The 72,089-nt window shown below is 38.0% G+C and overlaps 1 long non-coding RNA gene across 2 annotated transcripts; it reads left to right on the top strand.

Annotated features, from left to right (window-relative positions):
* Positions 1–33,077: 33,077 nt before the first annotated feature.
* On the top strand, positions 33,078–48,071 carry LOC131895914 (uncharacterized). Of its 2 annotated transcripts, XR_009375319.1 has the most exons (4): positions 33,078–33,541; positions 33,864–33,930; positions 45,289–45,403; positions 46,611–48,071. It is a non-coding gene; the product is annotated as an uncharacterized LOC131895914 (long non-coding RNA). The 2 variants fall into 2 exon arrangements; XR_009375320.1 differs by lacking the exon at positions 33,864–33,930 and having other exon boundaries at positions 33,086–33,541.
* Positions 48,072–72,089: the final 24,018 nt, after the last annotated feature.

Below are 72,089 nucleotides of genomic sequence, written 5' to 3'. Positions count from 1 at the left end.
CTAATTCTCTAAGAAAATCTGAAAAGAGAATAAAGTAGGAAGTGGAGCATCTGCTACAGAACTCAACGATGCTGAGAAGTTGTTCAGAAGCAGCTCACACTCCTCATCACTTCAGACAGTGTCTCCAGAATCCTCTGAGTCTACATTCCCTTCCATGAGGATTCTCTTGCTAGAGACTTTGAAAGTACAAAGCAGGTGTCAATCCAAAATGCACTTACAGCATAAGAGATTTACTTACATATTCGATATTACAGCTGAAGATGTCCAGTAAGATCAAACTCCAAACTGATTTTGTCACGGATTAGATTTTAATAGTAAACTGACAGTAAAATTTAGCACTTTTTTAAATAGATAGTTTTAATTATCAACATTGCAAAATTACAAGGGCTAATTATACTCTATATTGCTGGCTAAAAAAATAAGCACTCTGGATAAATGTTATTAAGTGGAATGATTTACAGATTTAACACAGAGATTTAGTCATGATGATCCATCTCTGTGTTAAAGATCTTCTAACCAGAGGTATCACCTCTCTTTTCATCTTTTTTATTTTAAAATTAATTTGCATAAATTTTAAAGAAACGCATAATTTGCATAAATTTTAAATACACAGAGTGGCTGTGCACTGTGCAGATAACGCACTAATATTATAAACTTACCTTTGAAATGCTATTGTGTGTTTAATAAAAAAGGCATTCTTTGATATGTGATGGTTCAATAGTTAGCTTAGAGTAATTAGTACCAACCCAGGATCACCAGTTGCTATGCAGAACCCACATTCATTCCACGAACTTACTTAAAAGTGTCAATTCAATTCAGGCTCTGTGCGGTAATTCTTCTTGGCTTATGTGCTTAAACCATATTTTCAGGGAAGGAAATCTGGGCTTTTAGCAGAACATCCTGTTAGGAGGCACAGACAACTGGTTTACTCCTCGAGGTGAAAATTAATCATTTGGCTACAACGGATTGTGTGATTTACCTGCTACAAAAATACATCAGTGAGTATTCTAAGAGCTTTGTCTTCTCTCTCATTTATTTTATCTGTTTATGGATATTGACTTAGAGATTTCATTTTAAATGATACTGGAATACATTAATGACTTTTGATGCTTAACTCACCCTCATGTGGACACAAGACACGGGTTTTATATAGTTTTTGTATTTTTAATTATATCATAATTATTGTTTGCAATTTATTTACTCTCTGGCTGAAGGTTCTAGGCTCCTTTTATGTATTCCCAGTTCAAGCCTGGAGATAAGCCATCTCTTAAGTAGATTTGATTCTTTATGCAATAAATGACATTTATAAGACGATATTTAAATATTAATTACTACCAGATTGTAAGTATTCCTAGATAATCCCACATAATTTTATAGGAAAAATAAGCTAAATAATGAAAACACATTTAAAAACCTGACTATAGCTTTAACAATTTATACAAGTCTAAATCTTCATGTCATCCAAATCTGAACAGCTTTATTGGTAACTGATACAATGAGTTCTTATCACTCTCCACATTTATACTTGTCTTATTCACATCCATATTTGTTAATGCTTTCTCTGAAAGTCAGAGCACTTGTGCACCTTTTTTTTTAATTACCTTCACTAGGCCAGAGAGTGATACAGACTAGACAAGAAAGAGGGTGGGAAAGGTCTAGCAGACAGCGCGTGTGAGGAAGAGTCCTAAGGATTTTGATGTGATGGAATTCTATTGCAATATCTTTGTTCTGCATTGTGTAGAGTCCCGGTTCTGTCTCAGCTCCATGTGTGGCTCAAATGATCTACTTCATCTCTATGAGATTGTTCTACTCACCCTTCCATTGAGGAATATGGATTGGAAGACCACTGGGATGTTTCTTCGCTGTAGGAACTTCAAATTGATGATTCCATTTTAAGCATGTCTAATTCAGGGTGTAGAAAAAAAATCGCAGGATGCAAAATTTACAAACAAAAACTTTGAGTCCAACTTTTAACTATTTTTTTCCTTGAGGTAGAAACCAGAAAATATTTTGGGCCAAGAATATGCTTAAATTTTAAATTGAACTGGACTATTATATGTTTTCATTGAAATAGTGTCTTTTTTATTTTATCTTATTTTAATTTTTTGTTCAAGCTTTCCACTCTCTCTCTCCTGCAACACTTCATGAATCATAGGGGTATCCATTGGGATTGGGCTCCACAACTCTTCATTTTGATTGGTTGTGGTTTTCTATAAGAGTCTCCATTTGTTACAAAGAGAAATTTCCTTGATGAGAGATGAGAGCTACATGTATCTGAGAGTACAAAGACAAATACTTAGAATGTAGTTATGGATTACAGTGGTCTAGTAAAGTAGTGGTTGAACATTTTCTTCCACGATCTATGACTTTATTGCCCTTGGGTAGTTAGTTGGTTGGTTCCCAGGAGCAGCCATGATTGTAAGAGCCAGAGGTTCAGAGAGTTTGCTGTGTATTCTCTCCTGTACAGCATGTCTCAAACCCAATTACAGAGTGCTGGTTACCCGCCACCCAACAATCCTGTCATTATTTTTCAAGTACACAGATCTTGTCTGGCAGTTAATCTTGCAGACCATAAGTAAGCTGGCTAAGATCATTGATACCTTTCCCCCATCAGCCTGAGTAACACCTTCTATGACTGTGAAAGGTAGCCAACCTTGAGGGTACTTCTGCCTCAATTCCAGTTTGATTGCTCTATAACATGCTTACAAGTTGTGTGGTACCTTCAACAGTAAGGTCTTATCATCTAGTGTTAGTGGGCAGTCAAGAGTATTGACAAGAGCCTATATTCTTTTATGAGTCTCTAAGACTCTCTGACTAAGGTATAATGTGAGGAAAGATGTACCCTTATTCATTGTATTGGGAGTAAAAACATGTGCAGCCACTATAATAATCAGTATGGAGGTTCTCAAAAAGCTATAGATATGACAACAATACAACCCAGATTTGCTACTCCTGGGAATATATCCAAAGAATTCCACATCCTAATACAGAGATACTTGCCCATCTGTCTTCATTTTTTAATATATTTATTCATTTTACTCACAATAACTAGGAAACAGCCTAGATATTTATTGATTTATTAAAAGATAAAGAAAATGTGACACATACACCAATGGAATTGTATTGATCTGTAAAAAAAATAAAGTCGGGACTGAAAAGTCTTATATTTAAGAGCACTTGCTGTTAATTGTAAAGAACCTGACTTTGATTCCCAGCCCTAACAGTTGATTTCTCAAATTGCCATAATTCTAGCTTCAGGAAATCTGATTTCTTTGGACTCAGCATGTTCTGCATTCAAATTCACAGTTGCAAACTCTTACACATGTTATTCCTAAAAAGAGAGAAATGGAATTATGAAAATTTCAGGTAAATGGCTGAAACTGGAAATAGTATCGAGTGAGGCAATTCAAAAGAAAAACAAATGCCATACGGTTGTCCTTCAGATATGGATCTGAACTTCAAATCTCCAATTTTCTCTGTTCAACCTGTGATAGCTGTAAAAGCCAGGAATCAGGAAAGCAAGTATTTGTGAGATAAAGTGTGATAAGAGAGATATGGGGTAGGAGGAAGTGTTGACCAAAACAAAGTGGGTGTAAGGGAACTGTAAGGAAACCTATTACGTATTAATAAGACCAAATCATTTGTATAAAAATAGAGTTGGAAGGGAGATGAACTACTTGACTGATAAAACTGATTTTTCTGGGGTGTCTTCGGAAGAATATGAAAAATAAAGCAAGGGTCTAAGTGACTGTCGCTTCAATGCAGCTGACTCCGTGAGCACATGCATTCCTATATTTGGCTGTCCATCACATCCAAGCATTACACATTCATTCACAGATCAGGAACTGAAATTCATGAGACAGAGAATGAGCCCATGGCAAAGCTCAGACAAATGATGGCTCAGGACACCTGCACTTAATTCTTCCTCTTCTCATATGTGTACATATAGCAGAACCCCTGTCTAGCTATAAATAACCGAGAATCAATGTAAAGACTAAAACTTCAGCACTAAAGGATTGTGTTAGCTAGCACAGTTAAAAAAAGAATACCAGTGGTCTTCCTCAAAGAGGCCAGTGTCTATGTACAAGGCACGTGAAATAAATACTCTACTTTTAAGAATAATAATGCATGCTCTGGCTGGAACTCAAAGTGTGCTGATTGCTTCTCAGTTTTTTTGACTGAGAGTTCTGATGTGTTGCTAAATGAGAAATAGGGGTCTCTCTCTGTCTAGAATGGCAGATTGCACAGTAAGTAAATAGAATGTTTTCCTCTGTGACTCTGGATCCAACTTCTAACAATCAGCTCTTTCTCCTTGCCAACCACAAGGGTAAGGAAAACATTTATTCTTCTTTACAGTCATTCCCCCTTTACTTGCTCAGACAATTTAGAAAATAGCTCTGTGGGGGAACTTCTTCAATAATGCTCTAGTGCTGACATTTCTGGGCACAGTATCCAATTGTGTTGTGTTGGTGGGTACCGAAGAGCCCTTTCCGGCTGACAGCAGCAGTAAATCACCTCACCTGCCAGAGAAGTAAATCACTGGAATATGGTGAACCATGTCAAAAGGAAAGCCTTTAGAGCATTGCTAAACACAAGTTCTCTCCTCTCTCTCTCTCTCTCTCTCTCTCTCTCTCTCTCTCTCTCTCTCTCTCTCTCTCTCTCTCTCTCTGTCTTTAACTCTCTTGTCTGTCTGTCTGTCTGTCTCTGTGTCTTTGTCTCTCTGTGTGTCTGTCTGTCTTTTTCTTTCTGTCTCTCTGTCAATCTCTCTTTTTCCTCAGTAAAATATAAGCCAATGGCTTGTTTACAGAGAACATGTTCTGTCTTTACAAACTTATCCCACAGGCTTAAAGATTGTTTCTTTGAAAATGATTCGATTTTTGTGTGTTTTTCACTTATAAGACCTCCAGAATTTCTTCCCTGTAGACTTTTTTTGTGGTGTGTGTTTTACATTTTTTTTGAAAGCCAATTTATGTTATTGAAAGCTAAAACCTTTCTGAATTGTGCTTCAAAATATCCATGGCAGTAAATAATCCAGTTACATGAACATTAAGGCAGAACAAATGTGGTTTTTATAGCTGTTGTCTCACTCTGGTACCGCATGTGTTGTGCATTTATATGAACAACCGCAAGTTTATTGAGCACCTACCGGATACTAATTAATCTAGAGAAACAACATATATTTTACATGAAGTTTCTTTGTTAGGCAGCCTAAATTTTAACTTTTAAAATCAGTTAAACGATATTAACTCAATGTGCAAATTATTTATTAGGGCTAGTGGTATCAACTAGTAGAATAGAATTCTGTAAACATTTCTGGGAAGAAAATGTCACATTGTCACTCAGTGCGTACTAGAAATAGCACTGAAGACACCCACGACAGGAAAGTGCTCACCACACACAGACTTGAAAATAGTGCTCCCTGTCTTAAGATAAACTTTGAGTCCATTTACTCAAAGAAATGGTATTTGCATATAAATCTGGGTTATTGCTAGCTTTATTTTAGGAGCATGTTTACAGATGTCCAATTTTATGGCTTGAATTTTGTATTTTATATCTGCATCCAAGCTGATGAACTTGTTTAGATCTAATTCATTAAGAGCAAATCATATTATGATATGATAGACTAAAATCTTTATTTGCAACATTGTATGGACATGTTAACATACAAAGGAGAATACCATAAGAGGACAGGAGTTATACTGTCAGAAGTCCAAATAAACGTCAATATCTTCTGCAAGTGATCACAAGAAGAAGGGCTAGAATGGATTCCTTCTTAGACTCTGATGTCACACGTGGTGGGTAGCACTGTGGTATCACCACTGTTTGTACTTCAGTCACCCAGTTTTTGGTATTCTGTTAAAGCATTCCAAGAAAGCTAACATATCACATATTGAAATTCCCCAAGATTGACATGCCCTGGATTAACTACTATTCATTAGAAATATGTCATTGTAGATCATACATTGTGAGGGTCAAGATACAGCAGCTTAGACTGCTCGCAGTTAGGCTCTTCTGTCCTTCTGAACATGAGGGCACGTTTGTTCCTTTGCCTATCTGCTTCTGCCATCAGAAATCTCCAGACTGAGAACATGTGAGCAATGAGACAATCTCCATCTAGCCATGAGTGTTGTTTATAGCTAAAGTTTTCCTGCCTGGCCCACAGTCAGGGCAAATCTCTCTCACCTGCCAATCCCACAGCCACTCAGACCCGACCAAGTAAACACAGAGACTTATATTGGTTACAAACTGTATGGCCGTGGCAGGCTTCTTGCTAACTGTTCTTATAGTTTAAATTAATTCATTTCCATAAATCTATCCCTTGCCACATGGCTCACGGCTTACCAGGATCTTCACATGCAGCTTGTCATGGTGGCGGCTGGCAGTGTCTCTCTGACTCAGCCTTCCACTTCCCAGCTTTATTCTCCTCCTTGCCCCGCCTACACTTCCTGCCTAGCCAACGGCCAATCAGTGTTTTATTGATTAATCAGCAACACATTTGCCATACATCCCACAGCACTTCCCCCCCCCCCTTTTTTTTTTTTCAAAAAGGAAGGTTTTAACCTTAACAAAGTAAAATTACATATAATTTGGGAATTTGGGCATAGCTTCTCTTACTACTTCCTGCTGGAGGGGGGCGCTGTATCTTATGGGGACACAAAGAAAATTTTAGGATCATGGAGTAGTCCTTGAGGCTGTATTGTCTGAGCCAGTTGCATGGAATCCATTCTGGATGTTGAATCATCTGGGCCATGGTGTCATCGGAGACCTTTCAGGTGGTCTTGGCTGGTCAAACCTGATGTATCTTAATCTGGAACAATTCCATAGCCTTTGGCTTTCTGTGGGAACAAAAGCAGAGTCTCCTTTCCAAAGTAACATATCCTTATATCCAAATTTTGAAGTCAAGGTATCTTTAAAATATACATTTTGGCATAACTGAACAGCTTTTACAATCAAATGTTTTTCTGCAGTTAAAAATCCCAAAGACAACACAATCCAGATTCTCTGTGTAATATCCATTTTTTACGTGGCTTATTTTTTATACTACCTTTACTGTCTCTTTAATGACTTTATTTTTTAAACTATGTATTTGTTTCTATAACTCTATATATCACCTTTTTTGTCTCTTTCAAGCCTACGTATCTTTTACACACATTGTAAACTATTACATCTGAATCTGTCTTATTGTGAATCTCTTGCCTTAAACTGCAGCAGCTGTGGCTGCTGGCTCCGCCCACCTCAGCTTCCCAACATGGCTACGTTTACCACCAGCTCTGGGAGCTATCGTGGGTCTATGCTTTTATCCAAGCAGCGTGTAGCCAAAAAACCTCTTTTTTTGTTTTGTACCTGCAAAGGCTAAATCCACCACGCAGCTTAATGTGCCACTTGCAGAGGCCTGATTCCCACCATACTGCAGGTTGAGCATGCACGCCAGGAACCCACCAGTAGCTGAAACCAGCAGCTGCCGCTCATTTGAGAGAGACAATTAGGAACTGTTTTTAGCTCCGTTTTAGAATCTTTTTCTCAGTTTTTAGGTGGAAACTCTTGCCACCACGTTGGACGCCATTTATAGCTAAAGTTTTCCTGCCTGGCCCACAGTCAGGGCAAATCTCTCTCACCTGCCAATCCCACAGCCACTCAGACCCGACCAAGTAAACACAGAGACTTATATTGGTTACAAACTGTATGGCCGTGGCAGGCTTCTTGCTAACTGTTCTTATAGTTTAAATTAATTCATTTCCATAAGTCTATCCCTTGCCACATGGCTCACGGCTTACCAGGATCTTCACATGCAGCTTGTCATGGTGGCGGCTGGCAGTGTCTCTCTGACTCAGCCTTCCACTTCCCAGCTTTATTCTCCTCCTTGCCCCGCCTACATTTCCTGCCTAGCCAACGGCCAATCAGTGTTTTATTGATTAATCAGCAACACATTTGCCATACATCCCACAGCAGTTGTTAGTACCTGGATCCTTAACTTCTAAACCTCCACAATAGTGAGAAATGCTTAGGACCTATTATAACTCACTTGTTCTTGGGTATTCTGCTATAGCAATGGCATCTGTAGCAACTGGCAACATGCTCAGAGTTAAATGGATTGACAGTGAATGTCCTGGTTCTGGGAGCTACAGACATTAAAGAGATTCCTTCAACTTTTAGGGTTTTAAAATATGAATTTCAACAAGGCATCCCTGTGATGGCAGAAGAAAAAAGGAAGGAAGGAAGGAAGGAAGGAAGGAAGGAAGGAAGGAAGGAAGGAAAGAAGGGGAAGGAAAAGGAAACTTAGTTGAAACTGGTCTCTTCTGTGGACTAAGAACCTAAATAAAGGAGTTCTGAAGGGGAACACTTGACAAACTTCACCCACTGTTGCTTGGAGAGGAGAAAAAATAGTCACTGAGGGAATGCCTTCAACACTTATATCATCTATGGTCCCTAAAGAACAATGAATAACAAATGTTGAGGCCTTTGGGTGTGACAGACACACAAGAATGCTGGCAGAAGTGATAAGGAGCACAAACCTTCATATATGGGAGAGAGATAGAGGAGTATGCAGCATCCAGCTTCAGAAAGAGGCGAAACTGGAAAGTATAAACTCCTGAGATCCAGGAGGTGCCTGAGACTTAAGTATTCAAACCTGAGATGAGACGCACAGTGGCTGAGGCTTAGTCACAAAACCAAGAGGGTGTTCTCCCTTCCTCCTTTGCCCACTACAACACAACTCAGAGAATGAAAAGACAAATCCTCTCTGGACAGTAGTGTCTAATTGCTGCAGGTGAACGGGTGGGCCAGAAGGGGAATACAAATTGAAGGAAACAGAGTATGGTACAGTGATCCAGTGTAAGCCAGCACTCATGAAGACTTGGGTTCGATTCCCATCACCATAGTATATAATAAATCAATAGATAAATAAATTGGGAATATAGAGTAATTGTGCAGTTAAATCTAGGCTGCAAGGTATCGCTGGCAGAAGTTGATATCCAGCCCTATATAAAATATTTATGGAAAGCTTTAGCTTTAGTGCATTCCTAGAACAACTGTTTACCAAATACGTTCACACAGGCACACTGCTGACAATACACTGAACCAGAACAACTTTATGATACAGGAACCTGGCAGGCAATGCTGAACCAAATAGCTAGAGGGAACATCCACAGAAACAGCCATAATATCCATAGCCCTGATCAAATGGGATGAGAAGATTCATTTCTGAGTATAATTGCTCCTGGCACGTATATTTGCCTATTTGTTTCATCTTTAGTGTAAACTGGCACCGTTTTCTTTAATTTTTCATACTAGAATTTAGTTACTTCTTTGTTCAACCATCAACCTTTTTTTTTTTTCTTTCTGTGACTCATTCTTCCTTAAATTGGGGAACCTATAAAGAAAGCATGAAGACACTTGGTGAACTAAAAGGCAGGAATGTTGTTCAATAAGTCTACAAAAAGAATTGTAAGGACTGAATGTGACGCTACTGCCTAGACTGACAATCTTCTAAGTATTTCAATTTCTGCCAGTGCCCCTGGAAGCTATCATGAGTGAGCCAGTGTACTTGGACGTGGAGAGAAAACAGCGCAGCTGGGAGTGGGTGACATACTTGAGGGACGGGTTTTGTCTGTGAATGCATTCCAGTCAGGGTAGGCCAGATTCACCTGAAACTTTAGCATGTCCTAATCAGACAGACTTGTTTCCCCACTTACTATGCCTCTGGGTGATGACATTGAGTTGTCTTTATTAAGAGTGCCGCATTGCCACACTATGGTATGCATGTGAAGCACAGTGATTAGGATGTGTCAGAGCCTCCCATAGTCAGGTATCCTAAGGATTTCAGTTCTCCGTTCAAGCTCACTTTATTTTTGAGTGCTGCAATTCAGCATCTTTAACAGCACCCAATTAGGAGAAGGCCTGAGGAAACCCTAAGGAAAATCATACTTTACACAGATGGGAACGTTTTCTTTAGCAAGTTTCAAATTAGTCATATTTTTACTTTAGGTGGAATCTCCAGATAAAATAATATTTCTTAATAAATATGTAAGTAAAACCTATTTAGAAAGTAAGAAATATTACTATGTAAGAGAAGTTAATTTGTTACCACTGTTCAAAACTGTTTTCGACAGGTTAACCTTGAATTTACCCAAACTGTTGTTCCCTCCTGTCTGGGAGGTTACAAAAGCAAATTATATACCCCCCAAACCATTTAAAAGGATTCCATACAGATTCTCTCAAGCTGTTGCCTCATGTCACAAATTTAATGACTTAATTAAGGAACATAATGTGAGGTGACAAAGAGATCCGTGGGTGCTGTTAGTCTTGTTCACCCAGTTTTAAATTGTCCACCATTTTGTAAACCAGAAGACCAAGCCAGCGACATGGCTCAATAGTTAAGACGGTTGCCCCAAAGCTTGAGTTCAACCCGGGACCCACATGATGACAGAGAGCTGACCACCTTCTGTTGCACATGGTGACGAATTTGCTGATACACTTATAGGCTTACACATGCTCTCGAGTGCACACGCACACATACACACATAAAAAGTACCTTTAAGCCGGGGGTGGGGGTGGGGGGGGTGGCGGCGGCGGCGGCGGCGGCGGCGGCGGCGGCGGCGGCGGCGGGCGGCGGCGGCGGCGGCGGCGGCGGCGGCGGCGGCGGTGGCACACGCCTTTAATCCCAGCGTTTGGGAGGCAGAGCCAGGCGGCTCTCTGTGAGTTCGAGGCCAGCCTGGTCTACAGAGCAAGAGCCAGGACAGGCACCAAAACTACACGGAGAAACCCTGTCTCAAAAAAAAACAAAACAAAACAAACAAACAACAACAACAACAACAAAAGTACCTTTAATCAGTTTGAAAATCTAGCAATGTTAAAGCAAACACTGATGAAAGGAGCATGATTTGAATTTTCTCCAGTGCAAACCTCAGATCTTTCTGATGGGGGAAGATAGATAATGTCTCTTTGACCCACATCTTCACGTGTTTCAGAAGGGGCCCAGGAACAATCTTTCCGCAGCTGCACAGACTGCTGTAGAAATACGCTTCTCACTCTGTGTGGAACTTTATATCAGTCTTCCATTTGCTGAATTCAAATGCAGTGAAACTCTGCATCAGCGTTGTTCTGCTTTCAGTGTTTAAGTGTGGCAGGGAGGAAGTCAGAGTGAAGACAGATTTCACACTTCACACACATGTGAAGTTTCCGAGGACAGACTAACTGATTTTACTCCAAAGGATGATGTACACACATAAACATGCATTGCCTCTGTGTGGGGAAAATGTGGTATGGTCATGGTACTTGAATCAGAAATACATTTCATAACTGTATGCTGTGTTTCATTATTTTGTCATCCATACAGGTCATGGGATGTTAAAGACAGATCATTTTATAACTCTCAGTGCACTGCCTGACACTTGTGCAAATATTTCTTTGCAACAAAATGATCAACTTTTCAAAATTAGTGCCAATAACTTTGTAGTTAAGCAAGACAAATATTTTCTTGTCTCCAGCAAGTATCTTGAACGTTCTGAAGATGTCATTCTCAAAGAGGGCCAGTCACACACGTGTTCAATGATACATCCAATTGCTAATTATAAAAAATGATCCTGTGAGCTGGTGAATTGGAGGTAGCTCAGTCTTCTCGTGGTTTTTAAATGTGTGTATTTCAGCCTGTTGCTCAGATATAACTAGTAAGGCAGAAAAAGAATGATATAGGGGAAATTTGTGTATCATTTCACCTGTTAATTGTTAATTGGAATAAGAGAGTAATAGGAACCTTTATGTATCTTACCTTCATGACTGACATATTTTACTGACTCCTTTAACTTAGAAATAAGTAGTATATAGTGGGCATACTATGTTATTTATTATGCATCTCTTTCATGAAAAATTTTGAAAATTTTATTTCTATTGACTTGTAATGTTCTGACTAAGGAACTTGAACAGGACTGATGTTTTCAATTAATAATAATCATTAAAAGAAATGTTTATTGTCATCCATAGTCAATACAAATGGGTCTACTTAGTTGCGTACACTGAAACATCAATACATAAAACAATACTGTGTTTTTAAGACATCTTATACCCCGTGTTTAATTAATGTGGTGAGGATTTTAAAACACTCTGGAAGAGAAGATCAAATTCCCTAGAAATACATATCTAAACAAATACATATATATGCATATAAATATATAATTATATGTGATATGTAATTTTATGTTTATATATATTTCTAGAGAATTTTATATATGAATATATATGAAAGATAAATATCCTTCCTTAAATTAATGTCATTGATTTATCATGAAAAGCCAAAATTGCATTAAATAATGTGCTTTTCAGTAATCACAGCTATAAAACAGTGGTAATGATAAAACCAAATAAAACCTCTCAGATTTGATTCATTTAGTTCTGAATGCAGGAGGAGGTATATTTGCCCACTTAGTGTGTTTCCTCACCCTCTGGAATTTTGTCTGGCTACTTCCACTACTTCCACCAGGACACGTGACACACCTGCCCTGCTCAGGACAGAGCACTGAGTAACAGTCTGCTTTCCCACACTGAGGTGTGTTATCTCTAACAGCCACTCTGATGGGTTTCCAGACACAGATACTTTCCCAGATGCTGTACCCTGTAGCACTCCGGGGAGGCAATCAAAGGCTTGGATTGCAGCCACTTCTGAATAGACCGATGGCCTGGCTACCCTGGAACTGCTGTAGCCACCCATGTGCAGAGACACAGTCTTTGCATTTTAGTAGAACAAGAACCATAACACAGAAGGTTCCCTTTCACTCCTACCACTTTCCTACCGGTATTTTTAAAGCATCAAAGTCCATGTTTAGCCAAACACAACTCCAAGGTACTGTGTTAATATCAACGGGACTTTTGTACATTCTATGTCATTTTGATATATCCAAATCAGAATAATGTTTTATTTCCTTAGTCCTATACCATCCAAAAGCTCTAAAACAGAGAGACCGAGAGACACACAGAGAGATTTACTCTGAGAAAACCAATTCTACAAATCAGATATGTCCTCTTTCATAATGGCCTCACATTCATATTAATAAAGGGGATTCCTTGCATGAAATAGTTCACCAATAAGAGGATTTTCCTCATGAAAGGAAATAACTTTTCTATGTTTTATGTTCTTCACATTTCTAACTTTTTAAAAAATTATTTAATATTATTTATTTTCTGTAGCTGTGGAAATAGACTAAAAAAAACCCTATGCAAGGAAAATTTTTTTTAAAAAAAACTTACAAAAGATTGTTGACTCAGAGTTTGAGAGACATCAATCAGTCCATGGAGTCACATGGCCCCATGTGACTCAGCCAACACATCATGGAAGTGGGAGCATATGGCACACTAGCTGCTGTACTTTACTGTGATCAGGAAACCACGAAGGAAGACCTGGCCACAGAGAGAGATGAAATCCCTAAAAATTCATCTTCTAATGACCTATTTTCTCTAAGTAGGCTGCATGTCATGAAGTGTCATGAAACTTCAAAACAGCCCAACAACTGAGGATAAAGTATTAAACATGTGGACCTATGGGAGACTTTCCACATTCAAACCCTAAGAAATATCATATAATTAGCTATTTTCTGAAAACAATGATGAAAAACTGAATCAACCTTCAGCAGAACATCAGGCTTTGTGACCACTGAGCTTTATAACTTTAGATGACCTTGGTAGTACTGTTTTTATACATTGCAACTACAATTCTAAGGGAATGTAGAATTTAAATTTAAGTAATTACTCAGAAAATGATATAGTGTAAAACTCACGGGTGAGCTTCACCCCTAAAAGCACAATAGCCCTTGGCTGCAAGTACAGTAACAACTTGTCTTCTTCAGGATACAGAATAAGCATGAAATAATGGTTTTAATTTGCATTCTTTTGCTCCTGGCAGCCTAAGTTCTAAATATAAAATTAGTTGCTGCATTCAGTATTTCATACTGAATTATTAGTGAATGTGAACTTTTGATCCATGATAATGCATTTTCCAGAGAAGAATGTAAAAGTTAGGAAGGCCTCTCATTGGAAGACCAGACAGATTATTTCAGAATTACCTGACCCAAAGTAGGAAGCTCCTACATGCATAATATTAACCCTCTTTATTGATATTCTCACATAGTTATTAGTTAAAAGAAATATAAATTTTGAACTTCATTGCCACTGAATTAGGTAGATGCCACATCCTGCATGGCGTGGTGCTTTTACCAGAATAATGAGTGGAGGGAATGAATAAAGGACCAGATGATGAGACACATACATAGAAAAGCTACTTGCTATCCATTAGAATGTGCACACTCAGATGGAATAGTACCCAGAACCCAGCTTCTTAATCACACACAGTGCGTGTGGGGGGCAGAGGAAGGCAGATTGGCATAAGCTCTCTCTAGGTGAGCAGTTTCTGGCTGTAAACCTCCAGGAGGAGGAACTTTCTATTGCTAGCTTTTGTATACACTGCCAGGATTCACACTGACACCAGATGAAGAATTTGCCAACTGTGAGCCTAACCTTTATGGAGAAGGCTTTGCTAATTCCCCATGGGTCTAAGGCATTGATCCTTGACATGACCATGTCCATGTCAATCACACATATTCACTCTGGACTCCATCTGCTACTTACATACTAATGCAGGGCTTCCTTAGACACCCACCCCATGCCAATGGAGGTACTGACATTGACAAAATTGGTGATTGCCTATCATAACTTTTAGTATTTGGATGACTCTTAAATTAATGTGACCTTGAAAACTCATTAGATGCATGCCTTTAAAACTAAACTTGATTCCCTATCTTATTATTAATTATGTGGCTCCTGAGAGCCTCTTTAATTTTGTTTCTTTGTGTAACAATGGGGAATAATGCTGATTCTTTTCTAGTTCTGTGTGTTTAATGTTGTCTTTAGACAAAAAATGTAGTTCCTTTGTCTTATTATTTACCACATGGTTTATAATTTGAGTATTTATGAGCAATTGCAAAACATTATTGGTATTATATATGCCTGTGTTGAGTCAGATGGTAACAGAATGAGAAGTTTCTATACGCTACAGATTTATTAATAAAGGAATACTACCACCTTTGTGCTGTGTGGTAGCTGCTCCCTACAGTTGGAAATGATTGCTGCTGTCATGAAGGAAACCCAAATAAGATCTGGCTAAGGAACATCATCTTTAGGAAAATGGGTACCTTAAAGAGCTTCCTATGCTCAGGAGGTCTAAAAAACAAAGAAAAAAAACCCTTACCCTTGGAAAATGTAAACTCTATCCTGAGTTTCTCAGTACATTCTTCAGTAGTGTAGACTATCAGTGCTCCATATGTAGGTGGGATTATCAGTGTTGTTGTTGATGCTTGATTGATTGGGGGACTTCATAGTGGTGTAGCTGACTTTGATTAATCCATGCTTTTGTAATTAACCCTATTAATTTCATTAGTTCAGCAAAGTGGACTTGGGCAGTATAATTGTTTTAGTCTATCAGGGTATTGTCTACTGTGGCAAGAAACAGTTGTATACATATCCACTAAGAAAAATTCTGTGACTCTTTGAATACATTAGATTCCAGCAATACAAGTAGGTAGTAGTGATCGATCAGGCACTGATGCCAATTATCATCCTGCTAGAATCTGATCAACATCTTGTGATAATGGAAAAGCAGAAAAGGGGGAAAAAAGCACAGGAGAGATTTCAATTGCAGATGCTGGTTTGACTATTAAGTGAAAATAACAGGAAAACTTTTAAGAAGATAATATTTCTACAAAATATAATTATCTTACCTTCAACTTAAAAAAATAACTCCACCAAAAGATTCTTAGAATTGATAAACATATCAGAAAAAATAGAAGATGCAAATTCAACATTAAAAATTAGCAGGACTTGTACATTATAAGAAAATCACTGAGATTGCAAGTCTGAGAAAAATTATTGGGGGCATCACAATACCTGTTTTCAAAACATCCTACAGACTCATTAAAAAAAAAACCCACATGATATTAGCGTTGAAAGAAGTTCACAAACCAAGAGAACATAATAGGAGACACAGAAGTAACTCCAGGCAACTACAGCCATCTCATTCTTGATAAAGGTGCCAAAGTACATACTGGAGAAAATATCGCCTATTCAACAAATGATAGAAGGAAATAAAATGCCTATTGACCTGAAAAAAGTAAACTTGAGGGACTACAGAGTGCTCTGCAGTTAAGAATAACTGTTGCTAGACTGGGCTTGGTCGCCCATGCTTTCCATCCCAGAATGTTAGGGGCAGAGGCAGGCAGACCTCTGAGTTCAAGGCCAGCCTGGTACAAAGCAAGTACCAAGACAGCCAGGGCAACCCCAGAGAAACCCCGTCTTGACCCCAACCACACAAAAAAGGAGTGTCTGATGCTCCTTTAAAGGACTGGAGTTCAACTCCAACAACTTGCAAGTCCAGCTTCAGGGAATCTGAAGCCATCTTCTGGCTTCCATAAGCATCCCTACACATGTGGCATACACATATGCATGCACATAAATAAATACTTTAAAAGTAGATTAAAAATGGATAATTGGACTTAACATGGATACCAAAAATGAGCCATGTAAATCATGCAGAAAAAAACTTGAAAATATTGGGCAAAGGCCGAGATTTTCTTAATGTGGCTCTAAAAACTCAGGAAACATAAGAAAGAATTTTTAAATTGAACTGCATCATATAATAAGGCCTCAGAATGACAAAGGAAACAATCATTAGAGGGGAGTCATAACCTAAGGAATGGGAGACTATCTTTTATGCATCTGATAGGATTAATATAAAAAAATACACAAATGAGTCAAAAGTTAGTAACAAATAATTTAAATCAACAAAGACATTAATTTTTAATTTATGTATATTGGTGTTTTGTCTCTCTCTCTCTCTCTCTCTCTCTCTCTCTCTCTCTCTCTCTCTTTGTGTGTGTGTGTGTGTGTGTGTGTGTGTGTGTGTGTGTGTGTATTTACCACATGTGGGATTGTCCACAGAGAGCAGAAGAGGGCATCAAATACCCTGAGACTAGAGATACAGATGTCTGTGAGTTGCCACGTGTGTACTAGAAACTGAATAGGATCCTTTGATATAGTAATTCTTAATGTTGAGTCATATCTCCATATCTAATGAATACCCCTTTGATCTGCAGAAATGATTTTCCACAGAATAAATGCAACAACTACATGATAAATACATGGTTTGTGATTAGTGTAATTTTTTGTTTTCATTAGTTCTTGTTTGTTCTAAGACTTGGTCTCTCCATGTAGTTTGTGTGATTGAGTTACTTCAGCTAACACTTTTGGCAGACACTATTTTTTTTTTCCATAGCTGGTAACCTCTATTAACTGGTTAGGGAACCAAGCAATACTGATATATGTAGAAATCTTTCCATAACTCAAACTCATATATTGAGGATGGCTATTTCTTAATAAGTTGAACTAAGCCATTTTTTTCATTCAGGATAAATATTCTGAATGCATCAGAGTCCTGAACTGGAAATGATTGTGTAAATAATATAGTCCCCTTGGACTTGTAAATAATTTCCTGCTTTCTAGTTCTTGTTTCTTTCGGAGCTACTCAGATACTTGGTACTATTTGATATTTAATCATTGAGTTATCATTTGTTTGATCTTGTTGACAGATGAGGCATCTCCAATGCAAGCAATCTCTCCCATATCCAGCATGATTTCTTCCACCTTCACTCATGATCAGTGCAGCCAGTTTTCATTGTCTTCAAGCAGAGGGGATGAGGAGTGCATCACAGTAGCACTGAAAGCAGCAGAGAAAGGGAAACTGTACTCAAAAGCTTCTGTATCACATGTGATTTCAGTACTTCAGGCCTCATCATGTCAGACATCACAATGCACCTCATGTCTTACTCAACTCAAATATAGATAGTTTTTAATTACAGGGATTTTCTGTAGCAAAAAACCATGCCTCTTCAATTTAAAAAGCATAGCTGTGAAAGAGTAACATATAGTTGAATGAACAGGTATATCGCATTCATGAAAGTATACAGGAATATCTAACACTGGTAATGTTACCTCTATCCAAATATATCTACAATTTAAGACAAAATAGTCCTAAACTCACTATCCATGCTGGGTAGAAGTTTAGAAGGCAAGTATAAAATTAATAAGGAAAATAACTTGAACAGCCAAACAAACTGAAAATTAAGCCAAAATTAATAGTAAAAAGATTTTATTTCAAGAACACTAATAAGGTTCAGCTAGGATGATGCAGGGTAGTATAGTCAGACAATCAAGGAATGAAGCAAATTGGAATTTTTATACAGAACTCAGAATATCTAAAAGCAATTCAATCCAGACAGGTGTAAATGTAATTCAGCTAAGAAAAAGAATATATTCAGTAAATTTTATTAAAATGACTGATTTTTATGCATAAAATAAATTTTTATTAACAGTTCATATCTATATAAATTTATATAAAAATTTATATGCTGAAGGCACAATATTTTTAGGAGTACCCAATATAGTGTTGGCTAGACAAATATTTCTTTAAAAGTTTTTTCCTTATTTTTATTTATGTATGTAGGTGTTTTACCTGAATGCAGTACTCACAGAGGGCAGAATATAGTGTCAGATACCCTGAGAAGGGAGGTTGTAGGCTGCCATTTTGGTGCTCTGAAATAAACCTGGGTCCCCTGAAAGAGCAGCCAGTGCTCTGAACCACCAATTCGTCTCTCTAGACCCTGACAAATACTTCTTTTATTATTATTATTATTTTATTTTATTTTTTATTTTATATACTAATCACTGTCCCTCCTCCTCCCATTCTCCCATTCCCCTACCCCCCATTCCACCCTCCATTCACTCCTGATAGGGGGTAAGGCCTCCCTTGGGTAGTCAACACTGGATGGCATATCAAATTGGGGCAAGACTAAGTCCTGCCCCATCCCTGCATCAAAGCTGAGTAAGGCATCCCACCATAGGGAATGGGCTCTAAAAAGCCAGTTCATGTACCCAGGATAGGTCCTGGTCCCATTGGCAGGGGCCCCACAACAGACAAATATTTCTTAAGGATGGTATTAAAAGCATGCATGCTTATAGAAAAGACAGAGTATGTTAGACTCCATCAAAACCCAAAATTTCTTATTTTCAAATTAAATTAAAAGGATGTACTAGAGACTGGAAGAAGAAAATGTAACCTAAGAGGCCATGAATTTGAGAGGAGTTGGGGGCCATGGAAGGGATTTGAGGGAGAAAAGAAGGTAAATTGATGTAACTACATGCTAATGAAAATATTTCACTAATAAGAGGAAATTCAATTACATAAGAGGTAAAAAATATGGACTGCTATTTCATGAGAGACACACAAATGCAAATAAGCATAAGAAATTTTGTCTTGATGCCAAAGGGATGGAAATTAAAATGACAGTGAAAGACTGTTACATCTAATTAGAAGAGCTAACATTAAAGAGACATGTTTTACCAATTGTTAACAAAGGAGTAGAGCAGGGGAATACATGAGGAATACATGCATTCTTTGAGGATTTAAAATGTGAGGGTGTATTAGGGAATTTCTTTAAAATGCTAAATGCAAATACTATGAATCAAATATACCACTACTCTTTGTATAAGAATATGGACAGCATGTAACATGTAGAAACTTTACATACGTGTTCAGTTAGTCTTACTTACAATAGTAAATTCTGAAACAACGTAAGTGAACAACACAAAGTGAATGGATAAAGGGGCCCTGACACACTATGCAATCAAACAATACTTAGAGGCAGTTAATAAGGAATATTTTGCTGTTGTACACAAAATCATGATGAATGTCAAAATGATTAGGTTCTAAGAAAGATGCAAAACAAAAATGTGTACCTTATGACTATTTAAATAAAATTTTCAAGATGAAATGTCTTCTGTAGTGAAGTAATATACACTTATTTTCTGAAGGAGTTGAGGAGGAGAACCAAATATGTGCATGGCTTGAGGAGATGTTTGGGGTGACCAAAATTTTATTTGTTCTACAAGCACGCTGATGTCTGTAATGTTAATTTAAATTCAGTACAGTTGTTTCAAACTTAAATAAAAAGAAAACAACTAAGAATAGAAAGTTTCAACATGAGATATTTTACGCTTTTGTCCAAAATACTTATATTTGATTTAGAAATTATCTTTTTTGAAGGGCCCAGATTAATTGAATTTTTCAAAACCATTGTCTTAATTTTACAGGAAAAGTTTCATGTGCTCATCCCTAATAAGGCCATTTTAAAATGCTGCTTCTTGATTCTGTGGGTTTTCTTGATCCATTGGTTCCTACAATCCTTCCTGCCCTTCCACTGGAATCCCGAGCTCTACCTAATGTTGGGCTATGGGTCTTTGCATCTGTTTCCATCAGTTGCTGGAGGAAGCCTCTCCGATGATGATTTTGTTAGGCTCCTGTCTGCAAGTATAGCAAAATATCATCAGTAATTATTTCATTGACATTTTTTTTTCTTTCTGCCAGTCCTGTTTGGTTCTATCATAGGTCTCTGGGCTGTCCAGCCCCTGGTTCCTGGCCCGCCAGGCAGTGCCGGGTGGAGGCTCTCTCATGCTGTGGGTCTGAGAGTGGACCAGTCATTCTCATAGAGGCTCAACCGACAATCAAGGAGTCTGCATAGGTCTGACCTTGGTCCTCTGCATGTGTATTATGCTTGTGTAGCTTGGTCTTCATGTGAGACTTCTAACAGTGGGAGCAGGGGCTGCCTCTGCCTCTTCTGCGTGTTTGTGGGACTCTGTTCATACTGCTAGGTTGTCTCATCCAGCCTTGATATGAGGGGAGGGATCTAGTGTTATTGCAACTTGATATGCCATGATTGGGTCATATCCCTGATAGGCCTGCAGTTTTCTGAAGGGAAATGGAGGAGACATAGATATGGGAGAGAGCGGAAGTGAGGGGAAGGGCCTGGGAGGAGTTGGAGGAGGGGAAATTGCAACTGGGATGTACCATATGAGAGAAGAATAAATTTAAAATAATTAAAAAAATAGCTGAAGTTTCATTGCCAAAAAAAAAACCTTACATATCTGTCATTTGTTACATACAGTTGCTTAAATTTCTGTTTTATGAAGTCTAGAGTTCCAGCCATGGAATGGTGCCATGACATTTAGAGAGGTTCATCCGCATGATTTAACCCAATCTAGAAACTTCTTCACAGACTTGTTTCCTACGTGACAATCTGAAAATGTTAAGCATCACTCAGAGTTGACTGACATAATCTGAAAGTAACTAAGTATGGTTAAATCTTGCCACAAAATCCTTGTTTTGCATTCAAGAGGGTGTGTATGTTTTGGACAGCCTTCTAGGTGAATTGGAAGTTAGTTTCTCTTAGGTATCAGTAAATATATTCTTTTACAGTGTTCTATTAAAAATAGAAGTAGGAGCCTGGAGACATGGTCCTAAGTTATGAATACTTACTGCTCTTGGAAAGGTCTAGGGTTTAGTTCCCAGCACAAACAACATGCAGCTCATAACTGCCTGTAACTCCAGGTCCAGGGGATTCAACTCTTTCTTCTAGCTATCATGGGCACCAGACAAACAAGTAGTGCACATATATAATTGCAGGTATCTAGAAATACAAATAAAAATATAACTAGATCTTCAAAAATAAATTTATATAAACTGTAATTGAGGCATGTCTTGTTATTTTCTACCTTGGTGTCATTAAATATCCACTAATGCCAACAATAAAACACTGACAACATTCATGATGGGACATATGTATTCATGACTCACTAAGCATTTTCATCTTCTGGTTTTTTTTTTGTATGAAAACTGACTGATTGATATGTTAAAAAATACTAGCTTCTTTCTTTCACACATTCATTACATAGTTATTATTTGGAATATATACTCAGCCAATGCTGAAAATATTTCTGTATCAATGCACTTGCAATCAGAAGTAGGGAAGTGTGACATTCCTTTCTTAATGTGACACCTCAAATCCTAAAGAAGAATCAGGCGTGTCAAAATAAGGAAGCAAAGCCAACACATTTCCTGAATCACCTCATATCTTACACACAGCTATTCTTGCAGAAATTAATTTTAGATAAATGACTAATCCTGTCAAATGACTGTGTCACATGGTAAAGGAGCAGTGATAAATCCATAAAAGAGAAAAGGAAATATCACCAATATTCCTTCAATAAAAAATGAATACTTCAGCATATTTCTATCAGTTCTCGTTTTCCAATGAAAGAGTTGCCAAGGAAACCTCATGCTAAACAAAACCCGCTGTCATCCGATGCCATCATTAAAGTGAGCAATCATTACTCATGGGATTCCTCTCATGGAGGTTCTATTCATTATTTCCTAAATCTGTAAAGCTATCATTTCCAGGGTTTCTTTTGAGTACTGACATAAAAAGAAACAATCATAATTTGTAAGAGGGTTGGTGAAAAACACTTTTTCTGCATCCCCAAAAGTGTTGTTCATATAGAAAGGAGAAACTGGTGTGAATTCTCTGTCACTTTCCTGAGAACTGAAATGTCTATGGAAGCTTAACATTCACTTTCAAAAGAAGGGGGGATATTGTGAAACTAAGCTCCAGTTACTGTTTTCATCATAAAAAGCCCGAGTTATCTGCTGATGTGTAACAAAGTAAACGACTCATGATAGGATTTCCCCCCATCATTTCAGTATTTGCCTCTGTGGCCTGAATTATCTAAGAAAAATGCTGACAGTTCAGAATACAACAAATGTCCTCCTTCAACAAACTGAGATGTGAAACAGTGCAGAAGGTTCAAAAGCAGAGCTCTGGACAGAGAACAGAAGAGTCCAGTTAGAACAGGCCTCTTCCTGCCTTTCATCTATTGTTCTATGGCTTGGAAATCGGCTACATAAATGGAGGAGGTGAAAGGCCACTGAAGGCATGAAAAAGTGCATTGTCAAGGCACAGGCTTTGAAGTCAGATTCAAAGTTCATGCTGCTGGCTCCTACTTTCTGTACCACCTAAATGTCAGTTAATGTTGCTCTTTTTATCTAATTTTTATTTTCTATTTAGCTTCAAAAGCAGAGGCTGGGTGTGTTAGTTTGCAACAACTGCCGTATCACCTGGGAGACTATGGTAAGAAACTATTCACTGAGTTTGAGGCAGCCTGGGCTACATGTGGCTCTGAGAAGGATAAGACAAAATGCCAGTGGCCGTGTCAGAGGAGCAGCAGGTAGCAATTGACTTCAGGAGATTGGCCCACCAGAATGCAAGGTACTGATGGGTGAATCTCAGATAGATAGACCCTGAGACCTTAGGCTCCAGAATGTCTCTTGCTACTGCTGTGTCTTTTTCATACTTGCCATTGCCATTTTCTTTGGTATCTGGCATGGTATGAATGGTTATGTGTGTGTGGGGGGTCCACACTGCCTTTAACGTAGTGTGATTATCTCATGGAAATATCTTCTTTTACTAGGTATTTTTACCTGCAAATTATTATGACGATGATTTCTTCTTGAGCTGTATTGTTGAAAATGTTGCCCCCGTCCCTGATAAAGCAGGGGCTACAGAGGATAGACAATAGGACCAAGCTAGGAGTTATGAGTTTCTCTTGAGGAGCCATATAGACCATCAATAGGTTAATGATTAAGAAAAACAATAGAGTCCCAGGAATTAGTCCAAGTTCTTTCTGATACTGGGAAATGTGTTCACAGGTTTTGGTGTGCATCATAGCTAAAATGAAGCTTTACACAATTGACTTCATGCAACTAGAAAACAAAGAATTGGATGGTTAGTTAGGATAATTGGACTGGACTCTAAAATACGATGAGTGAAACTAAGTAAGTGTTTTTCTGGCCATTACAAAAATTACTGCCTATGTAAATGGTTATGGCTGAAAGGTTCCTGATCTATGACTGTCACCTGTAGTACATAAAATGTTTAATCATGTAAGGGATATGATAAACATGATGCTTTTTTTACTTGTATACATTTTGATCATTCACTTGAAAAAAGAATATAATCACATTGCAATTTTTATATTGTTTGAAAGATTTTGCTGGGGTATATAAGCTGTAGGAAAAAAATAATTAGCTAGAAGAAAGACACTGAAAGAGACTGAAGGGATGTATCTGGATAGAGGTAAGAAAAGAAAGAATTGATGGAACGACCTTAAAGGTGTGTGTGTGTGTGTGTGTGTGTGTGTGTGTGTGTGTGTGTGTGTGTGTTTCTCCTTTTCGCTGGCCACAGAGAGTTAAGTTTAACCCATTCACTGGCCCCAGAAAATTAAGTTTTACTCCTTCTGACAGAAAAGTCAAATTGAGTGATTAGTCACTGCCTTCATGACTCCCACTTAATTCCTGAGCTGCTAAAGGCTGGTCCTTATGGTCCTTACAGCAGCAAGAACAAAATCAAAACTAAGGACTGGTAGAGAGCTTGACTATCTTGTACAATGCCCTGGATTAAATTTCTAGCATTACAAAAATAATAACTATGACAAGTATAAATGTGTTTAACAGGATTGTTGGTCACCAAACTTATTTCAAATTTATTTAATGTTTCTAATTTAAAAACTACTAAACACTTTGCAACTGGTATACCATTGATAAAATTTACATTAGACAGAGAAAGGGTTGTGAAATTATCCCCATTACATTTTAATTAGTTACTTTTTAAAATATTAAACCATTTTAAACAATGGAAGGACCCCTCTAGCTCTTGCAATTTAGCTTTCCAGTAGTGAAAGCACTGAATTTAGTGTCAATTCAAATAAAATGGAGTGCTTTCTGATCAGAAAATGAAGTTTCTGTCGAAATGTGAACACATTATACAGAAATGGGTATAAAAATATCCTTTGGATCATTTCTTCTGATTACTGATAATGAAAGTTTTAATGCAGAAAAGCTGCAGAGCATAGAAAATCACCCAGATGCTAGTTATTTTTTTCTACACCAGGACACCTCCTTGATTCTTGAATTGCTTTTTCCTTCAGTTCTACTGTTATTTCACATTCTCAAGTGGGGCATATCAACACATGACTCAAGGAGAGAGTTCTATATATTACATGAAAAGGAGAAAATTTTAAACTCTTTCAGTTTTGACAGGATTATTTTGAAGTGGAAAAACGCAAAAAAAATGAAGGATGAGAGAACTGTTGTTTATGAGAATCATTTTCATAATGCAATCACAAGCTACCAATAAGTCTCATAAAATAAAAGCATGAAAGTAGTAAGGCAAGGGTGTGTGAGATTGAGGTAGTCCTAACCACACCTACATGTCTGTGTGTAGACATCCAAACCTCGTTTCTTGTGAGAGGTTTGAGAATAGATGTAAATGAGCCAGGGGGATGGCTCCACCAGTAACGTGCCTAGTGCATGCTATGGAAGCACAAGGACCTGAGTTCAGATCTCTAGCACCCACATAGTCAACCAGCTGTTGGTTTTGCACTTGTCCTTTCAGTGCTAGAGAGGGAGAAGAAGAAGGTCCTCAGCAAGAATGTGGGAAGACTCAGCCCTAACAGGCCTGAGGGCCAGTTGGGCCAAAACAGTAATGAGAGCCAGCCTGTTAATAAGATACTTCCTGAGAGACAATCTGGTCTGCCTAAGGGCCTTAGCAACAGCAGCTGAGACATGATCTGAGATGACCTGGACCAATGAGAGGAAGCCATGTCACACCAGTAGATGTATATTCATCAGACTTTCTCCCAGGGTGAGATCAAAGGTATATAAGGCTTACCTCTTCCTGAATAAACTGAGTTGGTTGTTTCAACATCCTCCTAGAGTCTGTGTTGTTGACTCTATGCCTACTGGCCCCCTCCCCCAAAGGGAACAGCACATGACCCTGCTACATCTGGTGTTCTGAAGAGGAATCCCTTTCTTCACACACAGCACTGGTTGAGCGCCCCCTTGAACAGTGTATTTCAGTGAGTAGCCTCCTCTACATTGTGTGATTTTGGTCCCTTTGGCAGGTAAGTGCTGGGACCCCCCTTTTCTTCTCTTTGTTGTTTGTCTTGTTTGTGAGTCTGTCTGTACAGCAGGGTGGCACATGCTTTTGTTCAGGCTTGCCTGGTGTTTCCATATAAGGGCTGGAACCTCAGGAAATGGAGCTACCATCTGACTATTTTTAATTGTGTATGTGTGTGTGTGCGTGTGTGTGTGTGTGTATGTGTGTGTTCATGAGTGCATGCATGTGCTTGTGGGTTGTGATACCTGGAGGGATGGATGAGCACTAAGGGTGCTTGCTACTCCTCCAGAGGGCATGTGGGAACCTGACCTTTGGATGAGAGTTCTGTTCCTGGCCAGAAAAAGGGAAGTGGCATTGGGAGTAACCCTCCAATTGTTTTTTATGCCCATTTTGTTGGCTATAATTGCTGGCCTAAAGTCTTTCTCTACTGAGGAGGTCATTAAGGCCCACAATAAGCACTTCCAGGAACAATATAACAGCAACTTATCTATCACCTTCATTCTGTCCATGACTGATGTTTCCTCTGCCTCTGCTGACAAGGAGTGGATGAGAATAGGCACAAAAGAAAAGGATGGAAAGAGAGGAAATTATTGTAGCAGCATCCAAGCCTACACTGGCAGCTTCTTTCTCTGCTCCCCCCATGCCTTGAGTGACTACCTGCTCACTGCAGTGTCCACGGAATGATTTGCCTGGATGTCTGCTTGCTGAGCCAGCTGCTACATCTGAGCCTATTCCACCTATGGTGCCACATATGCCCACCATGGCATTTCCAGTTAATGTGAGTCCCAGTCATCCAACCAGCCATGGATACCTGTCCCTCTTGCAGAACTATCCTTAGTCTGTAAGGCCACTAATGAATTAGGTCCTGACTTGATGCACTTTGAGCAAGTCATATGGCAATGGGCAATGCATTTACAGACTTATGGTCCTCGGCCCATGAGCATCTCAAGAGAAATAGCAATGCTCTACTGTATATTAAAACAAGCCTGAGCCTTGACCTGATCATCATAGGCAGCACACTAGTTAAGGAAAACTGCAGGCTCCAAAACAATCTTCATGAAATGGTACCAGTCATAACCCTGACCTGTACCAATGAGAAGCAACTATGTCACACTAGCAGATGCATATTCATCAGACCTTCCTCTAGGGCAGGGTGGAGGGTACGTAACCATTGCCTCTTCCTGAATAAACTGAGCTTGTTTTTTTAATATCCTCCCAGAGTCTCTGTCATTGATTCTGAACCTACTCACCTCCTCCCCCAAAGGGAACAGGACCCTGCTACAGAAGAGGAGCTTCTTAGCTAGCTAGTCTTCTCCATCTCTACATTCAGTGAGAAAACTGTTCAAAATTAGAGGAAGGAGTTGTGACAAGGGAGACAACTTTCGTGTACATCTGACTTCAATAGACATGTGCATAAACACATATTGACACACATATACACAAAAGAATGGTCATATACACTTAAAGGTGACTCATGATGTTAATATTCTTCAGCATTTTTCTGTCCAGGTTAACTACAAATGTAAAAACTGTACAAAATAAATTAACAATATTTTAGTATATAAAAAAATCTTGCTTAGTTTTAAATTATGATTTCTCTTTTACATAGAAAATGGATAAAACCACTGTTGGGGTTGTATCTCAGTGGCGGATTATTCATACAGAGTAAGATAATTGTAAAGGGATAGTCTGGTTATGTGACTCAATGCTTTTCTATTGCATGATCGATTGATTCATAGAGTTTTGCTATGTAGCTGAATAGCTAAAGACAGATTCTAACTCATAATCTTCCTGTCTCAGCTTTCCAAGGGGCAGGATCATAGGCATGAACTACCACATGCAGTCATTTAGCTTTAAATGTGATGCCTGAAGTGAACCATATGGAGCTGCCATGTATTCCAAAGATCAGCTACCAATCACTTCTGCATGAGAAAGCTCAAGGACATCCTAAATTAGTTATATTTTACCAATTTCTTTTCAATATTGCTATCTTCTTGAATTCCTGTGCTGATCTCATCATCTTAGAAGTATCTCCTTTTCTCATATATGAAAGAATAATTTTGTGCAGAATTCTACTGATTTTTTTAATGTAAACTGAGATCACTAAAACAATATCTTGGACAAATTTGGTCACAGTGTTGAAATTATGAAGTATCACAATCACTAAAAGTTAATACCATAATTTACCAGACTTCTGAAAATATTAGTCAAGAAAAACAATATTATAGTGACTTTTATGTTTTTTGAAATGATTTATATGAGAAACACCAAAAGTTACAAAGCAATGTGGGCCACTTAACAAAATAATACTGTCAATAATAATGACAGTATTATTACATATATATATATACTATATAATATAAAATATTTTGAAGTGTTATTATATATATATATATATATATATATATATATATATATATATATATATATGACAATACTATGTGAAAGACAGTTGTAAGCATATGAACTAAATTCAAAAGTCAAAAGTTGAATGTTTTGTTTGGCATTATTATGATTGTTTATTATTTTTTAAATTGTGATTTAAATTTTACATGCATGTGTATTTGTGTGTGTGTGTGTGTGTGTGTGTGTGTGTGTGTGTGTGCATGTGTCTATGCATCTGGTTGACAATGTAAAATACAAGAGGGTATTGGATTTCCTGAAGCTATAGTTATAGGTGGCTGTGAGCAGTTCAATATGGGTAATGGGAACCAAGCTTTGGGCCTCAGAAAGACTATATTACAAAATTCTTAGTCACTGACAGATCTCTCAAGCCCCAGTGATTGTTAGGATCTACTAAGCTTTATCTCTACATTCATCTGAAATACCATGATGTAAATGTGTGTCCTTAGGTGATATAGATAGAAACCATGTGTGACTCTGCACATATATACATGGTCATCCAAGGAGCAGAGATTGTGAAAACTTTTATAATTCATAAACAAAGACTTACAGTGGACATCTTTTATTGCTACAGCTTCAACTGTTTTTGTATATGCTCTATCTGTGTACAGAACTGATCTTTGTGAAAACGTACTTTTGTGGAATCAAATTAGGAATAATATCAAGAAATCTGTTGAAACTTGGAAAATACTTTTCATAATATATTGTTTTGGTACTAAAAGATATGTAAAGACATAATATGAAGTATAGTGAATTTTTTTTTTGGTTTTTCAGGACAGGGTTTCTCTGTGTAGCTTTGCGCCTTTCCTGGAACTCACTTGGTAGCCCAGGCTGGCCTCGAACTCACAGAGATCCACCTGGCTCTGCCTCCCGAGTGCTGGGATTAAAGGCGTGCGCCACCACCGCCTGGCTGAAGTATAGTGAATTATAAAAATCATAAACGTTAAAACAAAAAAGAAAATTTAGAATGCTGAATTTTAAATTGATATAAATCAATTGACAAAACTAAGAAACCTACTCTATTAAGTTTGTTAAAGAATTAAACAACTGACAGTCTGTCTTGACTGTCTCAAAAGAATGTAGCTGACTTATTTATTGCCTACATTTTGAAGCCTTGTCTCATAAGGAATAGGTTATTTTTTATCAAGGCATGACTCACATCTACATCTTCTTATTTGATCCTTTCCACAATTCTATGTATACCTACAGAAGCTTTTTCAATTAAATGCTTCCAGCTTCAATAGCAGGTCCATGTGACTTTGAATATCCAGAAATTCACCTGAAGCATATGTATGTAAATCAGAAATTGAAGGAAGCAGCACTGATAGACAGTCATACCATTGCAGAAGTGTCTTTGGTGTGGTGATACTTTATTTATGTACCTCAATAAAGCTTATCTGAGGTTCAGAGAAAAAGCCAGCCACTATATTAAACATAGAAGCCAGGCAATGGTAGCACATACCTTTAATCCTAGCATTTGGGAGGTAGAGATCCACCCATATCTCTGAGTTCAAGGCCACACTGGGAACAGAGCCAGGCATGGTGGTACATGCCTTAAATTCCAACACTAGTTAACCATAAAGATCTGGAGGTCTGTACAGACAGACAGGAAGTGACAAAGTTGGGCAGGAAGATGAAGTGATGTAGCTGGGCAGAGAGAGGAAGTGAGATTGAAGTGAGAGAGAAAGGTATACAGGTGTGGGTATACAGGAAGCAGGCCTTTTTTGGGGACTGAGGTGTCAGTGAGGTTGGCTGTGGCTTGTCCTATTCCTCTGATCTTTCAGAATTTACCCTTCTATCTGGCTCCAGGTTTTATTATTAATAAGACCACTTAGCAATTTGTCTTACACTTTGGTTTCGTTTCTTTGTTTCTTTGTTTGTTGTTTTCATTTGTATTATTTATTTGCGAATTTTGTACAACTAATTTTGATTATATTTACCCTTCTCCCACAATTCCCAGGTTCATCTCCCCTTTCCAACCCAATCAACTTTGTATTTGTATTTTCTCTCTCCTCTTTCTCTTTCTCTCTCTCTTTCTCTTTCTCTCTCTCTCCCTCTCCCTCTCTCTCTCTCTCTCCCCCTCTCTCTCTCTCTCCCTCCTCTCTCTCTCTCTCTCTCTCTTTCTCTCTCCCTCTCTCTCTCCCTCTCCCTCTCCCTCTCCCTTCCCTCTCTCTCTCTCTCTCTCTCTCTCTCTCTCTCTCTCTCTCTCTCTCTCTCTCTCTCTCTCTCTCTTCCTTGTATGTCTATCAAGCCCAATTTATGATAACCATATAGTCTTGGTTGTGTAGCTTTCACTGAAGGTCTTGTACCCACCAGAGACCACAAATTTGAAGAAAAAGTGATAGTCCATCTCCCAGCAGGTATCAATTTCCCATAGTTCCTTGGCTAGTGGTAATTCTTCACATCAACATCCCCTCTCCATGCTGAAGTTTTGTCTGTCTTGGGCTTGTGCAAGTTTTTTACATGGTATTACAATTGTTGTGAACTCCTATTGCAACCTCTGTGCTGTGTCTAGAACATATTGTTTCCTTGTAGTAATTCACTGCCTCTGGATCTTAAATCTTCCCTTCTCTTCAGCACTGATCTCTGAGGCTGGGACAGGAGTGTGATATAGATGTCTCCTTTATGACTGAGTATTCTGTATACTCTTATTATCTGCATCTGGAGTAGCTGTGGGTCTCTGTGTTAATCACCATCTACTGTAAAAAGGAACTTTTATAATGAGAGTTTACAGATATGTTAATCTATGTGAATAATAGTAAGACATTAGAAGTTGACTTAATACTATGACATTTGCAGAGTAATAACAATCCGTTCTCCCTTAGTGCCAAAAACCTATGTGGCCACAGGTTCTTGGCACCATTATTAGTACCAAGTATGGGTTTCAACTTCTAGAGTGGGTCTCAAATCCAATCAGAAAGTTGGTAGATATTCCCATGATGTTTGTGACACTATTTCAGTCCCTAGGCAACATATCACATCCCAGACCAACAGGGTTAAAGAAAAAGAATTGGTCTCAATAAATATATAAATAAACATATATCCTTAAACCACAGCATATGGTGAGACTGCAGTGCCAGAACCAAGGCAAGAAGACCCTACTGACAGTTTTGGCATTTATACTCATGTGTAAATCTTACATATTCATGACCCCCAAAGGAATCTTGCCACAATCATGAGTTTTATTGATTGTAAATGCATGTTTACCGAAAGTAAAGTAGCAACCACTTTTTTCTTATTATGATAAAACTTATAAAATAAGCAATGTGCTAGTTAATATTTACCACCTTGATATAAACTTAGACATACCTAGGAATGGGGAATCTCAGTTTCAGAATTGTCTCCATCAAATAAGTCTGTGGACATGTCTGTGGAACTTGTTGCTAACTGATGGATGAGGGTTCTGCTTACACTGTGTCAGATGAGCCTGGCCTATATTGAAAAGGTACATAAGAAATCCAAGGAGCAGCTGGGCAGTGTTGGTGCATGCCTTTAATACCAGCACTCAGGAGGCAGAGCCATGTGGATCTCTGTGAATTTGAGGTCAGCCTGGTCTATAGAGCAAGATCCAGGACAGGCACCAAAACTATGCAGAGATACCTTGTCTCAAAAAAACAAAAAACAAAAACAAAAAAAAAAGGAAGGAAAAGAAACCCAGGGAGCAAGCCAGTAGCATCTCTTCACCATGGTTTCCATTTAAATTCCTTCTATAAGGTTCCTGACCCAAGGTACTGCCTTCTTTCAGTGATGGAAGGTCACCTGTAAGTAAAATAAATCTTTTGCTCATGATGTTTATCACAGTGAAACAAGGGAAACTAAAACAGAAAAACAGAATTTTTTTAATTCTTTTAATTTTAAATAATTGTTATATATTAAATATTTCTCACAGTATAGCATTTATTATGTTCACACATTTATGGTTTAAGTTTCAACTTACGAAATACTGGATGGGACAGATTAAGAAATTCATATATCTCAACTAATTGGTTCATTCTTTTGATTTAATATAAATCCAAATGCACACTTTTTATCCACATGTTTATATTATGTGCAATGAACTTTAATGTCAGTATTCCAAAGAGTAGAACTCCCTCAGCCTCCTCTATTGTACTAGAGGTTTGGGATGGACGGTGTGAAGGGTGATGCTCAGAGCTGCTGGCTAAGCTGGCACAGGGACTCCCCACCCCTAAAATTGCCAGCCTCTCTCTTCCTCTCCTAGTCTTGCTGGGATGAGTGGTACAGTTATTCTTACATTTAGAGGCCATGCAAGCCATGAGGTTGACCGCCTCATTGCTGTACCCATATTCATTGTCATAATAGGAGATGAGTTTGACAAAGTTATCGTTGAGGTCAATGCCAGCCACAGCATCAAAGGTGAAAGAGTGGGTGTCACTGTTAAAGATACAGAAGAGTAACTCATCCTCACAATAATCCATAATGCCTTTCAGTGGGCCCTCCAATGTCTGCTTTGTCACCAGCAGTTTGCTCCAGGAAGTGTGTCAATCCATGGCAGACACACTGGAGGTAGGAACAGGGAAGACCATGTCAATGAGCTTACAGTTCAGTTCTGGGGTGACCTGGCCCACAGCCTTAGAAGGACCAATGGATGCAGGGACAATATTCTGGGCATCCCCATGGTCATCACTTCATAACTTCCCAGAGGGGACATCTGCACTCTTTTGGGTGGCAGTGATGTCATGGATGATGACCATGAGTCCCTCTGTGATGTAATAGTTGTCATTGATAACCTTGACCAGAGGCACTATCAGCTGGTGGTGGAGGGGGCATTGCTGACAATCATGAGTGACTTGTCATTCTTCTGTGGTTCAGGCATTTCACAAATCTGGGAGGGAGCATCAGCAGAAGAGGCAGAGGAGCCTTTTGTCCTCTGCCCTTCAAGAGGGCCTAGCCTTATCCATGGATACCAATAAACTCCACAAAATACTTAGCAGTATCATAACCTGATTAGATGTTAGCAGATCTTGCTCCTAGAAGATGGAGCTGGTCATCCCACGGATGACAAGCTTTCTGTTCTTGGTCTTGGTAGTGTTGTGGAGCTTGTCATGAGTCATACTAGAACATACAGACTATCTAGTTTAGGTCAATGAAGGGGTCATTGATGAAAATAATATCCAATTTGAAGGCAGCCCTGGTACCAGGCATCCAGCATGGCCAAATCCGTTCACTTTGCCCTTCACCATCATTTCTCAGGGATAAATCTGGCACTGCATGAGAAGATGTTGCTACTTCTGGAATAGGTAGGAGCAGAAAAGCTGTTTACTCTTTATTGTATTTACTTCAGAGACCTGCTATTAATTTTTCCAAATATTTAGAATATTCTGAAGAAAATATACCTTTATATGGTTTATTTTCTATGCCATAGATATTTTAAGTTAGTTAAATATCAATTTAGAATAAGAATATATAGTGCAAATATGGAGAGTTAGATGAAGGAGTAGTCAAAAGCAAATTAAACTATATTATCTACAAATATTGTCTATTTCTCTCTTTTGAATATATTATATTTCCAAATATTATCTTACAGAAATATTTTCTTGTTGAAATCTAATTTTCATTTAGGCAGAGAAGGAAACTGTTATGAAGCATACAATATAACACAATTGCTTCAAATTATACCATTGCATATGTAAGTATTTTGCTAAGAAAAAAATCAATGGCTCTAACCAATTCTTTACAATATTTTCATTAAAAAAATCATCTTGTCATTCTGTATTTGTGTCCTAACACCAAAGGAAAAAAAATACACATTTGGCTTATGTTCTTTGATCAACTACTAGAATAAAGTAAGTTCATAGCTAGAAACAATCACTGTGTACAAGAGAAAATCAAAACATTGTAATGTGTAAACTTTTCAAGCAATAGCCAGTCACAAATTATTTTTGTATTCAAATTTTGTATTATCTATTTAATTTTGGTATATTTATATCCTTATGTGCTGGTGTTTAGTATATACCAAATTTGGCAAAATAATGTGAAATACTAATGTTTATTTTCCGTGTGTTTAAATAAACAATAATAAATATTTTTGTTGAAGGTGTGCTTTTTAAAATTAATATAAACTATTTCTGTATTCATCTCTAAATTGAGATTTTTGTTTGTCTAGTCATTTAAATGCATATATTGGATTAAAGCATTATTCTGGCCAATATTAAAACCATGTTAAATCCAATAAGCAGTTAGAGATGAATGTAGGCTCTTTTATTGTGCTTTATATACACAGAGAAAGCACAGAGTCAAACAACATTAGAAATAAATTTTAACTAGAAACTGAAAAATTGTTATAGAAAGCTAGACAAATGGCCATGTGATAGGAAAATGTGGATTAAGGTAAGAAAAGTTGGAATGAAATTTATCTGAGTTAGAGTAATTGCAATGCTCTGTGAATTAAAAGCAGGCAACCAAGCACATAAAGAAGTTGGCTATCTTGGGAAAAGTGCATGGAATGAATATTTGAGACAATTGTTAAGTTGGTTATAAAGAAATAAGGTTGTTCTTCCCTAGGGAAGAATATTTCCTGAGCTCTTGGTGTTCCTTAGTTGCCTGCAGTTCTTTGTATAAGTTTGCAGCCTACTGTGTTGTCCCTCTTCCAGGTTGGCACGTCTATTGCTGTTGTCCTTGTTTGGCTCATGTACTGGATCACCAGTAACTCCCAAATACCCATCAGCTGCTTCCCAAACACAGAAGCTTATATTAATTATAAATGCTCAGCCAGTAGTTCAGGCTTATTATTAACTAGCTCTTATACTTAAATTAACCCTTAATTCTTAGCTATGTTTAGCTACATGGCTTGGTACCTTTTCTCAGTACAACATTCTCATCTTGCTTCCGCTGAGTCTAGCTGGTGACTCCTCACTCTGCTCTTCTTCTTCCCAGCATTCTTAGTTTGGTTGCCCTGACTATACTTCCTGCCTAGCTACTGGCCAATCAGCCTTTTCTTAAACCAATTTGAGTGACCAATCTTTGTTGTTGTTTTGTTTTGTTTGATTTTCAAGACAGAGTTTCTCTGTGTGGTTTTGGAGCCTGTCCTGGATCTAGCTCTGTAGACCAGGCTGGCCTCGAACTCACAGAGATTTGCCTGGTACTGCCTCCCAAGTGCTGGGAATACAGGTGTGTGCCACCACCACCCAGCCTCGAGTGATCAATTTTTACAGTGTACAAAAGGATTATTCCACAGGAGGCTCATATTCAGACAGTCATACTAATGAGAGTTTATGAGTGCAGCTTCTGACATTCCTGGGAGACACAGTCTCATAACAAACCTGTTCCTCTGGCTCTTAAAATCTTTCCATGTCGTACTTGGCAATGATCCCTATACCTTGAATATGGGAGTTGTTTTGTAGGTGTATATGTTGGGACTGGAATAGAAAGAGGAAATGATTTAATTATATTAAGTTCAAATATAAAAGAGAAAATTAAAACTAGAAGAAAAGAAATGAGGTTGCACACAGGTTGGGAAAACCCAGGAGCCAATGGCAGGGATTATCATGTTTGATCTTTAATCAATGTGTAGTGAGAATTACCAAGCTGGTATTTGTTTGTTTGTTTTTCAAGACAGAGTTTCTCTGTATAGTTTTGGTGCCTGTCCTGGATCTCACTCCGTAGACCAGGCTGGCATTGAACTCACAGAGATTCACCTGGCTCTGCCTCCTGAGTGCTGGGATTAAAGATTAAAGGCATGTGCCACTGCTGCCCGGCTAAGATTTTTTTTTTTATTTAATAATCAAACCTAGAGTTTGAAAATAGCATCACAACATCCATGCAGAAAACATGCTATCTACAACTCTGCAGGATGTAATCTTTCTAGACCAACAGATGTATACCCTGTCTCTGATTTGGACTGAATCACCTTCAAACTTTCCCAAGTAGCTTCAGAATGCAAGCATTATACATTTCAGTTTTAGAGAAAAGAGAAAATAAACACAATGAGGAATTTGTCTAAGAGAAAGTGAGGAAGTTAAGTTAACTGAGGTTATCAATTGCTCTCAGCCCATGCTCTCTTCATCATAACTATTTAGAAACAGCCAGTCTCAAGACATCCATCCAGCAACCTGTGAATTTAACCCAAGACGTGGCTAGTATGGTAATATAAATCATATTTCTTCAATGCTTCTCTAACTTGTTTCTATTAACTCTCATTGCATTATTTGTTTTGAGGCCACAAATGTCTTATTATTTTACTCTAAGGCAAACTCTCCTTTAAGAAAATTGAACCTCAGTAGAAAAAGATATGAATTAAAATCAAAGGTTATTTTGAATACAGGAAAGACAAGGAGAAGGCCATTGTGCCAAGATGTAGAAAGGTATTGTCAGATGTAGAAACAGACCTGGAAAAGACTATGGAGAAATACATGAATAAAATCTCTGGCATGGTGCACGTGAGTGCAGCCCAGAGATGGTCTTGGTTGGAGATATAACAGTGTGTGTGTGACATATTCTCAGCAAATGTAGCCACTAGTTAAACCAATTTGTTCCTTGAAGGAAGCCAGGGAATGCCCAAGTCATTCATCATAAATCATTATCCTTATTTATTTTATTTGTTTTTTGTTAGGTCTTTTAAAGACAGGCTGTCATATAACTCATGATGGCTCAACACTGCCTCCTATAGCCCAGATTGGCCTTGAACAGATTCCCATGCCTTCGCTTTCTAAGTACTGGGGTTATAGGTATGTGCCACCATGACTAACTTAACAAACTATCACTTAAAAATTAACTCTGAGATTTTTTTCTGCATTTTAGCTTAATAGATTTTTTAGAGTCTGCTTCAGTATCTAATAAACACTGATAGTATAGATTTTGGGTTTCTTGATAATCCATGTAGGAAATGATGACATCATCTAAGGTAAATAATTATTTAGTATCTTCAATTAAAAAAAATAATTTTGTAATTATTAGAATGTATTAAAGATTTTTATTGTTTTCTTTTTTAATTTTGTTTTGTTTTGATCTTTTCAGAAAGTACCTCATGTAGCCTTTGCTGTCTTGAAACTGGCTACACATCTGAGGATGGACTTAAACGTCTGATTGCATGTTTCCACATCCATCCTACTCGCTGGATTATATGTGCATGACATCCACTCTAGCTGTTCCTGTTCTTTAAGTGAATCCTTTATGAATATTCTTTCACTGTTCAAGCTTTTCAAATCTATCTTCATGCCTATTGGTTTACCAATTATGCCTGTTGCCTAATTCTGCTAATAACGCAGGGCAGCAAGGCTGATTCAAGACTTTTTTATGTGTGTGTGCCACAGAAGGCATATGGAGACCTCAGTATAACTTCAGGGAGTTCATTCTCTCCTTCTGCCATGTGTATCATAAGGTTACCAGTGAGTCCCTTTACATGCTGTGTCCTGTCACCAGTGACTTGGAACTTTAAATATATATATATATATGTATATACATATGTATATATATATATATATATATATATATATGTTAATAAGGAAGTGGATGTTTGCCCTTATAACAACTAAGGGTATTGCCTCATGTCTGTCTTCCTTTCCCTTATCCATATTCCACATTGCACAGTGTACAATCTGTTCTCTTGTGCTCCTCGTGGAAAAACTGAGCTGTGAAAGGGTGTTTTAGGAAGGACTTTCCAAAGAATACTTATCACATTTTCCAGCTGCCCAGAAAGTAGGAATTTGTTTTTAATCACAATGTTTTTTTTTCTTTTTTTGAAATGTATATATATTTTCCTGCTGTAAATGGAGTTCAACCCCTAGAGAGTAGAAACTCATTTCTAGATTTGGAATCTACTTTACTCTAGTGTGTTGGAGATATGCAAAAATCATTTCTAGGTTTGGAGTCTACATTGCTCTAGTGTGTCTGAGCTATGCAAAAATCATTTCCTCTACAGTTCAGGGATGTCTACAAGTCTCCCGAACTAGCAAAAGCAAGATGATTGCCAAGAATCGAGAAGTCTCTTAGCACGTTATTTCTGTTATTCTTTCTGCCATATTAGTCATCTGTGGTCTCAGAGCATTGAAAGATTTTTCATCACCTCAGAATGGATGGTGCATTTTTAATGATTTTTCTTTGTAAAATCCACTTCAAATCTTCACTAAGAGAAAAATCTGATGCTTTTTTTTATTTCAGTTTTACATGTAAAACTTTCCAGAATTTGTTAAAAGTAGCACTTTAAGTTTTACTCAATATTGACAGTTTTTAAGCTATCATTACTTTTGAAGTTTAAGTTAAAATTTATTTCATCAAGTCATCACAAAGAAGTTGTGGTCATTTGAATGAGAATGGCCACCATAAATTCATATGTGTAAATACTTGTTTCCCAGTTTCTGGACCTATTTCGAAAGGATTTGGAGGTGTGACCTTGTTGAAGGAGGTGTGCCACTTGGTATGGACTTTGTGATTTCAAAGCTTGTGCAATGCCTACTATTTTTCTGCCTCCTGGTTGTATCTCTTGATGGAAGCTCTCAGCTACTCTTCCAGTGACAGGCCCCATCAAGTTCTACACCATGATGGTCACAGAATCATCCTCTGCAACTGTAATACTCTGATAAATGCTTTCTTCTATAAGTTGCTGAGGTTATGGTGTCTCATCTCACCAATAGAATATACAGATAGACAGAAGATAGATAGACAGAAGCACATTTTCAGTTAAGTATTGTCAATGTTGTCCATAGAAGAAAAGGAAGGGAATACTCTATAATATATATAAATATATGTATATATATATCTCCCCTCATGAAAGCAGGAATCCCTGTCAAAAATGTGCAACAAAAATGAATTCAAAATGTATAAAGTATTTGCCAAGACTTGCATGTATCATGATTGGATAAAAACTTGAGTCCCATGGCATTTTAAGCCATCCTGTATCCCCAGGTCTGCTCAGTCAACGGGAGCACTGGGGGCTATTTGAAAGGGCAGAATTTGTTGAGTCTTCCAAAGACCTCAGACCCAGGCAACTGCCACTGTGTGTCTTGTTGAGAGTACAGCTTCCCAGGAAAATCACACTCACCAACTTCTCTCTAATTGATCTGACTCATAGGTTACTCAGAGCACACAAAGGGCCTTTGGTAGGACCATTGCAGGAGATTGGCAGCAGCCATTATTTAACATCACAGCCTATAGATGCTGTGAGTCACTCCTTATCCCATCATCCACATACTAGTAATGTTAAAACACTCAGTTTAATGTTTGTGTTTTTTCTGTGTTGTAGCTAGAGTTTTCCTGCCTGGCCCACAGTCAGGACAAATCTCTGTCACCTGCCAGTCCCACAGCCACTCAGACCTGACCAAGTAAACACAGAGACTTATATTGGTTACAAACTGTATGGCCGTGGCAGGCTTCTTGCTAACTGTTCTTACAGCTTAAATTAATTCATTTCCATAAATCTATACCTTGCCACATGGCTCGTGGCTTACCAGGATCTTCACATGTGGCTTGTCATGGTGGCGGCTGTCGGTGTCTCCCTCACCCAGCTTCCTGTTCTCTCAATTCTCCTCTGTTAGTCCCGCCTATACTTCCTGCCTGGCCACTGGCCAATCAGTGATTTATTTATTGACCAATCAGCAACACATTTGACATACAGACCATCCCACAGCACTGTGTTTCTTTGCTTCACAAACATCTTATTACATAACTTATTCTGGCTTTGAACTTGCTGAGATGCTCAGTCTGGTCTCACACTGATGGCAATCCTTGTGCTTCAGCTTCTTAAGAGTTGAAATTACAGATATGAAGCACCATGCTTTTATATATGTTAATAGTTTTACTTTTTTATTCTTATTTTATTTGATTAACATTTTTTCAAAAATCAAGAATATAAAGTCTTGGTTTTCCCGCTACATAATTATGACAAATTTAACATTTTCATAGTTTTATTAGCCATGACATTTCCATTGTATAAAGTTTTTAATATTTATTTAAATAATTTTAGTTTCCACTGCCAATCATTTTTGTCATATTTTATAGTTACTTCATCATATATAATTTTTGATGTAAGTATTTTATTTAAAGTACTGTTTATTGCCGCATTCAGAAGAAAGTATTGTTTCAGACTTTCATACCCTATGAAAAACATTTAAAATTTAAAAAATGTATAATGAAAGAAAAAGGGCTATGGTTTTGAGAAGGAGTAAAGGGAGAAATGGGATGGTTTTGTGGTGATAAATAAAGGTAACTTTGTAATAAAACTTTTGTGAAAAATTAGTCCTCCATAGAGAATGTCTAAATATGCAACAAAATGGAACCAATTTTTTTCTTATAAATTCCTTGCAACCTTCCAAATATAAATGCCCTTCTGAGATTTAAAGCTAGTTTAAATCTTGTAAGCAGGACATTCCTTTGTATGTGATTGATTTCATTTAATTATGTGTTCATAGGATCATCCACACATTTTAGAAATTACCATTTTTTTTTTACCCTGTGGTAGTTTGAATGTAAGATCATATGGAGTGGCACTCTTAAGAGGTGTGGCAGTGTTGGAGGAGATGTGGCCTGGGAGAAAGTGTGTCACTGTGGAGGCAGGATTTGAGGTCTCATATATGCTCAAGCCATGCCCAATATCTCAGTTCACTTCCTGTTGCCTGCAATCAAGATGTAGGACTCTCAGCTCCAGCATGGGTCTGCACGCTAGCCACCATGTCACATCATGATGATAATGGACTCAACCTCTGGAAATGTAAGCCAGCACCAATGTCCTTCCTTTATAAGAGTTGCCATGGTCATGGTGTCACTTCACAGCAATGCAAACCCTAAGACAATCCTCATTACTAGTTTGTTTAAAATAAAATAAAATAAATTCCAAATTGATTCTTAAATTTAATGCAAGTCCAACTAAAATATAAGAATTTGAGAAACAATCAAGTTCATCTGAAAATTATCATTACAAAAGTTGCCAAAATTCAGGCAATAGAAACAAAGAATCACTTTACATTATTTCAGCCCTATAATAATTCTATAGCATTACTAACAGGACAACCACAGGGTTGAAATAGTAAAGTATATGATTTCATAATATTGATATTTAATTTTGTCCAGTGCTGGCATGGAAGTCTGCTGGAGAGGAGGCATATTTTACAATACCTTTTTTGTAAAATCTGATTTAACAGCAGTAAAAAACCAAGTAACTGTCCATGTGGAAGAATGATTTGATATTTTTCATGTAATATCCACAAACAATTAAAAATATGTGGAGTAACCAACACAACTATAAAATAAAATGTAGAAGAGATCGTGTTTTGTGCTCAAAATTTCAACTATGTTAACGTTTTAAATTCCAATGCATGCAATAATATCTCAGAGCTTCTTTGCTTCAATATGTTATTTTTAGTCAGCAACAAATAGACTACATATGATTTTCTTCAACCTTCAAATGTATGTCGTATATTACGGAAGTCCTAGGTGTTGTGTGTGTGTGTGTGTCTCTCTCTCTCTTTTTTTTCCTCTGCCCTTTCTATGTTGCAAATGTTGAGTGATTCTCTGTGCCTGGGTTGGGTAAGGGACACCAGGACCTTTTTTCAAAGACTGATTGCAACTTCCCAATAGAATCCTCAACAACCTTTCTCCATGTTCTCACTTTGTCTCCCAACTTACTGATTACTGCTCAGTTACTTTTCATACCTGTATTTTTAAATGTGTTTTTATTCTTCTCTCATGATATATATGCATATATATATATACACGCATATATATATATATATATATATACACACACACACACATATATCCCAACCTGTTTCTTTTCCCTCCTCTCCCCCAAGTCTTTTCCCCCAACTTCCCCTCTCCCACAGACCCACCCCCTTATTGTTTCCTCACAGAAGGACAGGCCTCCCAGAAACATCAACCAAATATATATATATATATATATTACTATATGACCAGACATATACTATCATATCAAAACTGGGCAGGTTACCCCAGTAGGAGGAAAAGGTTCCCACAAATAGTCAAAAGAGTAAGTGACTGCTCCTTGTTCCCATTGTTAGGAATCCTACAAGAACACCAAGCTACTCAGTCATAACATATATGCAGAGGATCTAGGCCAGACCCCTACAGGCCCCCTGATCTCTGTGAAACCCTAGGAGTCCCAGTGAATGGATGAAGTCTCTCTGGTCTCCTTGATGAGGATTCTGGTCCCAGAACACTCTGCAGGCAGGACAAGCTGTAGGTGAAGGTTTTGTGGCTGGTTTGGTATCCCAGTCCCTCCACGCGAGGCCTTGCCTGGTTGCAGAAGATGGCCAATTCAGGCTCTGTTTCCCCCATTTCTAAGTCTTTGCTAGGGTTATTCTCGTAGATTCTATGAAGTTTCTGTTGCACCAGGTTTCCACTTTGCCCCTGAAATGTCCCCCAGTTCCATTCATTTCTCCCAGTATTTTCTCCCTTTCTGACACTTGACCCCTCCTGTTCCCACCCGCCCCAAGTCCCACAGTAATACTCAGCTGTTATTTTGTAATGCATAGCTCATATGTATATTTTCTTAATTTTTATTGATTCTTTGTGAATTTCACATCATGCATTCTGATTCCACTTATCTTCCTGCCCCCTCACATTTGTTCTCTACACTTGCAACTTCCCCCCAAAGCAAAACCAAAACAAAACAAAGAAATAAAGTAAAACAAAAGAAAAAAGAGAAAATCTTGTCATGGAAGCTGTAGTGTGGCCCACTAAGTCACACAGTTACCCTTTAGTCCATTCATCTTTACTTGCAAGTGTTCATTGCCACAAGTCATTGGCTCAAGGCCTCTAGCTTCTGCTATACCACTGATAATGGTCTCTCACTGAGGATCTGCTTGTATATCCTGTTGTTGTCCCGTGTTAGGGAGATCCTGCTCTTTTGGATCACCTGCTCCAACAGTTCATAGAGATGCCTATGTTGGGGTGGGCCGACTCATAGCCTTGGTTCTGGGCCTGGGTGGTAGCTGGGTAGCTCAGCTCACCAACTTTCCCTCATCATCACTGCCAGGGTGAGCTCTCTAGTGCTGTGTTCACTAGCTCATGCAAGGAACCTGCAGCAAGAAGCAAGGCCAGTACTTTGTGCTCTTAGATCTCGGTCACCCACACTCACACCACCAGGACCAGCTCTACCGTTTCTGCCCAGTCGAGGTGCAGGGTCCTCTCTCTCCTGATTGCTGTAGGTGGCATATGATGGGGATGTGGGTCAGCTCTCCTGCTCTCCTGCCCTCAGGGCTGGCTCACCTGCCCACCTGATATCAGGTCACCTCAAGTGTGCTGCCCAGACAGTATACAAAGCCCTCTTTCCTGTGTGCTGCAGCCAGTGAGGGTCAGGGCTAGCTCTCCAACTCTTGTGACCCTGGGGCCAGCTCTTTCATCTACCACATGGTTATGGGTGAGGGGGCCGAGCATCTTTCTCTCCCCCATGCCCACTACAAGGCAGACAAGTGGGAGCAGGGTCAGTTCCCCTGCTCTCTCACCCTCAGGCTTGGCTCACCTGTTTTCCTAATAGCAGGATTAGCTCTATTGTGCTGCCCAGGTGAGGTCCATGACTGTGGTGGGGGGTGGGACCATCTTTCTGGAGTGTGTGTGTGTGTGTGTGTGGGCTCTCCCCTGAGGGGTGGGCCAGGTATTCCAGGACCAGTGAAAGGCAAGACTGACTGAGCACAGCATAGTTCCAGTGTCCCCTGTGATAACACAAGTCATGGACATTATCAAGACCACAGTTGCAATAGGACTGTGTGTTGGTTTTAATGCGGCGGCACTGTGTTGTTCATTAAGCGCCACTGTTACCGTGAGAGAAAGGCCACGAGGCACGACAAAACCCATTATCAGAGCTTTATTAGGAGAATGGGACAGAAGAGAGTGTGACCAGGCCTGCAGAAGACAGGAGCAGAAAGAGAAGGCAGAGAGGAGAAGGAGAAGGGGGAGGAGTCTGTGTCCTGCTTATGGATTCCTCTGCACTGTGCATATGGGTTTACGGAGCTATGCCACACATGCGCACAGATTGAGTGATCATGCTGCTCACAAATTACACGATCACCTTGCCTGGCTACTGAACTTCGCATGTGTGGTCATGTAGCTGAGGGAGTGGCCAGGAATTCCAACACCATGGACCCAGACAGGGTCCTTGGCAGCAGCAGCAGCTGGATATCACCATGGCCCCACTGGCAGCACAGGCCACCCAGATCTCTATGGCCCCAGTGACGGCATGGACCTCAGGCACCAACATGGTCTCAGGTGGCTGACCAGACCCTGGGCATCTGCAGAGCTCTCAGCAGTAACAGGAGAAAGAGACATCACCCCAGACACAGGCTGCTGCAGGGTCATGTCCTATGTGTGTTTTTAAAAATCTTCTGTCTCTTACAGGATTTAGGGTCAATGTGTCCTTGAAAGTACAATGTGTCAAGGAAGATCCTGTACATTATCTAAACATGCTTTTTTATATAGTAAATGTTAAGAAAGTAGTAAACTTTTAATGTGGTCGATATATTGTGTACCCCAATAAACTTACCTGGGGGTCAGAAAACAGAACAGCCACTATATTAAACATAGGTTTAGGCAGTGGTAGCACACACGCCTTTAATCCTAGCATTCTGGAGGCAGAGATCCATCTGGATCTCCATGAGTTCAAAGCCACGCTGGAAACAGCCAGGCGTGGTGACACATGCCTTTAATCCCAAGAAGTGATAGCAGGAGGCATGAGGACTAGGAACTAGAGCTTTTTTTTAAAGCTTTTAGCTTTGAGCAGCAGTTCAGCTGAGATCCATTTGGATGAGGACACAGAGGCTTCCAGTTTTAGGAAACAAGATCAGCTGAGGAATTGTCGAGGTGAGTTTAGCTGTGGCTTGTGTTCTGTTTCTCTGATCTTCCAGCATTCACCCCAACACCTGGCCCTGGGTTTGTTTTTATTAATAAGACCCTTTAAGATTAGTGCTACAATTTAATAGTATTTTTCATCTAAATGTTGGATATGCCTGCCAAGTTATAGTTTTAGGATTTTAGGATATATATTTAAATTTATTATGGGATCAGAATTTGATATAAATTGCCTATTTTCTTATATTCCTAGAATGATTGGGGATGTGGATTTTTCTTGGATTACTGCCCTACATTGCTCCTCAATTGCTGTGATAAAACTCTGAACAAAAGCACTTGGGGAAGAACATCTTTATTTTACATCTCAAGTGAGTCTGTTACAGAGGGAAGTAAGAACAGGAAACACAAGGACTGCGAAGGAATGCTGCTTATTGGCTTGCTCTCCATGCCCTGCTCAGTTTGCTTTTTTATATAACCCAACAACACCTGCCCAGGGGTGGCACTGCCCACGGTGGCCTGGGTCTTGACAGATCGAGTATAAACCAGGGAAATGACCCATGGAGTGGCCTACAGGCCAATCTGACAGAGTCAGTTCCTCATTGAGATTCCCTCTTCCTTGGTACGTTTAGGTTTGTGTCAAGTTGACAGAAACTAACCAGCACATTACCAAGCCATCATTAAAGAGATTTGCTGTTCACAAAGCAGATGGATCAATTAAAACCTGCCAATTTAATAATCAATGGTTAGATTTCTTCCCCAGAGTGGAAAGCTATTAAAAAAACCATAGTATTAGTCTAAGGAGCTAAATTTGTGAACTTGTGACATATTCTCTCTGCCTTTCTGTCTCCCTGTCCCTCTCCTTCTCCCTATCAATTCCCATCTCCCTGCCCCTCTCCATCTCCCTGCCCATCTCCTCCCTACCCCTTCACCGTCCCTCTCTCCTCCCTTTCTTTGCCTTCCTTATTTTTCCTGGAGCTCAGTTTTCTGATTTTTTTAATCCTCTACTCAGTGTGCACATTTCCTTCCACAATGCTGTCACTAACTGTGTAAAGAAGAAACTGTAAGATGTCAAATTTTTATGTGTTAATGTATCAATTTAAAAGTTGATTTAAAAAAGAATAATCTTCCACTTGTAGTCCTTCCCAAGGACTTTAATTTTTACACATTAAAGCAGAAGTTTTCAGTTAAATGTTTACCATTTTTCTGTCCCATAACCTATAATAATAAGCCATTTTCTCTCTAAATTTAGACCATCCAAAATGGTTGTGTGAACTGAAACTGTTAAGTAATTTTTGATGTATTTATAAAAGTTATGTCATTATAAGTCCTAGAATAGACACCAATGACTGATATACCACATTTAACAATATTTCTAAAATGTCTTCTATAAACACAGTGTAAGGTGAAGTTGCTCAGAATGGTCTGATGCAGGAACGTTAATGGTGTCATGAATTCCAGTCATGTTCTCAACTCTTTAACTTGACTAGTTAATTAATTCTAGCTACAAACATATGTATGTGTATAGGCATGTGGTAGAGGTCAGAGCACAACTTACAGGAGTCCTTCTCTTGGCAGTTGGACTGAGTTGAAATGCAGGTGTTTGGGAAGACCAAGATGATACCAGCTGAGCTAATTTGGATGGATAAGAAATGAATTTCCAGAGAAGAGGGACATGAGAACATCCAAGCTCCTTGGAAAGAACAGATAAGGATTTTATAATGGAAAGTGAGCTTTCTAACTGGATGCCTTCCACTCCCTCAGCGGGTGGTGCTACACTTCTTAACCATGTTTTCCCTCCATGCCTCCATAGATTTTCTTTGTCTCTATTATGCTTGTGGTCTTAATGAGAGTTGAGTCACATGTCATGTAACACAGCCACTTAATCAGTGCTACACAGTGATACTTAGTAAAGTTGGAGTAGAGAGGATGTCGGTACAATCAGTTTGAGAAGATTTTGTCACTCAGAAGGAAACCCCATTCTGCTTAGCAGCACTCTCAGCCTCCACACCACAGCCACTCTTGCCTGTCCTTGCAGCCAGGCCCTTCTAACTCCAGGCAATTAGGAATCTATTAGTTTGTCTCTATGAAGCTGCCTCTTGTGGATGTTTACTGTAAAATAAATATACAACAGGTAACCTTTTCCCTGCCTTATTTCATTCTGCATGGTGTTTTTAAAGCTTATCTTTGGTATCACACTTTGTTTAGCTATTCAAATGTTGTTGGAAACTACTGTTTTGTATAGACTGTATGTCTTAGCCAGTGTTCTATTGCTGTGAAAAAACACCATGACCACGGCAACTCTTATAAAGAAAAACATTTAATTGTCTGGCTTATAGTTCAGAGGTTTAGTTCATTATCATCATGGCAGGAAACATGGCAACATGCAGGCAGACAGGGTGCTGGACAGGTAGCTGACAGTTCTACATCTGGATCTGCAGGCAGCAGGAAGAACAAAAGCCTCTGGGTTTAGTTTGTGCTTGAGGAAACTCAAAGCCCACTGCCAGTGACATACCTGCTCCAACAAGGCCTCATCCCCTGCAACAATGCCATACCTCCTAATCTTTTCAAATAGTGCCACTCCTGGATGACAAAGTATTCAACTCTATGAACCTATAGGGATCATTCTTGTTCAAATAATCACAGTGTAGACAGAACTTCTATAAAGTTTCTGTCAAAAAAATTTCTATGCTTTCATATTTTAAATTCTCTTGGAATGGTTTTGTCACATGGTGAACATTAATGGGACTATCCATTGCTCTCTCCATGTAGCCATTATTTCATATATATGAGCCTGTCTAATTAGTAACAAACTTAATCCCTAAAAATAGTCACAGGCCAAGATTAAGGGCAATTCTTACAATGGTCTAAGTACTCTCAAATTTAAATCATAAAAATAAATCGTGTGATGTACAGCAATAATAGGATATTCTGCTATACAAAGATAACAAATTTAAAAAGTAGATAGAAACTCTAGAGTATTCTGTTACTAAAATGAATATCTCAATTTAAAAAAAAAAAAAACCCTACAAAATGAAACGCAATAAGAATGAGAAAAATAAAACGTCCAAACAGCAAGCCGAAAATGAGAGTGGCGTGGGCAGAGTGGGCTGTTCAGCTGGCACAGCACACAACCAGGCACAGAAAGCCACCATCACATCATCAGAGCTTTCTCACGACCCTCGGGGGATGGGAGGTCATCCCGTTACATGGAAATGTGACAGAAGTGAGGGATTCCTTACAACTTGGAAAGTAATGGCCAAACTAATCTGAATTTTCCAACAGGAAAGTTGAAGCTTCATTCTAGTTGTAACTAATAGAAATTTAGATCTATCTCTGACCACACAATGTGTTGGGAAAATAATTTCCTTATGTGTAGGGCCTGCTGAAATAGTTCTTTTGATCGCTACAAAATTTACAAATCCTCCTGGCTTCTGAGTGTAATTTGTCCACATTTTAATGAAGACAATCCTGTTATATTTTTAAATCATGTTGTTTTCTACCACGTGGTGGTCACTAATTTGTCATGTTCAATTACAGGTATTTCTAGTTTGTGTTTCCCTAAACCTGAAGCCCTGCTTTAATAGAGAGAAATACTATTAAATTTTACGATAAAAATGATCCAACTTTTAAAGCCAAGGTTGCATACTTTCTCTTAAAACCAGAAAATAACTAATTGACCTTGTATAAGTGATAAAGCTTAATCCTTACCTAGTGGCTTTTCAAGTTGTTTAAAAATAATTTGTGTTAATTATTTGGGTGTTTTCTCTATTTTTCCATTGTTACCATACAATACTAGATTCTGCTTGAACTGAAAAAGTTATTGAGAGGTTTAATAATTTTTAGTATCATTTATAAATGCCTCCAAAAAAAGAAAAACAATTTTAAAATGTTATTAAAATAATTTTGACTTACTTGGTTGAGCATTATTGTATGCACAGCAACATCATTTTTCATGAAGTGGAACATGAGAATGTGTCATATGTTTATGAAATGTTTCAGATACTAAGCATCACACACAACAGGCTCTCTGTGGATAACATCTCTCTTTAGTACGATGTGTTTGTCAAATGCCTGGGACAATATTGAAAGATCATTGTCAACTAAATCCCCTAGTTTTCTCTCCTATTTTCTTTATACTCAATTTCTTTGTCTCTATTTTGAAGTCTTTTCAATATCACATTTTATTTAGTTGTCACATCTCGTATCCTCATGGCTATTGCTCAAATTTCCCTTGGTTTTGAGAATATTTATTTTAATATTAATCCTAAACTGATAGTTAAAATTGTTTATAATTACTCTTTATACCATGATGTTTTGAAGTATTTTTACATAATGCAATGTCTAAGTATCTCAATTAGCGTATGCTTATCTTTACATTACTGTTTTACTTTTACCCTGAAAGCATGTTTTTAGTAATATTGACAGTTTTGAAAAGAACTATTAGGTACTTTATGGAATGTTTCACAAATGTTGAACATTTGAAGTTTCTCATATTACTGTTGTTCAGGGCAAAAGGAAAGAAAATGAGTATCATTCCTAGTACTACATCCAGGGATGAACCCTTAAGCTTCTGTGTTTCTATACTTGGTTTCTAAATCACATTTGGCAAAACTATGGAAGCTTTTAAGATATGGAGCATTACTGGAGGAAGTGGGTCATTGAAGTAGGGGCTGGGATTTATTGCAAAGTATCACTTCCTACTCATTCTGCTTCCTGGCTGCAGATGGAACTTGACCAGACACCTCCTGCTCCAGCATTTATGACTTCTCCTGATCATATTTTCATAGAATATAAGCCAACTTAACTTATCACTACTTACATTTTTTTCTTTTCAGATATTCAACCACAGTAATAAGAAAATTAGCTGAAACACAGATGAGGCCCAGTCCTTCTAAGCACCATCACAGTGTTGGTTCTGATTACAGTCAGTGACTACAGGGATGAACTTAACCTCATCATTTCTTCTTGCATGTTAATGTCTCATTTCTCTCATTTCTCCAATTGAGAAAACACACAACCCCAAACTTCATACCCACATTTACTTCTCTGTTCAATTATAGTTTAGGTACACTGAAAAATAGTATGTGTTAGCCTACAGCCATGGAGGGCAGTTTTGTAAGTTACAGTACCGTGTTGCAAGGGTTTTTTGTATTTGCTCTGAGGGATTTGACTGATTTACAGTCACACAGGCAGCCAGCGTTTCCCACCTCCTTTGCTGGTCTCTAATACATAATTGTTTATTCAGTGAAGCTGTCTGTGAACTTCTGTTTTATATCTTTTCTCTAACCTTTTCCATTTTTCATGGAATTTGCGTATATTAAGGTTCATTCTTTTTAATAACCCTGCCTCTTAACTGCCCTCATAGCATTCTACAGTGGACTTACTCTTTCTGCCTTCTGTCAATCCACTCTTCTACCTCTTACGTTCATAACCCCACAGGTTATCTTCATCCCTTTTTCACGGTTGCCTTTTCTAAAAAGATAAATTCAAGCAAACATAATTGTGTCGATTTTCAGGCCAAATTCTGTCACTTAAAAAATGTCTAAGTCTCTCCTGAGTATATATGGTTCTACAGCTCATCTTTCTGTTTGCTGATCAGCATCAAATATCCCAAAATTTGTGTACCAACTGATCTGATGAAAGATATATTGATCACTTCAAGATTCATCAATGATGAATAACATGACAATATCCACAAGTTGTTATACAAATTTACTTTAAAAAAATCTTCAGTGAAAATATTCAACAGCAGATTGCTAGACTTTCAGTTTTTCATGAAACCCCCAATTTGACTTCCACAATTTCACAACCCCAAAACTAATGAATGAAAGTTTCTACTCTGAACCCCAAGAGTGACTGGCATTGCCAAAGCTTGTCTCAACTATTCCAGTGGATGAGTCATAGCATCTGAATCTTAATGTAAAAAGATACTTCCTAATCATGAAGACCAGTGAATAACACTGAACCTGTGCTATGGGTTCTCTAGAATAAGTATGTATGTCATACATATTTGGAGCTTCAACCTACTTTTATATTTAATTTTTTACTTTTATTTTGGAGTTAAAAGAATCCTTTGCCTACCTATGATTCAATTATTTCATTTGATAGATGTTAATTTGACATCATATCTTAAACTCTAACTTATCCTTTAATTCTCAGGGACATTCATAAAGTAGAAGTTTTCATTTTAGTATTTCCAAATTATCCTTACTTTTTAGAGCTAAATGCTTTTTCTATGGGCTCCAACTCATAAGGTGTCTATGATGACATAGATATTTTTATGTTTTATTCTAAAGTTATTGTTATTTTAAAATGCATATTATACTCAGGTATACACATCTTTGGATTTATATTTGAAGGACATGTAACATCTATATGTATTTATATATTTAGTTATCTATCTATCTATCATCTGCCTATCTGTCTATAACATATGGTCATCCAATTATTCTAGCTCTATGCTTTTATTGAATTGTTTTTGTATCATTGTTAAAAAGTAACATGGTTGTACTTGTACTAAATTGCCTACTCTTTCTGCTCTGTTCTGTTGATCTGCATGAATTATTTGCTGGTCTTTTCTTTCATATTCTATGGTCCCACAGGCAACCTTGACACCAGACAAAGTCTTTTATGCTTGTTCAATTCCTCAGAATTGTATTAGCTCTTCTAGATAATTTGCTTATGAACAAAATTTTAAGAATCCATTTGTTAACATCAATAGAAGTTCACTGGAATTTTTACATGGTTGTACCATAGAATTCTTTTATAGGGACTATATGATAAATAATTTCTAAAATATTTTGCCAGATATAATTTTGTTCTCCTCAAGATATTGTATGTCGATCAATAAAAGTGACACGGCTAGGTCTATTTATTTTTTTTAATAAAATACTAGTTCCAAGATCAAGAAATAACTCACATGTGGAAAGCCTTTTAGACATTTATTTGCTGTTTGCATACTCAATAATCAGTTTTACATTTTAACACATGAAACTACACACTCATATCTATGTTTGCATTTATTCCTATATTTTATAGCCCTATTAGTAATGTGATATAGATTATAAGTAGAGTTGTAAATTAAATAAGCATAAATATAGAACATAAAATACAAATGAAATTAAATAAAAAGTTAAATTAAAATGCCATTAAATTAGTTGCTATAAATATTTACAGTTTGTATTGAATTGTTCTCTGAGTCATGGAGGGACATTTTCAATACATTATGCTTCTGTTTTCTTTCAGGTGACCTCATAATGGAATTGAGAATGTGGCATAGGTAAATCCAAAATGCCCATGTCCTTATGAAAGAAGAGAATAGATCATATGAGCAGCATAATTTTCAAGAGCTTTTGGGGATCAGTGAAGATTTGAATGTTCTATTGGTATTAGAATTCATATTTGTCATGCTAGCAAAGTTCATTAGGAATTTCACTAAGTGATAACCAGATAAAAATATATAGAGTGATTTAATTTTACTTAGATTGTTTTCATAGACAAGCATTCGCAGAAAATTTGAAGACTGTGCATTTCTTTCTAGTCTATATAAAATCTACTCAGTAATGTATCTTACAGCTCAATGGCAGAAAGAAGAAACAATGCAATTTTTTATTTTACTTTATAATTAATTTAATTTTACATATCAGCAATGATTCCCCTGTCCTCCCTCCCCCCAACCCCCAGCCTTCCCTCTCAATCCTCCCCCCATTCCCACCTCCTCCAAGGCAAGCTCTCCCCCGGGGATTCAGCTAGGCCTGGTAGATTCAGTTGAGGCAGGTCCAGTCCCCTCCTCCCTACACCAAGGCTGAGCAAAGTGTCTCAGCATAGGCCCTAGGTTCCAGAAAGCCAGCTCATGCACTAAGGACAGAGAGATGGCTGAGCCGTTACAGGATAGGCTCACAACCGAAACAACGCAATTTTTAATGGCTAAGCTGCTTGCACTGGCATGCCCTTTGTGGTTCACAAAAAAACATGTGTCACATGATGCTGCATCTTTCCTTTATACTTAAATAACATTTTTCATCACTACCTTTGAGCAAGAACAAACAGAGATTTTTGGGAAAGACATAGCTCAAGAGATACCATATACATAAAAGTTAAAGAACTCAGAATAGATTCCAAATATCTTGTGTATTTTCTCAAGTTATAAATTATATGCTGTTTTCCTTATTCAAAATATGGTTTTGATCATGTTGCAAAATTAAATTATTTCCAAAAACAGATTACCTCCCACAGCCACTTGTAAATTCAAAATGTTACTTATCTATTACTTTTTGAAATTTTTTCTGCTCTCAGTGGACCATTATTTGTGTCATATACTTTGATATGTACCTAAGAATTCTAGTATGTCATACCTTCAATTATATGCTTGTATTTCAGTATCTACAGTCACAGAAGCCAGTTGAAATGAATAGTGATTTTTTTTCAGAAGAAGTAAGCATACTATTTAACACTACTGAGCATATGGCATATTGTAAATTCACTCATGTGGTTTCTTATAGAGAAGGAAATATTTCATAAATTTGCTTGTAGCCTTGAATATGTGGCAGTGTTTGCTAACATAAAGAAACCACTTGCTTCACTTTCCAATTACTTAGAAAAATCATTTCTTTATGCTGATTTTTACCAAAGGTTAAATGTCATTTGCTCATATAACAATGTTTAAAATAGGAATACAGAAAAGTAAACTCAATAATTTATAAGAAACAGCAAACACAGCTAGAAAATGCCATTATTATTTTCTGCAAAAACAATGATGTTACATCTGAAATTCTACATGACTTAAGAGCATATAATGGGCAGTATAACTCTAGTAACTTCAGCTAAATACAGACTATTCAGCAGCATGCAAAATCCTAGACATCAATGGAATGTTAGGACATAAACTAAGGAAGGAAACAAGAACAAAAAATATAGTATTCTTAAATCCAATTGTAAAAAAGATTACTGTTTTTGATGAAATGTAAGATTTTAGACCCAGCTCTGCAAGTTATGAAATTATGTGAAATAAAAAAAATACAGGCTCATTTGTATAGAGATCAAATTATCATCACAGAATCTCAGATACTTTGAATTGTTTTGGAATTTTACTTTAGGCAAAGATATGTTACATTTGTTTATGCTGCATTTGTTTAACTATGTAAAGATGTGCTACATTTGTTTATGCTGCATTTGTTTAACTACATAAAGATGTGTTAATTTGATTATGCTGCATTTGTTTAGTGATGTGTTGCTTTGCCTGCTAAGGCACCTGATTAGTCTAATAAAAAGCTGAACATTCAGTAGCTAGGCAGTAGAGGGATAGGAGGGGCTGGTAGGCAGAAAGAATAAGTATTAGAGAATGAGGGAGAAAGATGGAGAGACAACAGCAGCCAACCAGCCAGACATGGAAGAAGCAAAAAAGTAAGACATACAGAATGAAAGAAAGGTAAAAAGCCTCGAGACAAAACATAGATGAAGAAAAACAGTTAAAATATGTTCTAAGAGCTAGTGGGACAAGCTTAAACTAAGGCCGAGCATTAATAACTAAAATAAGTCTTAATAAAAAGTTTGTGTGTCATGATTTGGAGGCTGGTAGCCCCAAGAAAGCCTGGCACTTTTCATGTATTGCTGCTTTGTTTTGGTGTGTGTGTGTGTGTGTGTGTGTGTGTGTGTGTGTGTGTGTGTGCACACATCTTTCTTAGGCTTTTGTAGGTTATGTCTGTAGATTAGCATTCAGTGGCTACCTCTCCCCAGTACATCAAAGGGATACATTGTCAAATGAACTCACATGGAGAGACAAGTCTTCTCCAGGAACAAAACTTATTAGCAAAGATGGAGAAATATGAAGAGATACACCCTGAGTCTGTCAGCGAAACTCTTCTACATTACACCAAACTGCACGAAACAGAGCTGGGTACAAGGCAGACTAAGTTTTGACAGCTTCTGTCTTCATGACCTGTAGTGGGTAGCCATTCCAGCTTTGATCTGGAAGTTCCAACCTCCATTGAGACTTCAGCAACTGTCATGCCTACAAGGCGGGACCAAGGGAGGCGCCCGGGGACCCGAGATCTGGATGGGCCAGCGCTCTCTCTGTTCCGGGACCCTGAACGGTGGAGGTGAACCGAGCAGAGCTCCAGAGAACACCGATGGACTGTGATACACCTTCCCCAGACCCCGCGACCTACCTATCCCTTCTTTTGTAAGTTACCCACAAAATCTTCCTTTTAACTACGTGGAGTGGCCTTAATAATTTCGCCAATAATGACCCCATAGCTATGTAGTTATAATTCCTGCTCTCAATATACATTTTTCCTGACTGTATGCACCATAAATCCACACATTGCAAATTTACTAATAATAATTAATTGAGACTGAATAGGAATGTTTTTCTGGAAGCATTATGAAAGAGGAAGTATGTACAAAGCAGCACATTAGTGTCTCAGAGTCATATTTTAGACAGTGTGTCTATAAGACTGCCGTTTGGCGGTAAAACATGTCCTGGGCATCTGAGGGAGCGGGAACATCTTAAAGATCCAGTGTTAAACCCTACTTCCCATATACTGAGGCAAATTATATGTGTAACAGAGGAAATTTGGGAATGGTCTGTCCTGAAAACATACATATAGGTAGCAATATATATGGAATGAACATTTATACTCAGTGCACATACATATATGCATATAATAACTGTTAGTAAAAAAACAAGAAACCAAATATGAGAATGGAGAAGGGTATATAGGAGGGTTTGAATGGAGAAAATGAAAGGGAAATATGTTATTATCAAATTATAATTTCAAAAATGATAATAAAGAAAGTGACTAACAAGTGAAAAGTGAAAGTGCTGGAACTGTGACATGTTTTTCCAGCCACAGACCATATAGTGCTGCTAGTCTCAGACCGTCACGTAGAATTCTACATAAAACTCTTCTCAGAAGTACATGGGGATAGTTCACTAAGATATGTATACGTATGTTCTAGTTTCACTCTGTTGTTGTAGCAAAGACTGTGACCAAGGCAACTTAGAAAGAAAATAATTAATTTTGCTTGTATTTCCCTGTCAAGGACCATGACCAACGGATGTCAGGACAGGAACCTAAGAAGCTTGAAACAGAAAACTATGGAAAATTCTGTTTCCTGGCTTGCTTACTTGCAGGAGGCTCCCCCTTGGCAAGTATTTTCATGCAGCGTAGAACTGCCTAACCATGGATGGCGATACCCATGGCCACAGTATGCTGTTTGTTTATATATATATATCTTTTTTTTTTCCAAGACAGGGTTTTTCTGTGTAACAGCCCTGGCTGTCCTGGAACTCACTCTGTGGATCAGGCTGGCCTCAAACTCACAGAGATCTACCTGCTCCTGCCTCCTGGATGCTGGGATTAAAGGTGTGCACCACTGCCTCCCAGCAAGATAATTCCAGAAATGACCACTTTTAAATTTGACTCAGAGAAGTCATCAATAGAGACTCACTTTTAAAGAGACTTTACGCTCTGCCTAGTTGGCAATTAAAGCTCTCTAGACACACATGCTATGCATATTAGACTGTTTATTGTTAAAATATTTCAAAATATCCTATTTTGCACCAATTAAAGGAGATATGAACAGAAATAACGCAATATATCCATGCACTAGAATATAAAGTTTCATGTTAAATCTGAAACAAATGTCTAAGACTCCCCTGACACTCGGCCACAGTTGCCTGCAGCACTGGTGATTGGAGGTGGGGGCGCTACTGACATCTAGTGGACAGAGACCATTGATGCTGCGGAACATCCTACACTGTACAGGAAAGCCACCCTCCCCACCCCCCACCCTCCTGCCCCAAATAACCAGGATGGCAGCACCGTTGAGGTTCAGAAATACTAACTTAAACGCAGTGATCACAGTTACATTATACCACAGAGAGAAGATCTTTCTAAAGAAGTGGTCATTAAGTGAAAAATGCAAAAAGTAGGTGATCATAAAAGAAGTATAGAATGAAATAGACTTTGGTATCTAAGAGAGAAACCCATCCAGAGATCTGGCTGCAGTGAAAATTCCAAATTACATTTAACAAGAGGTAGAAATCCCTTGACAGTTCTTAAAGAGAAAGATTATCTGATTAAGTATTCATTTAAATAAAATCACCATACTTAATGTGCTTTTAATGCAACGTGAAATAAAAATGGCAGCACAGTTTAGCATAATGAGCTGAGTGACAGATGATGTTATCTGGGCACACAGTGGTGTAACAGAGTTGAAGCAAAGTGAGGAAAACCGTAAGGTTTAGTGATTGATATAGATGCAATGTTTATACAAATAAATCAAGTTACTTAAGCATAAATTTGGGGTGGCCATAGTAACGTTTTTTTACTGGGTTATAGCCCAAGTTTGCAAAGTTAAAGGGATATATCAGGCACACTGTATTTGCAAACCTTACCTAATCTACATGTTAAATGTCAAACATGCAAAGGCAAATACTGGAGTAAAATTCAGAGAAGTTTGTTCTAGAGAACCTTCTAGAAAATGAATAGCTTGCTGTCTTTGTAAGAATAAAGGAAAACACATAGGACAGTGTGAGAAGAAAAAAACAGATGTCAACCATGCAGGCTTTAGAATTTTCAGCATTTGTGGTTCTAGGGGTCGGGGCAGGGGAGGGTAAAATGTGAAAAGTATCTGGACCAGAGAAAATATGTGGAAGAGGCTGTGGCCTTCAAAGAAAACAAACAAAATGAGGATTTCCAGGATGAGACAAGTGCAAGCTCCTGACCTAACCTGACAGCTTTAGTAATTATAAACTCTTTCATTAGAAATTCTACTTGTGATTTGGGGATATGTCTCAGTCACAAAGTACCTGCCCAGAAAACCTGCATCTCTTTCATTTGATAATAAGTTTACTTATATGACCTATGAAAACTTGTCCAGCAAGAAAATATGCCAGACAAATGAAAGAATGGGTAAACTGAGAAGCCCAATCATGATGATGCCTGGGCATGAGATGCTCTGCCATCTAGTTGGATGCAGAAAATTTCAAACCTTTGCTGCATATAAACAGTCTGGATTTTTACATCCAGAATTTCTATAAATCAAGAGAAAAATTAAGCAAGTTTCTATATATCATCATTAAACACATGAACAACATCTCTATAATATATGGACATCAACAGAAAAACATTGACAGAGTCTAGAAACAACAAGGCACAAATAAGTTATTTCTGTTATTCATTTGATAAATATCTGAATGTATTAAAAAATTAAAACACTTTAGAAAAGAAATTTTTAAGTAGCCATTCTTATTTTGAGAAGATAAAACTTATATCTTAATAAAAAGAGATGACACATGAGAGTTTAAAAACAAATTCCCTCAATGTGAATTCAACATGAACGCACGGAGCTGAAAAAAAAGAGAAGTTTATAGAATATTCATATAAGTAAAATATTGCAATGAGATTATGTGCACAGTGGGTAGAATTGGGAGGCTTCACATAAAGTTACAGAGAACTCTAATGAATAGATATTTCATATGCTCGACAAGGTAGTGAGTAAAAAGCTAGTGAATGTTTTAGAACTGGTGAAACACAAGAATCTACGTGCCAGTGAAGATAGTGGATCCAGGTAGTGACCTGCAAGAGAAGCAAAGTCTACTGACATATCTAGGTGAAACAATCTCATATGTATGTATTAAGGAATACACACACACACACACACACACACACACACACACACACACACACACACAGAGAGAGAGAGAGAGAGAGAGAGAGAGAATTAAAATGGGGAAAAAGAGGCGAGAGAGAGAGAGAGAGAGAGAGAGAGAGAGAGAGAGAGAGAGAGAGAGAGAGAGAGAGAGAAATTAAAATGGGGAAAAAGAGGCCATAAATTCGAAAGAGAATGAAGGGATACAATGAAGGGATTGGAAGAGAGTAACTAAATGGGGAAATGATGTAATTGTATTATAATCTCAAAATATAAAAGACAAAGAAAGTCATGTACAGGCATACTGTGCTGAAATTATGGAAAGCTGACACAAAGAAGACTTTCATAGAAACCAAAGAAAAATATCATCAAAACAGTGGCTCACTTCTCAGCAGCAGCAGTGAAAGCCAAAAGGCAAAGCAATAATTCTATCAGGGTTCAGGATATAAACAACTGTTGACCTAGAATTTTTCAGCCAGAGAAATTATCTCTGTAAAGTTAAGATGAAATAAAGACATTCCGGAAGAAGGAAAACTGAGAAGGTTTAACACAATTCTATTTTCATCAAAAGAACTCATAAAGGTTTGCTTTGCCACCAAGAAATATATCACCAGTAAATGTCTCAGGGCATGAACAATGATGAAGACACAGTATAAGTCTCATGGTAAATACAAATAAACACTTTACTTTTTAGTGGAAACAATGCTTTTCTAATTTTTATAATATAAAATACTATAGTATATATAGTGCCAGCGAGAGGAAATAGGTATATTTGCAGACCATAGCAACAGTGAATGCTACAGTTCTTTAGGTGGTTTGAAAAAGAAATCAATTCCTCATGGAGAAGAATAATTGTGCATACATTAAAGATGTACTATCTCAAACATAGCTGACATTATCTGTTACTACAAAAATACACCAATTCACAAATCCAAAACTGTAGATAAAAATACCTTAGGAAACTAACATACAGACACTACATCAATCCATAAGTTGCAAAGAAAATGAAACCATACTAAGTAGAAGTAGCAATGCTTTAGAAACAATGGAAAGCCATAGTACCCAAATCCAGTTGTAAGTTCTTCCTGTACCGTCGGCACAAGCCAATTTCCAACTCTGTTTCCATAGTCCCCGCCATGTTGGGGGGATGGCAAGGCTTACACAACTGTCCAGAGTTTTCCTTCTCTCACTCCTGCATCATCATCACCTTCTTCTCATCAGTAACCTTTCATAGTAAAACATTTTTAACGTAAACTACATCTCACTAGTGCATTCTGGAAAGCTTAGATTTTAATATATGTATTTCACATGAAGTAAGAAAACAGTTGCTGGAAGTTGATTACAAAGCCTCCGTTGGTGGAGACAGGGATCATGGAGGCTCTCTGGACACAAACTTGAAATACCATTGTTCAAACCTAACACATGGAAAATGGGGTGACAGTGTCTGAAGGAATGCCTACACCAATACAAGTATTGTCTCAAGACTTCAAAGGACTTAGGAAGGAAATGATAAACAGAAAATAATAAGATAAAGTACCTCTTAGTAAACATATATGTGTGTGTGTTTATATGTTGCATAAAGTTTTCCATACAATATTTGTTTGTCTCAGTTTCTCCTCTCCCAACTCCTTCCAGATCCTACCCTTCCCCACTTATCCAACTTCAAGACCTTTCTTTCTCTTTCTCTCTTTAGAAAAAAAAAAAAACTGGCAAACAAATAACAAACACAATTTTTTTAAAAAAATAAGAAAAAGGACAAGAAACACACACATACATATACAAACAAATCCCATAAAAACCACAAAATTTGAAACCATAATACACAAGCAAAACACCAGTAAGACAACAAATGCCCAAACAAAGCCATGTGAGACAAAAATACCATTGAGTTCAGTTTGTGCTGGCCACCTACTGCTGGGCTTGGGATATGTAGCATGAATCTTAAAAGGTCTTATTAATAAAAATAAACCTGGAGCCAGGTATTGGGGTGAACGCTGGAGGATCAGAGAAGCAGAACAAGCCACAGCTACCTCACCTGGCCAGTTCCTCAGCTGATCCTGTTTCCTTAGACTGGAACCCTCTGTGTCCTCATCCAAATGGATCTCAGCTGAACTGTGCTGCTCAAAGCCTAAAAGCTTAACCAGACTCTAGTTCCTGGTCCTCATGCCTTATATACCTTTCTGCTTCCTGCCATAACTTCCTGGGATTAAAGGTTTGTGTTACCATGCCTGGCTGTTTCCAGTGTGGCTTTGAACTCACAGAGATCAGGATGGATCTCTGCCTTCTGAATGCTAGGATTAAAGGTGTGTATGCCATCATTTTCTGGCCTCTGTATCTAGTGGCTGTTCTGTCCTCTGATCCCAGATAAGTTTATTAGGGTGCACAATATTTGTGGGAACACAATATCACCACAGGGATATCCTTTTTTTCTTTTGTTTTATTAATAAGAAATTTTCTATTCATTTTACATACCAACCACAGATCCCCTTCTCTTCCCTCCTCCTGCTCCTCAGCCTTCCCCCACAACCTATCCCTCATTCCCACATCCTCTAAGGCAAGGTCTCCCATAGGGAGTCAGCAGAGCCTGACACACAGCTGAGGCAGTCCAAGGCCCTCCTCCCCGCACCAAGGCTGTGCAAGGTGTCCCACCATACGCACTAGGCTCCAAAAAGCTCGCTCATGCACCAGGGATGGATCCCGATCTCTCTGCCTGGGCGGGGCATGGGGAGGGTTGGGGGTGGGGGTGCTAAACAGATCAAGCTAAACAACTGTGTTGCCTATCCATGAGGCCTAGTCCAGTATCATGGGGGCTCCACAGCTGTCGGTCCACAGCTCATGAGTTTCCACTAGTTTGGCTGGCCATCTCTGTAGGTTTTCCCATCATGATCTCAATGTCTCTTGCTCATAGAATCCCTCCTCTCTCTCACTGATTGGACTCCTGGTCAATTCGGGCTGTCTCTCGACCATTGCCAGCAGTCTCTTGTGGGGGTATCTTTGTGGATTTCTGTGGGCCTCTCTAGCACTTTGCTTCTTCCTATTCTCATGTGGTCTTCATTTACCATGGTCTCCTATTCCTTGTTCTCCCTCTCTGTTCTTAATCCAGCTGGGATCTCTCGCTCCCCAAGCTCTCTTTCCCTGGACCCTCACCCTTCATTACCCCCACTCATGTCCAGGCTGTTCATATAGATCTCATCCATTTCTCCGTCATTGGGCGATCCCCGTGTCTTTCTTGGGGTCCTGTTTTCCAGGTAGCCTCCCTGGTGATGTGAGTAGCAGTCCAGTCATCCTTGTGTGTGTGTGTGCATATGCATGTGTGCATGCATGTTCCACAGCACATGTGTGAGATTTAGAGGGCAATTTGCAGGAATACATTCTGTCCTTTCACTGTGTAAATTTCAACGATTGAACTCCAGTTGCCAGGCTTAGCAGAAGGCACCTTTATCCACTCAGCCACACTATTGGCTCAGTTTAGGGTGATTCTTAACAATTTCCCCAAAAGGTTCATAATAAAAAAATAAATAAATAAACTTAAAAAAAAGAAAAACAGAAATTGAAATGTTTGAAGAGGTAGTTATGTGGGTGGCATGCTTACTTTGTAGGATGCCTTAAGCCCATGGTACTGTCCTCAGAACTGTATGTATTTGGATGTAGTAGCATATACCTATAATTCTAGCACCCAAGAAGTGGAAGCAGAACAACCAGAAGTTCAGTATTATCCTCTGCTAGTTAAGGAGAGGGACTACATGAGATGTGTTATCAAAAATTCAAGAAATAAAGATAAATGGGCATATGTATATAAACAATGAAATAGTACTGGGTTTGTATGCCATTGAAAAAATAGACAATGAATACAAAAAGTGAAATCATGAAAACATTTTAGACAATTAAAAAGATCTAGTAATATCTTAATTAAAAGTTGGTATTAGAAAATACCTAACTTTCAGAAGAGAGACTAGACCTCATGACAGACATCACTGGTATTCAAAGAAGAATGTAGAGATGTTACTAAAACCTCTAGGTATAAAAATCTAGGTACATGATTGGACTTAAAATGGTCAAGTACCTCAAAGTCTACAAAGTCTTAAAACTTGCTTACTCCATAATTTCAATACCTGTAGAACTAGAAATTAATGCGTAGTGATATTTTATTTGTGCTTTAACAAATAAAGTTTGCCTGAAAATCAGAAGGAGGAGCTGGCCACTAGTTAGTCACAGAGATCTGGAGGACTGTACAGTAGAACAGAAGTGATAGAGCTGGGTGGAAAGAGGAAGTGATGTTGCTAGGCGGAGAGAGGAAGTAAGATGACAGGGTATAGAAAGGTGTATAGGCGTGAGTATACAGAAAGTAGTTCTCTCTTGGGCTGAGGATTTCCCAGTGGTAAAAACTTGTGGCTGGCTTGTTCTATTACTCTGATCTCTCAGTTTTCACCCCAATATCTGGCTCTGGGTTTTCTGTCAATAAGAACATTTAGCAATTTGTGTTACATTAATGAGATTAAATTTAGAGTTTGAATTATTCTGATAACTAAATCCTGAGCCTACATGGTATCACTAGAAAAATGCAAATGAATAGTTTAAGAATGTCCCCTAATGTACACAACTTCTTCCAGGCAACAGAATATTAGAATATTTCCCAGTTGTCTTTGTGAGGTGAATTATGAGGTCAGCTTTACTCTGTGTATAAGTCAATATTCTAAAAAAGTAAATCAATAGGCTAAACTGAATGAAATCTCTAAGAGACTTATAGAAATTGCCTGGTATGATTTATAGGATGAAATGCTTTTGTTAAGCTGCAGATCCAAGAAGGCCAGGAGTTTAATTTAGTTCAAGTACAAAGACCTCTTACGCAAGATCTTGGATGTCTAAAGAGTAGACAGGTGTGCCAAGCAGAAGACAGAAAAGGAATGTTTCATTTGTTGTATTAGTGTTCTTCATGAATTGGGTGGTGCCAACCCATGCCAATAAGACTCAATCTTAAATTATTCTACCAATGTCTATGCTAATACTTTGTGGATATAACTTCAACAATTCCCAGAAATGATATCTTAAGAATTATTGGGTGTCCTTTATCCCTCTAAAGTGACACATAAACTTAATAATCATCCAGCAATTCAAAGCCCATGTGAAAAAAGAAGGTGAAGTAGCCTAATATTTTTAAGAACATGGAAAAATCTCAATTAATTGATAGATAAAATTTACCCATTTTTAATAAAACAATATACTACAACCTATTAGATTGTGCCTCAAAATATCAAGCTTCCTATTCAGAGTTAATCAATTCAATGCCTACTATTAGTAGTAAAATTGTCATGACTTTATTAATCAGTATGGAAGAAGACCATTTGATATTTCAATAGCCATTAATGATGAAAGCACCTCAGCACATAGTAATGGAAAAGAAATTCTTCAAAGTAACACAAAACATCAATCAAAGTACAGGCAATCTGGTACTTAATGGGGAATGACCAAATGACTTCACCAGTGTGAGACTAAGTCAAGGTTGTTCCTTCTCATCACCGTATTCACCGGAGATGGTAAGGTCACACCAGTGAAGCAAAGCATGAAAAAGACATAAAAGATGTACTAATTAGAAATGAAGAGCTAACATTGTTCATATTAATAGAAGATAAAATTGCTTATGTAAAATATCCAAAGCAGCTATAAAAATATAATCTAATAAGTGAACTTGGAAAGCATTTGTGACACATACAAGGTCAGTACACAGAAATCAATTATATATCTGTGTATTAGAAGTCAGCTATTAATACTTAATTTTTTAAGTGCAGTATCATTTATAAACACTTGAAATAAAATGGAATAATTGAGTTCCTTTCCAACAAAAACCTATACAGGGTCTGTGTTCTGGAAATCTCACAAAATGCTAGTGAACTAAATTACAGAAAACTTTTGTAATTAGAGAGACTTTCAGGGTTCATGAGTTATAAGATTCAGCACAGAAACCTCCTAAACCCCACTTGAAGCAATAAATTTAATTACTATCAAAATTCTAGCAGCACTAGTTTTTGTAGCTGTAGTCAAATAGTTGTAAATTTTATATGGATGGTAAAAGTAGTCAGAACAGGCAAGACAATTTTCAAAAGGAAAATTAATTTTAGGCCTCTCATTGCCCAATATTAGTGCTTTCTCTGAAGCTATGGTAATCCAGCCAGTGGGAACTGGAGAAGGATGGACAGTTAAATCAATAGCATAGAACACATCCCAAATAGACTCACAGATATGGTTGAGAGCTTCCTGGAAAACTGAGAAAATCCACACAGTGTTGAATGACTAATGTTTCAATTTACATTTTAGAAAAACATATAGGCATTGATCTAACAAAATGTGATAACTAAAACCTATTGAGGAAAAAATATGATAACTAAAACTTATATGGCATTTCTCAAGCAAAAATTGCTTCAAAATAGATTAAAATAAGCATGAATCTGTTTAACTTTTAGAGTAACATAATATGTAAATATTGTTGTGTAAAAATTAGGTAAAATATTTTTAAATTTTAAAGCAATGTTACTCAAACATGAAAATGACTTTTCAAATGGGGTTGTATTAAAATTAAAATAATTTGGTGAATAAAATAAACTATTAAGAGAATGAATACTTGATTGATACATTATAAAGACGTTTGCAAAGCACATGCTGCAAAACTAATCATAGACATAAATAAACTAAAATATTAGTGCTAAGGAAGAGGCAACATTACAATAGTGTTAAAGACTTGACCAGATAGAAAATGAAAACATGAAGATTAAACTTGGAGTGATGGTTCAGAGTGTAAGAGTACTTCCTGTTCTTCTAGAGTCCTAGAGTTCCATATCCAGATGCAGTATAGAAATACTCACAAAAATCTTTAATTCCAATTTAGAGAACCTGACTCTCTTGTTTGCCTCCTACAGGGACCCAAACAATGGCAAACAGTCACACAGATGCAGTACCATATACCTAAATAAAAACAAATATAAATATTATTGAGAATCCAAACTAAATCATGCTAAAGTCCCACTGCAAACCTATCAAAGTGGTTAAAATAACAGACAAGTTCCAAGTAGACAATAAAGTGTCATCAAAGAAACTTTCAGAGACCTGGTTAGTGTGTCAAAGGTTAGATCATCCTGGAACACTGTTTACCTGAAGACTTAATACTATGCAAGACAATAATCATGCTAATGTGGTTTGTTTACACATGCATTAAAAAATGCCCCTGAAAATATATACACTACCATTCACTGGAGCTCCAGTCATAATCACTGATTTTGAACAGGACATTAAGGGTTTTTTTTTTTTAATAATTAATTTACTTTTACATCAGCCACGGATTTCCCCATCCTCCTTCCTCCCACCCCCCAACATCCCCCCCAACCCACTCCCAACTTCCACCTTCTCTAAGGCATGGTATCCCTGAGGAGTCAGCCCAGCCCAGTAGATTTAGTTGAGGCAGGCCTAGTCCCCTCCTCCCTACACCAAGGCAGAGCAAAGTATCTCAGCATAGGCCCTAGGTTCCAAAAAGCCAGCTCATGCAATAAGGACAGGTCCTGGTCCCATTGCCTGGGGGGGGGGCTTAAACAGTTCAAGCTAATCAACTGTCTCACTTATCCAGGGGGCTTGGTCCATTTCCATGGGGGCTCCTCAGCTGTTGGTTCATAGTTCATGTGTTTCCGCTAGTTTGGCTAATTGTCCCTGTGCTTTTTCTAATTATGGTCTCCATGTCTCTTGCTCATATAATCCCTCCTCTCTCTTGCAATTATACTTCTGGAGCTCCACCTGGGCTTGGCCGTGGATCTCTGCATCTGCTTCCTTCAGTCACTGGATAAGAGTTCTATCATGACAGTTAGGGTGTTCAGCCATCCAATCACCAGAATAGGTCAGCTCAGGCACTCTCTCGACCATTGCCAGTAGTCTACAGTGATATCTTTGTGGATTTCTGGGGACCTCTCTAGCACTCTGCTTCTTCCTATTCCCATGGGGTCTTCATTTATCATAGTATCTCTTTCCTTGTTCTCCCATTCTGTTCTTGATCCAGCTGGGACCTTCATCTCCCCTAATACCTCTTTCCCCCGACCCTTGCCCTCCATTACCCCTTCTCACCCCCAGTTTGCTCATGAGAGAAAGAATTAATAAATGGGACTTGAAACTGAGAAGCTTTTGTAGGGCAAAGGACATGGTCAATAAGACCAAACGTCAGCCTACAGAATGGGAAAAGATCTTCACCAACCCCACATCTGACAGAGGACTGATAACCAGAATATATAAAGAACTCAAGAAATTAGACATCAAAATACCAAAACAGTACAATTTAAAAAGTAGGCTATAGAACTAAAGAGAGAATTCTCAACAGAAGAAGCACAAATGGCTGAAAGACATTTAAGGAATTGCTCAGCATCCTTAATCATCAGGGAAATGCAAATCAAAATGATCCTGAGATACCATCTTATACCTGTCAGAATGGCTAAGATCAGAAACGCTGAAGACAGCTTATGGTGGAGAGGATGTGGAGCAAGGGGAACAATCCTATACTGTTGTTGTGAATGCAAACTTGTACAGCCACTTTGGAAATCAATATGGTGCTTTCTTAGAAAATTGGGAATCAACCTCCCTCAAGAACCAGCTATACCACTCTTGGGCATATACCCAAGGAATGCTCAATCATACCACAAAGAAACATGCTCAAGTATGTTCATAGCAGCATTGTTTGTAATAGCCAGAACCTGGAAACAACCTAGATGCCTCTCAACTGAAGAATGGATAAAGAAAATGTGGTACATATACACAATGGAGTACTACTCAGCAGAGAAAAACAATGACATCATGAGGTTTGCAGGGAAATGGATGGAACTAGAAAATATCATCCCGAGTGAGGTAACCCAGACTCAGAAAGACAAACATGGTATGTACTCACTCATAGGAGGATACTAGATGTAAAGCAAAGGATAACCAGACTGCAACTCACCACTCCAGAGAGGTTACCTAGTAAAGAGGACCCTAAGAAAGACACAGCGATCGCCCAGTGACAGAGAAATGGATGAGATCTACATGAGCAAACTGGAGGACATTATCTTTAAATATAGGGCTGTATCACCAATTTGGGGTATGTTCATGTAATAGAATACTCCTCTGCTATTGGTAGGGCCTTTTTATATGTCTGCATACAACATTTATTTAGGAATGATACTCAGCAAATGCACTATAAAATAAACCAATATTTGCTAATTCCCAGATGCTAATGATTAAAATGCGTTTTGTAATAGATGTGGGATGACACAGATGGGACCTGTGGGAGCTCATGCTTGGAACACTGGAATGTGATAGACTAAGGCAGGAGGACTGTCCTGAGTTCAATGGTGACAACTGCAGAGAATGGGCTCTGAGCTAGCCTGGGCTACATAATAATCCTCACAAAGTAAATAAACAAACAAAAGTATTTGGAAAATAATAACACTTTAATTGCTCCCCTTTTGTTCCTTGCTTTTCTGAGAGCTTCAGGAAGCCTTGTAATGACTGACTCTATTATCTTTATACTGACCAATGGAAACCTAAAACTAACTGAAAGGAAGTTTCAGGAAGTCTCTTTCTTTGGAAAAATTTGAACATGAAATGCATTTTGATCTGCACAGGTTTTTATTTTTTTCCCCTCGTTTTCCATTTCAAAAGTTTCAGATGCCTTTTTATGTTCCATCCCCATAGCGGGCAGCCTCAGATGTGTTCCATTTTAGAATTGCGAGGATCTTTGAATGCCATTATTCAAAGTAAAATGGAATGAATTTGAGAGTTACCAACTAATATGAGGTGGAAAAAGTATTTCAGAGGAAAACCTGTTATGACTTTTTTTTCCTCAAAAATTTATTCAAAAATGTCTCAAGTGGCTTGATCCCTCTATTCACAAGAGCCAGACTTGTGGACATGAACCTGGAGCCCTGCAGGGCTCTCCAGCTGTACAGTCAGCATTGACTTGTACTCTCTAAATGGGGACAAAAACCAAGTCATGCTCTTTCCTCTTCCCACAAAACACAGTTGTTCTGACAGGCAGGGTGGGATGAGTACAATCCCTACAAAGTGGCCTACAGGGAGGAATTCATTCACAATATTGCATATATAAGTTCATTTCAAATTCTGAAAGTACATTCACATAAAGCACTATGCCTCATGGTGGACAGACACCTCCACAGCATGCATTTGCTATCAAGGAGGCCTTGTCCCCCAAGCCACAACATGGTATTTTACATGTGTGCAAGCAAGGTAGAGTAGTTGACTTTATATTGACAATTACATGGTATAAAAAGCACACAGAAGGCAGCCATGAGTATAAGGAAATGTACATGGGGGAAGAGACTTTGCATGGAAGTTTCATTGTATGATTCCAGTGAAGTGCAACTGGAGAGTGTGAGTGAATGTGGATAATATTTTATATAAAATTTAGGCCTGGATTGGGAGAAGCCATCAAATGGGGAAAGCCACATTTATTTGATTTTCTCCAAAGCTGAAAAGGAAAATATCTCTCAATAATCAGGTTTAGAATGTGATGTAGGGGGAGTCTAGAAAACTTGTCTCACTTTAATGCAATGATTTTCACCCTCTTCGAGGAACTGAGTAACTCTACCACAGGGGTTATGTATCAGATATTCTGCATATTAGATATTTACATTATGATTCATAACAGTAACAAAATTACAGTTATAGAGTAGCAATTTAAAAAAAATTATGGTTGGGGTAACCACATCATAAGGAACTGTATTAAAGGGTCTCAGCTTTAGGAGGGTTTAGAACCACTGCTTTAACATGAAAGCTATTGTTATTCCTGTGGTTATAAAATTAAGAGGAAGATAGTCAATAGAACATAAATGATAGTGATAATGGTGGTGATTATAGCTAGTATATTGATAAAGACTAATATGCATCACATAAATGGTTCAGAAATTTGTAGCATCCAAAAAGGATCAGGAAGTTTGCTATGAGATTGTAACTCCTAGTAATGTCAGAAGCTACATCTATAAAGTCTTGTCAATATGGCCAAACATAAGCTGAACAGGATGCCACTAATGGCCATGACAAAATGGGCAGGGAAAAAGACCGCAGGGCCTCAACTGTATAAAGTATGATAGGCAACAGAGGAAAGCTGAGAGCAGGAGATATGGAATTATCCAGGGCAGAGTGCTCCAATTGGTTGTCCAATATAAAGTAGTCAGCCCTGAAAATGTACATACAAGTGACATTATATGGATTGAACAGATTATATTTAGGAATATATATATATATATATATATATATATATATATATATACAAATATATACACATACAATAACAATTAATGAAAAAATAGGTCATGAATTTGAAGGAGATCATGGAGGGGTATATGGGAGGGATCAGAGGGAGAAAGGCGAATGAGAAATGCTGTAAATATAATCTCAAAAATTAAGAAAAAACATTTCTACACTGCTTTAAAAACATACTGTGTGTACTGTGCTATGAAGCATACATAAACTAAAGAGTGGATTCTATTTCAGGTAAACAATGTTTCTCGTGATGAAATCTGCTCTCCAATACATTCCTTCCCTGATAAGCAAACACCAATATGCTTATACCGCAATAAGAGGCCATCAGCTTTCGATTTCATGGAGATTAAATTTCTCTAGGTAATCAAATGAAACTCCTGAGGTCCAGGAAGGGTTGTATCCCCTCAGATGGCCCTAAAGGAGGATCTAGGAACAAAATTAGTTAAAGGAGGCATACAGGGCACTTTAATCCCTCAAAGAAAAGAGAAACTTCCCAGAGTGTTCTGACCTCCTTCTTTCAATGTGGGCACAGGTTCTAGGTTGGCAATGGCTATGATTTGTCCCCAGAAGAAATAACTGTCAATGGGAGCTAAGGGCATGGAGGAATTTGAGTCAGATGACGCTGTTGACTGCAGTGTTGAACTGTCTGTAATCTACATTTCTTTTATGAAAGAAAAGTAAACATTGTGAGTTCTTGCAAGATTTTAAATATACTACAAGCAAAAAAAAAAAAGCATACTTCTTTTATATCTGTGATTGCTCGATTAAAATTTTCTGTTAGCATACAAAGCAATGGGTTCATTTGTGGCACTGGCATATATGTGTGTCACATTCAGTGGAGTGAAATTCTGTGAGATTTTTATGACAATAGGTGATACCACCTTTAAATTGCCTTGCTGTCAAGTATATCATCTCTGGTGGTGCGTAGGCTGGAGCCATGCCTCTCACTATAGTGATGGACAGCACTAACTCGGGGATTTTCAAATACAGTTTGAGGAGGTGGTGTGTGCTTTTTCATCACTGCAGCAAAAGACCCTAGAAAAATCAACAGAAAGGAAATTTTAATTTGACCCACGTTTTCAGAGTTTTTGTTCCATGGCTATCTAGCCCAGCTGTTTCCACACTGTGGTGGTGTAGAGCTTCACGTCAGGAATAAGTGAAGGGCAAAGCCACTCACACTGTGGAGGTAGGGAAGCAAAGAGCACTGGAACAGGGGACTAAGTCTAAGAAGGTAACTGGAGCTAATGAACTAGTGTCCTCTAGGAATGCAGCACACAACTGCATTTCTGTTTCTGTTCCATAAATGTGCATAAGCAATACTGACCCACAGGTTGGCCTTTTCAGAGATCCCAGACACTGTGACAAAAAAATATTATGTTCTGTGGATTTTTCTGCACCTTAAAGTGAATTTTGGCATTAAGGTATAAAAAGTATGTAATATGGCACAAAAGTGATGTTATAATTATTGACGTCATATTCAGAGAGGACTGGATCTCTTCCCTGGGACAAAAAAAAAAAAAAACATTTCTAGGAACAAATTAATGAAATAATCTCATATATTATAAATTACTACCATTTTCTAGTCTTTTAGGCATCTATGGTAGTCATCAACAATACTGTCATAACATTTTTTCATTGGATATTTATGATCATAATTATTATGCATATATATTTTAGTTTGTCTCCATTAGTCACATTTATGTCTTGAGTGTGTGTGTGTGTGTGTGTGTGTGTGTGTGTGTGTGTGTGTGTGTGTAAAATGGCTATTTGAGCATTTTCTGCTCTAGAGTACACACCACTAGAGATTATTTGTATATACATGTGTAGGTGTAAACTTGTAAATATATATGTATGTAGGTGAAGGGGAGAGGTTATATTATTTTACATTTTGTGAGTTTTTGACTTTGTTGTTCCACAAATATTATGTTTACTGACAATGACAATTTTCTGATTTGATTAACATGGAAACAAAAGAGCAAATATAATGATGCCCTTCCAATCTGTCATCCTCTCTCCTCTGTTCCAGTGTCTCCAGAACCATTCTCTTTGTCTAATTATAGGGGACATTTACATCTCCTGTGGGTCATTTATTAATTAATTAACCACTTATGTGAG

This window comes from Peromyscus eremicus, chromosome 19, assembly GCF_949786415.1.
Source record: "Peromyscus eremicus chromosome 19, PerEre_H2_v1, whole genome shotgun sequence".
NCBI lineage: Eukaryota > Metazoa > Chordata > Mammalia > Rodentia > Cricetidae > Peromyscus > Peromyscus eremicus.
This window is presented reverse-complemented; position numbering and strand designations above follow the sequence as displayed.